Source organism: Neltuma alba, unplaced genomic scaffold (assembly GCF_004799145.2).
Source record: "Neltuma alba isolate B1F8T4 unplaced genomic scaffold, ASM479914v2 tig00008015_pilon, whole genome shotgun sequence".
Taxonomy (NCBI): Eukaryota; Viridiplantae; Streptophyta; class Magnoliopsida; order Fabales; family Fabaceae; genus Neltuma; species Neltuma alba.
The window spans coordinates 1-71,665 of record NW_021634926.1 but is presented as its reverse complement, the minus strand read 5'-3'; the positions used below and the strand labels follow the sequence as shown (position 1 = coordinate 71,665).

The following is a 71,665-nucleotide window of genomic DNA, read 5'->3' as shown; positions in this document are numbered from 1 at the left end:
GACAAGGAGCATACTCTTCTATTGACTTGTTTTCAAGAGTAACATGTATGCTTAACTACTTTCTGGAGTTAACGTAATCGAAAATGGATAAATAAATATTACTTAGAATCATCAACGGTCTTGTAACCTAATAACATACTTCTCTAGTCCTATTTATAAGACAGAGAGAGAAGATATTTTTTGATTCTATTTATAGAATATTGAGAGAAATTTTTTTGTATAGATTTACAATTTTAACCCTAATTTATTATTGTGTTGACTTTATTTACATGAGATATAATGAAGATTAAATAGCAATAAAGTTGGAAAGTTATTAAATTTTAAATGAGAGTTAATGAAGTTTAAGGTTTTTCTTAGTATGTGTGAAACATGCTGTAAGTACCTTATAAATAAGACCAGAAGAGTATTAAATCTTCTTATAAGTGGGATGTTGTGGGTTTTAATCTCGAATCATTAATGCCTATCCCTTCTAGGGGTGCACATGGGTAGGGCAGGACCCCTGCCTGATGCCCGGCACAAAATATGAATGGGCTGCATTTTGTAGCCCGCTGCCCGGCCCTGCCCATAGAAGCCCTGACCATTTTGGACTGGGTATGGGCGGGCTGGGCAGGGCGGGCTTCGTTGCCCAAATAGTGATGACCTGCCGATATCACATGTAAAAAAACTTGCGTCCATAACTACAAATTACATTTCACAATTTTACATTTTCGCACATTGAAATTATCCAGAAATAATTTAAAACAAGTCTTAGCAAATATCTAAATAAATAATATTCATAATCCATTTAGAACAAAACAACTTTCAAGATTGTAATTAAAACCTTGAAATTCAAACGGTTTGCGTCAATCTTCATAAAGTTGAGAAAAGAATAAAACATTTTAAAAAATTGAAGAGGGGTTGAAGCACATTGAGATATTCCATTGAGGGTTGGAGATGGCGATGTAATAGAAGCTTGATTATCCATTCAAGTCGCAAAAATTAAATGTTACCTAAAAGATTGTAAAAAGATATTAAAACTGAAGCAATGGGTTAAAAGGAATAATATAGACCATATAAAAATATGGTGAAATAATTGTAAAAAGATAAATAAAAAAAATCTTAAAATCTTATAATAATTTAATATAACCACTTTTAATATGCAAACATTTATTATGTGATACAATGCAGTTAGTAGTCCATACAACTAAAAGACTTCTTTCCATCATATGATTTGTTCATAAAAAATTAATACCAAATAACTAAATATAAATTAAATAAAAAAATAATACATATAATTCAGATAATTAAACCCTAATTTTCTTTCTCTGCTCCTACCCCAATCTTGTTTTCTATCTTGTATAAATATTCAAAATTGTTGATTTATATAAATATGTAATGTATGAACTTCATTCTCTAACAAAGTCAGTTGTTAATGGCATATAAGGGAAGACGGACTTATAAATAGCCAACATTACAACAGCAACACACAATAAGATGTACTCAATAAAACTCATGAAGAACAAGTTAAAAGCAAGATACTATTGCTTTTTTAGAAAAATTAGATCCTTAAGATGGAAAACTAATAGACATATAACAATAATAAATTAAATTGCAAAGAGGAGGGAATAACTTTTTTTGGGGTAAAGAAATGTAATATATTAATATTATTTTATAAATTATAATATATATAAATATAATCTGGGCAGGGCCAAATGGGCAGGGCAGCATGTCCTGCCCGATGCCTAACCCTGCCCATGAAATGCCCAGCCCAAAGATGTCCATTTTTTTCGGGCTTCTTTTTTTTCAAGCTGGGCAGGGCAATTTTTATTCGGGCTTGGGCGGGCTTAGCTGGCATTTGGGCTTCATACACACCCCTAATCCCTTCAACCAAAAAAAAAGAAGAAAGAAAGAATCATGACACTTAAGGAATGCATGTGAATCAATTTCATGAAACCAAACTGGACTGAGCACTTCTGAATTTTTTGGCTCTTTCAACTCGTGGACGTAGGGATATTTTCATTACTAATATATGAATTGATCTTGTTCTATAATACGGATGTTTAAAGGTATGGACTGAGTTTAATGAGCTGGTTGAGTTCTGTTTGTAACAATTTGCCTCGCCTTTGAAAAAGGGGTCAATTACTCAATTAGGCTTGATCACTTGATCTAAGTGAAATCAGGATGCCCCTTTATGGTTGAAAAAGAAAATTGAGGTCAGTAAACGTATTTTTGGTTTTAATTATTTTAGTTGGATTTAATTGAAATTTTTCTCAATAAAAAGCAATGACCAGTCCTAATGTGATTTGCGAATTCATACCATTAATCTTGACAGATATTCTACTAATTTTTGAGTTCTTAATCTATTTTTTTTAATTAAAAAAAAATCTTTGATCCAGATAATCTTTGATATTCGAAATTTTAAACATCTTTTTAATGTGCCTAAGGTTTTTTGTAACTGCATGAATCTCTAGAAATCATATGTGTGTATTAAAATTTCACGATCTATTAAGAAAATTATAGGGGATTATGTGAGTTAGACGAAATAACTTGCCAAATTTGGATTAATAAAATCTAAACCTACCAGAAAGTGAGATAGTCATATGGCATAATTATGTTTTAGATCATCGTCATTTATTTATTTTTACTAGGTACCAGTATCTTTTTATTGGAGACAATTCTGTTTGAGACACTATCGGGTGTTAAATATTTTTTAGCAAGAATTTAAATATTGATTTGTTACGTTATAACTTATGAGGACTAGTTGTTTTTGTTATATCCATACAGAATGAAATGAACTTAATAAAAAGTTAAGATTAAAAAAAATGTTTTATGCACACGCACACAGCACCGCAGTGAGATTCCAACTCGGAAAAGGAAATAAAACAAGAAGTTTTGGGCCCTTGTTCTGTTTCCCTCCCTCCCTGGCCTTTTCATTTTCCTTACGATTTGTCGCCAAAAAAAAACCACTTTCAGTTTCAGTTAAACCCTGGAGAAGTCCTTTTTTCTCCCTCGGCTGCCTCCTCCATCTGACTCTCTTTCCCCGGCTTCATTTTTCCGTGGTATGTATTAGTGAGCGGGGCTCTATCACTTATTCCGTCACTTCCTCCAGTCGAGAAGTTCCCATAGTAGGGTTCATTGTCCTCGATTCATCCCCGTTATCTGGGACCCTTGGATTTGTTCTTCCTCTGCTCCCCTTTATTGCGGTGTCACGCTTGTTGCCATGGACGTTGAAGGTTCTCGCAAGAGAGGAAGGCCTGAAGCTGCCTCTAGTGGCAATGGCAGCCTTAAGAAATCCAAGACAGGTTTGTGCTTACCTCGGACCTCTTGTATTTTGGTTATTGCCGGAAAATTTCTCCATGTTATGTTCATAATAATGCTTGGATTGCGTTTTCCTTTCGTATGCCTTATGATTGACACGGCTCTGAGTTATGTTGCAAGTAACTGTACGCCATTTTATCTAAATTTATATTTACTGGTGATTATCTTGTTTTGGTGATGCAATCAAGCTTGAAGATTTTTTCCCCCCTAATTTGTAGATAATCAAGCAAGGGAGCATATTGAACAATTGCAGAGACTTCAGCAAAAGGTTAGAAACTTATATGTCTTCCTTTCAAACTAACACCAGTTATATCATCCCATCATTTCCAGATAGTGCTTGCAGTAATGGTTTAATTTTCATGATTTTACTATTTCTTATTTGATCTCAAGTTTCGTCTAAAGACGTTTACTGGTCTTGTATTTGTGGTTGAAGACATAAATTTCTTGAACTTTAGACAGATAAGAAGAATGGCTCTGGTGTTGTTTCCATGCAAACCATTTGGTTAAGAAATTACCTGTCATTCTATGTTTTTACTGGCGTTACTTGTGCCCTGCGGAAGCAAGTACCGTTCTTGCAGATTCTCTTTCGGAAGTATAGTCTGAAGTGCGAGTAAGTTGTCTATGTTGTAACTGAGTCTGGGATATTTGACGAGTTTAGAAATTTCTGCTTCTTTGTCTCATTGCTGTTGATATGGTGGTTCCAGGATTTGTCCTTTAGCAGTCATCCGTATTGTGCACCTATAGCATAATATACAGTTTAAGTTTTCTAGTTTGCCCGTCCAACTTTAGGCATAATGCTGATCGTGTATTGTTGTAAAACCTTTGTGGGGAGTGGGGAATTCACAAACAATACTGATATTTTTTCTAATAGGAATAGATTCATCTGTGGGAGAACTTAGGCTATAGGCTGACAGCTGCTTTAGATTTTGTAATTTCTCTTTTGTCTTATCGAGGTAAGGTAATGCTGAATGGGTTGAATTGCTTTTTCTTTCTTTCCTTATGATAAGATGAATCATATTATTAGCCATTCTGTATCTCTATGATAAACTTTTAGGGTGATGTTACTAATGAATTTTTCATCACAGGACCCAGAATTTTATGAGTTCTTGAAAGAGCATGACAAGGAGCTTCTACAATTTGATGATGATGATGGTGCTGATATTGATGTGAGTATGCAAAATATTTCCTCTTTTGTATATCATTATCTGCTTGACCCATGAATTGTAACACATGAGCCTGTGACATGTTTTCTAATTTAAATTTTAAAACTATTTATATCTGAGTTTTAGTGTCTTTTTATATGCTCGTGGTTCAGTGTTTTCTGGTTTTGTTTTGTCTTAGGATTTTCCACCTTGAAAGTAATCTATAATAGTTCTAGTATGCCCCTGACAACTACTAGGACCAAACACAGAAAGTGCGATTTCAAAGAACAGAGAGGGAAGGACGTCTGTGAACACCTACTGAAAAGTTTATGAAAAACCTTAGAAATTGAGATGCAAATTGAATGTAAGCTGATATTGACTCGAATTCAATTTCAAAGTTAAGCAAAAGCAGAGGAAAGATGGCATTCAATATATGCTTATTCATGTTCAAACTTTAGTTCTTTTTCAAATTCAACTAATCAATTTAAAATTTTTTCAATTAAAGCAATAAATAGCAAATGAAATTTGAAATGTGAAAATTAATAATTAATAATTCTGAAAGACATTATGACTGGTTGAATTACCGCATATTTGGTTATTGCAAATGAAAATAATTATTGAAATTGGAGTGATTCCAAGTACAAATGCTTTTTTCTAAAAGGGCCATTTAATACGCATTTAATTAGGTAGATAATTCCAAATGATTGCATGGAGTGGAACTTAAACTATGGCATCAATGTCAGAGTAGAATCTGGCAATCTGCCCCATCGGTTTTCCCACGTGTAGGCTTGAAATTGGGACAACTGAGCTCTATTACAAGCCCTAAGTTGATTCACTTTTATATATATAACTGATTATATAAGGTTAAACGAAAAATAAAAGAAATGAAAATAAAAAATAAAAAAAGAGCCTACAATGGAATGGCTGATTGGCCAAAGTTGTTAATCACGTGATTCTCAGCTGTGTATTGATTATTTATGGGGTCTTATTGTTGGAATTATATCAAACCTTTCCTTATTTTTTCAGGAAGAATTTGATACTGATCTGGAAGATGGAGGTCTACAGCTAGATGAGAAAGCCAAGAAGCTTGATTTTTCAGAAAAGGAACAAGGACTTAAGAAAGCCTTAACCACTGCTGAGGTTGATTCATGGTGCAAATCGATCCAAGATAATGGGAGCTTAAGTGCAGTTCGATCCCTGATGAAAGCTTTTAGGACTGCATGCCACTATGGTGATGACGGAGGGGGAGAGTCTACAACAAAACTTAGCATCATGTCCAGTAGTGTGTTCAACAAAATAATGCTATTTGTACTGAATGAAATGGATGGGATACTACGAAATTTGTTGAAGCTTCCTTCTTCTGGTGGAAAGAAAGAAACTATACAAGGTCTAATGGCAACAAAGTTATGGAAGAACCGTAACCATTTAGTGAAGTCCTACCTCGGAAATGCCCTCCATGTTTTGAACCAGATGACTGACACAGAAATGATATCCTTTACTTTACGCCGGCTTAAATATTCTTCCTTGTTTTTGGCTGCTTTTCCTACCCTCTTAAGGAAATACATTAAGGTATGAACTAAGCACTGTTTGTCTGCTTAATGTTCTTTATAGTATTCTTTCACATAACCATCCAGCATCATTGCACTGTTTCTGTGAAGTTACATTGCATATGTTTTGCACAGTAATTAACTATATTCTAAAGTAAATTAAATTAATGATGTAGTTTTTCAAAGATTACTTTCAATTTGGTCCTCGAGATTTTCTCCTTATCAAAACGGTCCCTTCATCAAGCAATCACTTAATGCATGGGATCCTAAGTTGTTAACTCATAACCTAGATTTCGTTTGTGCAAAACTGCTTCCCTAAATGGCACAGTTTTTATAGTCGTTTTACTTTGTGGTATTTAGTTAAATGAAATCATCCTGGGGGAAATTGCCACTAGAGCAAGTCCATGTGAATTATTGACTACATCTGCTCCAACAGAGGGACCATTTTGATTGTGGTGAAATTTTTTGACTACTCGGCTTTATCTCTGGAGGGCTATGTTGAGAAGAGAGAGGTTTTTAGTTACTAAATCACTGATGTTCTCTTATATTATATACATCATATGCACAAAATCAACCCCCTAAACTGATCTTAATAATTTTGAGAAAGTCCCTCCTTTTGATTATACATATAATTTTCATACACTGGAATTTTTTGGGGGATATGAGCCTGGGATTTTATGGCACATTGTTTCCCTGCATAAGCAAGATCGAAAATGATAGTATCATCATGATTACACTGTTACATATGATTCTTTTTCCAATAAGTATGTGCTTCTCTTATGTTGCATGTGATGGCAATGTGACAATAATTACCTTGGGCATTTGGCATTATATTTCTCACCCATTATTGATGTAATGACTTGTTTTCCGGATGATCTACCAGGTAGCCCTTCATTTCTGGGGGACAGGGGGTGGCGCCCTTCCAATTGTTTCATTTCTATTTTTGAGGGATTTATGCATCCGTATTGGATCTGATTGCATAGATGATTGCTTCAAAGGAATGTACAAAGCCTATGTTTTGAACTGCCAATTTGTAAATGCAGTGAAACTTCAACACATCCATTTTCTTCGGAATTGCGTCATTGAACTTTTAGGTGTGGACCTTGCAGCTGCTTATCAACATGCCTTTGTTTTTATCCGGCAGTTGGCTATGATTTTAAGAGACGCTCTAAACACAAAAACTAAGGTACTGTAAACATTTAGTTACATACGTCATGTTATTCACTGTATGACTAGTCTTGTGATGCTTCATTTATGGAATTCCTTGAACTAGTCAGTTTTTGATTGAGTAGTGCCATTTCATCTCTTCTTGATATCATTTTTCATGTATTGCCTGCTATGCTCCCTTCAGCACCTTTTAATTTTTGAATCTTGATTGGTACTTGTGTCAAGGCTGCAATCTTTTGCCATGTCTCTTCATCAAAACATGATAATTTTTCTTGGGTACCTAACTGTGATAAGTAATTTGTGATCAAAATGATTGTACATGTTTTTATCTTGATATATTAGTAGTACTCATTTAGCTCATCACCTGAAATTTATTCTTTAGGAAGCATTCCGCAAAGTGTATGAATGGAAATTTATGAACTGTCTTGAACTCTGGACTGGTGCTATTTGTGCCTACAACTCAGAGTCTGACTTAAAGCAACTCGCGTACCCTTTGACCCAAATAATATCTGGGGTGGCCCGTCTAGTCCCCACAGCCAGATATTTTCCCCTTAGATTGAGATGCATCAGCATGCTAAACCGTATTGCAGCTTCGACAAATTCCTTTATCCCAGTGTCCATTCTTCTTTTGGACATGTTGGAGATGAAAGAATTGAATAGGCCCCCAACAGGAGGCGTTGGCAAAGCTATTGACTTGCGAAGTATACTGAAGGTAACGATGAGCACTAGGTTTTCGTTGAACAACTTTTTTCTCAGTCTCATCCTTGTCATCTCCATCAAACTTTTGAGATCTCTAATGTATCAGGTTAGCAAGCCAAGCCTGAAGACTAGAGCATTTCAAGAGGCATGTGTTTCTTCTGTAGTTGAAGAGCTTGCTGAACACTTAGCACAATGGAGTTATTCTGTTGCATTTATGGAATTGTCTTTTATTCCTCTCGTGAGGTTGCGCAGTTTTTGTAAATTGACAAAAGTTGAGAGGTTTCGGAAAGAAATGAGGTTGCTTATTCGCCAGGTATCTATGTGAAAAACTGTCATAAAATGCAACGATACTTTTCAGATGTGCTTACATAAATTTGCATTCGTCTAAGCCCGAGTAATATGTCTCTAATTTTGCATTTCCCTACCTCCAGATTGAGGCTAATTCTGACTTTGTGAATGCAAAGCGCATGTCAGTTTCCTTTTTACCTAATGACCTTGCAGCAGCATCCTTTCTTCAGGTTTGCATTCCTTAACTTTTGTGGCCCTTGAGTTTCATTTGTTTTCTTGGTGAGTGCTTTTTTACTTCTCTAGTTCATTAACTTGTTTAGTATTTCCAGTTTCTAATATAGGAGCTAGCTGACTAATTTGAGTAGATTAAGGGAATTAATTAAGTTAGTTATTTGTAATAAATAGGTGTTATTTTTCTTAGAATACTCTTGCTAACCATGTTTATTAGTTAGAACTATCATTTGATTGAATCTTTAACATATGCAATTATATCAAGGACTAACTTGGGAAAAATAGATAGATATGAGAGATAAAGTGGATTGAGGTCTTATATTTAGGATTAAATTAAAAGTCAAACTAACTGTTATATTAAGTAGCAGAGGTAGTATTTTTTAGCTGTTTTTCACTCGGTTATTCTTCAGTGTTCTATATTCTATTTGCTCTTGAAATTGCATGCGCAAAAATATAACAGAACTTTTTTCAATCTGGCAAAATTTTCATCTACCACAGCCATTACCCTGCATCCCTTTTTTAAATTTGGTAACTGCATCCCTTTTTCTCTGAACGCTCAATTTTAGTGTACTTAAAGTAAGACAGCTCTTTGGGTGGTTTATGCAATCTCTGGTAGATGATTGAAAAGTGTAAATTTTCATAGGATGAGAAGGAGACTGCTGTCAGCCCTCTGTCCAAGTATGTTGTAACTCTCCGCCAGAGAGCAGAGAAAAAGAATGCTTCATTGACAGATTACAGGTTCACAATCCTGTTCGGTCTCATGTATTACGGTGTTCAACATGTAATTCTGTTTATAATAGCTCGCTAACATGATGAGAATTTCCAGTGTTCTTGTTGGGGAAGAGTCCGCTGTTTTTGGTCGTAACATACCAGAAAGTGATGAAGATGATGATGATGCCAGAAAGAATGAGGAAGGTGCTTCTGTCTTCAATTCGTCTTGGTTACCTGGAAAAGGCTCCAAGTATGACTCTCAATTTTGCCTCAACTCTCTGACTAATGAACATGGCTGCACTAACAACAAGCATTTACATATTTCAAGAATTTTTCACGTACCTTGTACAGTTGTACTTTTGTCTCAGAATTGCTTTTGCTTGCAGGGTAAAAAATCCTACAGAAACAAAGAAAAAGAAGAAGCAGCAGCAAAAACAGGTAGCAACTGATGAAGATGTGGTTGAGGACTTGGTACTCAGTTCTGATGAGGATGATGATTTTCCTAATGAGAGCCTTTCTGAGGGAGAAAATGATGATGCAGACGAAGTACCTCCAAAGCAGAAAAGCAAGAAGCAGAGAACAAAAAGATCAAAACAAAAGAAATCTCCTGGCAAGACTAGAAACAGGTAGAGATCTATTTGGAGACATCGCTTTTCTTTACTCAGTCGGCTTTGGGAAAAATGAGAGTTGCTTAACAATTTTGTAGTTTCAGTAGTCTCTTCAGATTTATGACCAATACAAAGAATAGGCTTCTGTTTGAGACATGGGGCTCCTGTATATTTAAATTTATGCCGCGGTTACATGTACAAGTAAATGTAATTCTGGAATCCTGGGAATAAACCTGAAATATGAATTTGTGTTTGTAGTAAAATATATTTATTTTTACGTATTAAATTGTTTTGTATTGCTAATTATAAATTTAATTTAATTTAATTTTGAAAAGGTGCTTATTTCTGTTCTAGTCGGATATAGGATATTTTTTTTATTATCACTGTCAGTATATAATATAAATCTGTTCATAGTTATGAATGATGTGTCTCATTTTAACGAGGAACAAAAAACTGGACCAAAAACGGGTCAAGGGTTAATGGGTCGGATGAGAATCAAGTTGGGATCAAACTAGTTGTATTAAAATAATATAATTAATTAACAATAACAAAATAAAATAATACTCAAAAATAATAATCACTCAACAAAACATAAAAACGAAAAAAATAGCTTCAATATTCAGACATTATAGTTTTTTGTTTTCTCTCTTTCTATAGTCGGATTGCACTTTCAAAGGTTTGTGAAAATGAAATTAGTAGAGTTCTATTATGTTCTTCAACAAGCTATTACAAACACCCTCTGTTTAAAAAAAAAAAAAGATAGGAAATATCGTACTAACTGATATGCTAACTAGTCTGATACTTTTGTGCTTGAAGAATTTGTTGAGATAAAGGATAACAGCGAAAACCTCTTGGAATTTTCTTCGTTGGCTTGCTTCATTCGAACTTATCCCTACTATTCTGCACCTAATCCATATATCTATAGAACAAAGCCTATTATTCTCTCTCATGAGCAAGAACATATACTTGTTGCTGAAATCTTACAAAAATGGCACCTGAAAGCACCAAAATCGCAGAGATGGTTTGCTATTTCACAAGTAGGAGAAAGTGGAATCTGAGCCTGCAACCGTGAAGAATGTCCGAACTTGTGACTGGGATTAAAGAACAGAACAGCCGAGTTGTGAGTTGCAACTGTGAAGATTGAAGGTTGAAGATTGCCACTGACAAAGCAGAAATATCCGGCCAGCAATTGAAGGATTGAGGCAACAAAGTGAAGTTTGATGATTGAAGACGAGAGGTTGCCGCCAAGATGCTAGGGATTTCAAATTTTGGGAGGGAAAGAGAACACATCGAACAACTGAATGAACAGTTGAGGAGAGGCTGCCATTCGACTTTGACTGTTTTTTTATTGAAATTGCACGACGTCGTTTTTGTGGTGTGAAAGATTAAAAAAATTAAACGGGTAACCTCCTTCAACCAACAGGTGACCCGGCTTATACTAGTTTTTTATCAGTTTGATCCTGTGCTGGTTTAGGATTTAAACCAAACCGAACTACAGACTGGTTCATCAGTTTTTCAGTTAAACTGGCCGGTTCGGTTTAGTTTTTTTTTTCATTGCAAATTAATAAGTATATTAATATGTAGTTAAATTTTGTCTCAGAAAAAAGTTGGTGGACCAATATGGTTTTGAAGATTAAATTTTTATTAGTGGCTTTGGTGATTTCATGTTTGAGGAGATTTCCCATTTTTCCCCTCAGTGAAACGTGAGAGATTAACGTAGTTGATCAAAACTGGTCGCTGGCAAAAGTTTAAAAAAAAAGGTTGATCAAAACTGATGATTCGGGCTTGTTGGAGTGGTTTATGCCACCTCAAGTGCTTAATAGCTTTTATTTAAAACCTAATTGACTAATTTAGATAGATTAAAGTTAGTTAAGTTAGTTATTTGTAATAAATAGGTATTATTTTTTTAAAATATTATTTTTAATTATATGTATTGGTTAGAACTAATTTATGCAACTATTATAATGACTATTTTTTTTAAAAAAGAAGATAAATATGAAATACAAAGTAAATTGAGATTTTATATTTAGAATTAAATTGAATGTTAAAATAACTCGTATTAAAGACCAGAAGTAATTGAAGGTAGTATTAAGTGCTTATAAGCATGTACACATATGGAAGTGTTTGAGTGAAAATTAAATCATGGTTTTAAAAGTAATTTTACAATATACAAAATAAGTACGTGAAAAGAGTTTTATTTTCATTTATGTGAAAATACTTTTTAAAAGTGTTTTTTAGGTTAGCCAAACACTTTCTAAGTCAAGATTTATTATTTTGTAAATGATGAAAATAACAATGATCAGGGTTTAAATTTACGAGAATATGGATTATAAATGTAAAGGGGCATTTGATTCAAAATTGTATAATTATCTGCAAAGAGATTATATCTATCCAGTTTGGTAATCCGGCAATAAAAATGTGGAAGTTACGTGAATATTGATTTTTTTTTCCTCTTGAAAAATGAAAAACGACGGAAGGAGTGGCGTCCAAGAGTGAGAAGCCTGCACTTTCTTGTGGGAAAATGACAATTTAATGCTCTCTAAACTTCGAAATTAACACTTTCGTCGCAAGGTATTTACACGTGTTTGTGTAGAAGCAGTTGACCAAAATATCCTCATGCCTTTAATATATAATGGAACTATGGAAGGCTCGAATGGAGATTATTTAAAAATAAAATTTGATATTATATTCCTTCTTAATTCAAATCAATAATAAAATAAATTGAACGTTGCAATTATTTTTAGTTAAAAAAATTATTTTTTAAAATTACTATAGATCTATAAAAAAATATTAATAAACCTAAAAAATTATAGATCAATTGTGAAATTTGAAAGCCATATTAGAAGGATCTGTTGAAAACAATTGAAAATCTCATTTGGGAGACATTTAAAAATTAAAAATGTAATTTAGTGCTGTAGTTATTCTTAATTAGATCAATGTGTAAAGAAATTTAATGTTGTAATTTATTTTTAATTAAAATTCATATTCAATTTAAAAAATTATTATTAATATTTGAGAAAATTACTGTTAATTTCTTAACAATTCTAGTTAATGAATTATGAAATTGGGAGGAGTCATAAGTATCATAATAATTAATTAGAAATGATGAGATACTCGATATCATTTAAAATTTAATGTTAGTATTATAATTATTTTTAATTAAAATCAATATAATATTTTAAAATTATTATTAGTTATAAAAGTTGGAGAAGAAAAGGATGGAGAAAAACTAGTGTATTGTATTAATTAATTAGATACGGAACCTATACAACTCTATTTTGTCATACTTTCATCCAACACGGTAGCTATTTCCTTGCCCATCTCAATGTTTTCTTCCCAGTGATCATTTTTTTTTTTTTTGTGATGAATTTTAGAAAGGGGTTAGGTTCATCCATGATCTAAGAGCAGGAAAACTAACTCCTAACCTAGCCCTACCTACCAAGAAAAGACTTATACGAGGAATCACCACATGTTATGAACTGAGCGCTTGACTTCGAATATGTCTCTGCAACCGTCATAAGGATCTTAGGAATTGAGTCCCCTCTCTTTAATGAGAGCATCTAACCCTTTGACTGCTAAACCCATGATTCCATGGTTCCCAGTGATCGATGTTTTGTATGTGTAAACACACACAAACGTACAAAATCTATAGATTCAAATAGTATTATTTATAAATTATGAACATGCAACTTATTTTGAAGTCCGCTCAAATTTAAATTAAAGCATGAGCGATCACAAATGTAATTCAATTTCTGGGCATAAGATGGCCATTATTGTGCTATTAATTAGTTAATTAGGCTTGATGGCCAAGAAAAAAGGAAATTAGTTAATTAGGCTGAGAAAACTATCTAAAAAGTTGCTGGGCATGCTAACAAATTAATTAAATTAGTAGGCATCAAGAGAGTTAGACAATAAATGTTACTCCTCCGGTCCTAATTATAAGACCCAATTGACTTATTTGAGGAGATTAAGGAAGTAAATTAAGTTGGTTATTTATAATAAATAAGTGTTGTTATTCCTAAAATATCCTTGCTAATTAAGTATATTGGTTAAAACTATAATTATTAGAAGGATTATCTTGGAAAAAAATGCATAAATATAAAAGATAAAATGAATTAGGTCTTATAATTAGGACCAAATAAAAAGTCAAATTGGGTCTTATGATAAGGACCGGAGGAGTATGATGCTGCCCATTTAGAAAACACCAAGGCAATCAGTGAATTTTCTTTAATTCGGATCAAAGGTTCTATGTGTGTCTGTGTATTGTTGACATGCAGCTTAATATTCTTAATGCATTCCATTGGAGTCTAATCCAATACCTTAACTAAAACCAACGTTAATTTCAGTCATTCATGCATGTGTATGTGATGTGTCTCCTATCCTGTATGAAATTATCAAGGTTTATATATATATATATATATATATATATATATTATTGAGTTGTTGTAGTGTTTGGTTTATTTCGGTTTGGGCCTAGGAGTTACTTAGTTGAGCCCATCTGATGTGTAGGTCTATATATATGGACAAGGCCTGTTGTTATATGATGAATTTTTTCAGTGAATGAGAATATAATTCAGCATGCTGTGTGTAACTCTGATAGCTAATATGGCATCAGAGCTCGGGTCAGTCAAGATCTGTTAATACCAGTTGAGAAGGGCCCAGCAGCCGGAACCCGTATTCTTCCAAATCCCTCATCTTTGACTGCGATTCAAGAATGAACTGGTAAACCACAGACGAAGACACCCACGCAATCTTTCAGTCATCCCTGATCCAAGAATCATATCACGATTAGAGTCCCGTGAGTTCTGATTTGACGATGACGAGAACCGTGGGAGAAGCAAAAGGCTCCGATGACGAAACAATTGATTTCGGGAGCCCGCTCTACCTCCATCCTTCGGATACGCAGGGCGCGTTGATCATTACCCAAGTGTTAATGGGAAGTGAGAATTATGCGATTTGGAGTAAGGCAATGTTAATTGCACTTTGAGGTAAGAACAAGACCGGCTTCATAGATGGATCTTGCAAAAAGATTGAACAAGATTCGCGTCTCAAAGAACACTGGGAGAGGTGTAATGCCGTGGTGTTCTCCTAGATTTTAAACTCGGTTTCCAAAGACCTTGCGAACAGTCTCATATATCTACAAGATGCACGGACGGCTTGGGAGGACTTGCGAGAGCGATTCAACAAGGTATCTGGGTCAAGGATATTTTCTTTGCACCGTGAGATTAATTCCTTACGTCAAGGCAATCTTTCGGTATCTGCATATTATTCGTGCCTCAAAGAGCTATGGGAAGAACAAAGTAACCTCATAGCAATTCCTTCCTGTACATGCAACACTTCTAAACTGTATAGTGAAGCTATGCAAAGGCAAAAAATGTTACAATTTCTGATGGGACCTGAACTTGAGATGCTTCTGTGATTCAGATTGGGGATCATGCAAGACCACGAGTAGGTCAGTCACTGGTTATCTTCTCAAGTTAGGAGACACCCTCATTATCTGGAAAACCAAGAAGCAGGCAACAGTCTCAAGGTCCTCGGCTGAAGCTGAGTATAGGGCCCTTGGTTCAACCGTGTCAGAAGTTGTTTGGGTTAGAGGTCTGTTATCTGATTTAAAGATTCCTATAGAAGGTCCAGTTGATGTGTATTGTGACAGCAAATCAGCCATCCACATTGCCACAAATCCAGTGTTCCACGAGAGAACAAAACATATAGAGATCGATTACCACTTTGTTCGTGAGAAAGTGACAGAAGGGATAGTGAAGCTTCAGCATGTTTGTTCTGCTGATCAAGAAGCAGACATATTAACAAAGCCAGTAGGAAAAGAGACTCAATTACGGTTGCTTAGCAAGTTAGGAGCTTCCAATGTATTTAGCCCCAAACTTGAGGGGGAGTATTGAGTTGTTGTAGTGTTTGGTTTATTTCGGTTTGGGCCTAGGAGTTACTTAGTTGAGCCCATCTGATGTGTAGGTCTATATATATGGACAAGGCCTATTGTTATATGATGAATTTTTTCAGTGAATGAGAATATAATTCAGCATGCTGCGTGTAACTCTGACAGCTAATATAGATAACGAGGGTATATAACTATGAGACACTTGCAATAGCAAGAAGACATTCACAGAAATTCAATCTCATAAGTGGTAGAAAACCACCCCACCAAGTATATTTATATATATGTTTAATGCATAATGTGTTAAATGAGTCTTATATTAAAGATCGGAGGAGTATATGTTTAATGCATAATGTGTTACATTGTCCGAAACGAATCTGAGATAGATAGATGCATGCATGAACAGCGCTCACTTTTAGAACGACCACTCTTTAATTTGTGTCATAATGTATCTAGACGAACATCATGGATTCACCATGCTAAAGTACTATCTTTATTTTTATTGTTTTTTAAACTATGTATATAAGTTCATATATAGTACAGAATATGGTACTACCATACGTATATAAGACCCGTCCAAAAGACACCACCCCCTAAGAAAGCAATAAACCAGAATAATTTATGTATATATAGAACCCTAAAGAAGATCGTCATACTATATTGTATTGAGATTTGGTTGGGGCCGGCCATTTCTCATTAGCTTCGCAGAACCACACGCACGTTGTCTGCTTTCATTTTGTAATGTAAGATTCTGGCACAGATCGATCTTAGTGAGGAAGCAAGAAGAGAGAGAGAGTTATTGTATGTTATGATTAATTTGAGAATATTGTTCACAGAGAAATCACATGGACACTTGCATGGAGGTGCCGTAGCAGAGAGAGACAAATGGGGCAATATGAGAGAGACCAGGTGACACATTATTAACTCATATGTTTGTGCTCCAGCAAGCAAACCTGGATCCCATTTACGCCCCTGTTAGGGTTTCCATGTGCACCCAGAAATAAACTACATATGTATCAGCAATATATTTATATATATGTATATATATTTATTTATATATATATATATATCATTGGCCAGCTATGTTGATGTGCTTTTTTAAGGTAATGATCAAAGGGTTTGAATTAGGGGGGATGAAGATGCTGTTTGGTGTTGGCATGTCTCGAGGGTCTACCTCTCTAGCTATGATGTGTCTGTGTTTACACACACACACACGGAGATTTTTTTTTTTTAATTTGGTCAAAAAAAGTTGGTTTTCGGATGGACAAAACTAAATAAATAAATGGATATATATGGTGAGCTCACGGACAAATTCTTGTATGACTGTTTGATTAGAAACTTTGGTTTTTTTATTTTCGAGTCAACTTTTGTACAATTATATATATATATATATATATATATATATATATAACGTGAGAAATAGAAAAGTGAACTAAATGAGAGATATATTATACTCTTCCGGTCCTAAATATAAGACCCTTATACACACTTATATAAGGGTCTTATATTTAGGACCTGAGAAGTACTTATTGAAGGACTAGTGAAGCTTTATCTTTGACAAATCCAAATCGTTCATTAATTAATTAACTGGTACAGCGTTATACTTAATTAGTTTTCATAAAAGTAAAATATTATAAGGTGTCACACATTCTCAGACACAAATATATATATTCAACCAACAAGGTTGGTGTAAAGATTGTAATCGATTTTATTGAAATATCCTCCAGGAATAATCAAAATAAAATCATGCATTTTTTTGGGTCAAAATTAATGAAAATAAAATATATTTTTAATTCTTGTATATATAAATAAAGAAAAGAACTTGTTGCAAAGTGAGCCTGGGTGTGTGTGTGTGTAGGTAGCCAAGTAAGATTGATATGCTTCTGTCTGAGCTAACATGGGAAATGTTTCTATAGTTTTGTTCTCTTTTTTTCTTTTTTGGATTATGAATTAACTAGTGATTAATTGCACATCCAATCACAGGACATTATAGCGGGAATTAAGTATACTGATGATTACTCTTATAGTCTTATTATATACTTCTCCGGTCCTTATTATAAGACCCAATTTGACTTTTTATTTGGTCCTAATTATAAGACCCAATCCATTTTGTCTCTTATATTTATGCATTTTTTTCCAAGATAATCCTTCTAATAATAATAGTTTTAGCCAATATACTTAATTAGCAAGGATATTTTAGGAATGACAACACTTATTTATTATAAATAACCAACTTAACTTACTTCCTTAATTTCCTCAAATAAGTCAATTGGGTCTTATAATTAGGACCGGAGGAGTATTTTGTTAAGGGCAAGGAAAGTACGCTTTTTCTAACATTATAGGCTTCACAAACACTAAATTTGGCAATTTATTGTGTTAATATGTTTTGTCAATAGTTTTTTTTTTTTAGCATTCTTTTCATTGGAGTTAAAATCGATCTGATTTTCTAAAATCCATTCCGACCGGATTGATCCAGTGTAATTTTTTCAGGTTACTACTCAACAGCAGTTTAACTGCAGCCTCCAGTTTAATCCGAGTCAACCGTAAATTTGGCATGGTTTTTAAAACACCGCTCCTAAGACAAAAGGTGAATTAAAAGAGTGAATAATCATTCTGGGTTTGTTTGCTACAGACAATAATAACAATGCTATCTCTGGTCTTTAGTATAAGAGTTAGTTAAATAATTTGAGTAGATTCAAAAAATTAGTTAATTATTTGTAATAAATAGATACTATCCTCCCTAAAATATCATTTCTAATCGTATGTATTAGGTAGAACTACTATCTGATGAAACTTTTAACATGTATAACCACTATAAGGACTAACTTGAAAAAAATAGATAAATATGAAAGACAAAATGAAGTAGAGTCTTATATTTAAGACCAAATTAAATATCAAACTAGCTTTTACATTAAGAATCAAAAATAGTATATAATTATTTAAATCCAGTATGAAAGCAATATATTTAATTATATAATTGCTTTGTAAATCTCCAGGAAAAAGCTTACCTAAAATATCCATATGGCCAACAAATATAAGATTAGATGCAATCTATTAGAATATGTATTCTATTTTGTTTCTTTCAACCCATCACCTTCATACGATGGATCCATGTGTCTTTGCTTCTTCTTCTTCTTCTTTTCCAAATTCTCATTTCTCTTTGAAAAAACCAAAGGAAGCCAGTTAACAAGCGAAAAATGACACGAAGAACATAACGACATTAATTATAATTAGCCTGGGGAACGATATGTGGCCATGTTCATGTCCCAATAATTAATAAATCATTTTGATTGGATTGTCACATATTATCATATTATTTTTAGTGCACAGAGCCAGTTGGAACGACACATGACCCACCGTGCTCCAGCCAGCTTCCTTTGATTCCCCCTTTAGCTTCCTATATAAACGCAGAGATCTCAGCCAAACAATTCATCTTCATCAGTTTCATTTCATTGATACCAAAACCAAAATCTTCTCAACTTTAAAAACATCCTTAAAGTCTCAGACGATCACCAATGGCTTTCTGGTCTGCAGAAAACGCCACAAAGGCCTATCTCACTACTCTGAAAATGGTAAGCACACACATATATATTCATATTCTCTTACTTTTATACATATGATTAATCGATCCATGTTTCTGATATGATGTTGGGTTTGTTTTATCTCTCAGGGACAAAGAGCCAAAGAGCCAGACGTGGCTGAGTTCATATCAGCATTAGCCGCCGGCAACAACGCACAACTAATGGTGGTGGCGTGCGGCGGCGCGTTGGGCTCCACGACGCAGGCCTTAGTGGCGGCCAGCCACCAAACGGGAGGTCGTGTAATCTGCACTGTTCGAAATCTCGAACACCTAAACGCGTACAAGAAATCAATGGGCATCTCAGAATTACGTCAAGTTGAGTTCGTGATCGGAGAGCCTCAAGAACTGTTAACAACCCAATACGACGTGGCAGATTTCGTACTCGTAGATTGTAAGATGGAGAACTACGAGGAGGTTCTGAGAGCTGTGGATAGAGTGAGAGGGAGGAAACAAAACGGCACGGTGGTTGTGGGGTATAATGCTTTTAGGAGCAGAGGGTCGTTTGGGTCCAAAACGCAGTTTCTTCCAATAGGAGAAGGCTTGTTGGTGACTAAATTTACTGGGAGAAATAATAATAATAATAGTAACAATAATAATATGGGGATGAAGGTGAGAAGAAGCAGGTGGATAGTGAAGGTGGATAAATGCACTGGGGAAGAACATGTGTTTAGGGTTAGGTTTCCCCAAGGAAAAGTCATTCATGCTTGATTTTTCATTAAATTAAGTTAGGGTTTTTGGGTCAATTATATTCGTTTTGGTGTTGTTTAGGGGATGATATAGCTTAGAGTTGTTAGTAGCTTTGCTTGTGATGAGAAACACTAGGTAGGAGCCCCTCTCTTCTGCAAGATGTATATATAGCAAGCAATACGTATATATATAAGATCTTGGTGTATTGCGTATTTGGAGCGTAATTAGCAAGTTCAATTTTTTTTTTCCTTTGAGCTAAAGGCTTGATCTGATCTTTGTGAGCCTAAAATCTAATTTATGTATTTTTTTTAAAAAAAGAAATGTTAGTAAAGAAAGAGATGCAAATTAAATTTTAGGATTAATTTTTGTTTGGCCTATGATGGAAAAAAGTGCAAAAAGATGTGGGAAGATCGAAAGCATTAGTTTTGAAAAAAAATTAATTTTTTTATCTTTATAATTTTGATTTTGTTATAAATCGATCCCTCTACTTATACCTGGTGTAACTCATTTTTTATGTATGGTTTTTACTCAAGTTTAATTGAATTCTTGAATATCGGTTTCAAACGATTTTGAGTCAGAATTTGAAGAAATTATAAGGATTAAAAGGTTAATCTGATTCAACTAAAAAAAAAAAAAAGATTAACTTGATATAAATTTTAAGATTGAGTTCATAATGAAATCAAAGAAGAAACTAGTGAAAGAAATCAATGATATTTGTGAATACGAATTCTAACTTTCAAGTTTAATACTGTAATTTCTACATTCCATGAGTATAGTAATAGCCAGGCATGTGCCTGATGAGTTCAAAGTAAGAGAATGATCATAAAATAACACTTTTTTTGCCTGACCAAACGCAGAAAGCTCCTTAAAGTAACAAGCGAAGGTAGCTGCATGTATATATTATGAATCAGCTTGGGCATATTAATATAATAATAATGAAGAAAGAAGAAGAGTAGTGATACTGATAATGCGATTCAAAATGCAGATCAATTCAGACTTGACCAGTTGCTCAAAATGATAGCATAGGATTCCCGCTTCAGTGGGAAACATCAGGTTAAAAAGCTGTGCAAGGAAGCAGTGAGTGAGGTACAGAGGCCAGGCTGTGATATGTAAAATAAATTAGTACTAAGGTAGACAGTATGTACTACGTGAGGTCCAAGGTTTGTTGTTTGGTTAGTTAGAGAGCTCCGATCCATTATTAATGAATTAAAACATGGCTTCATGTGATTTTGTCTCCAAGATTATTTATACCAAATCCTTCCATATAAAGCTGCCCAACCCACATTGTTATATCATACTATCATACTATAGTCCTAACGTTAATCATAATAATGGCCAGCTTCATGAGCATTAGGCTACAGAGCGAACGACGTTGGTGGTGCATATAAATCAATCACACTCGCTCACTCTCATTAACATGTGACTTTCCTCAAAATAGCTTTCCAGATTTCAGCAAATCATGTGTTTTCCGATTCTTAATAGAAGAAATAGGTAACTAATATATGAATATTAAGAAAATTAATTAAGATCATAGGCACATTGCCTTGCAAGTTTATTTTCACGCCATTAGTCTTCATTAAGTTTAATTGTTGAATTATGTGGTTTGACTAATACTTTAATTGGTCAAACTTCTAGGGCATCTAAAAGTAAGGAAAAAAAAACTTTCAAATGCTGGGTATTCTTTTTTTTTTTGGTAACAACGAGGGCAAAGCCCAACTAAAAATTAAAACAGAAGGGGATTAAATCCCAGTAAATCTTGTTCCATAATTGTCCGTAAATGTTGCGAACATCGATCTAAGATAGCTGAATAAGAGAGACTTTCCTTTGATAACGCATCAGCAAGAGAGTTTTTGTCTCTAGAGATGTATCTCAACTGCAAGTCCCAATCAAGAGTCTTCATGTCCCTGATCTGCATAAACACCAAGCTACAAGAGCCAGATATAGAATTGCTCAATAGCATGTCAATTAATGTTTTGGAGTCAGATTCAAGAATTATTTTCTTCAATCCCCTCTCCCAAGCTATAGAGAGACCTTTAAGTATTGCCCATTCCTCAACTTCTAAAGCATCACATATTCCTAATCCATGTGTAAAACCTGTTATCCATTCACCATTGTGATTTCTAAAGACACCCCCACATCCAGCTACATGTCTAGTTGAAGACACAGCACCATCAACATTGATTTTAATCCAATCAGTCGGAGGTGGTTCCCAAGTTGCTGCCTCATTAGTAGCAGATAAGCTACCAACTGAAGCTAAATCAGTAGCTTCTACAAAGGATTTCCAAGATTTCAAAATCATATCCGCAGGATTTGTTGGCCTTTGGAAATCATCATTAAAAATAGAACAATTCCTCCAGGTCCAAAGCCTCCATATGGACACGCCCCAAATTTGGTTCCAACAAACAGGCAAACTATTTCCCAATTCTCTTTTCAAATTTAAAGCCATCCAGTCACGCAAAGAAGCATTAAAGAATTGGGAAATATACCTAGGATTTAAGATTTTCATCCAGAGACGCTTTGCATAGATACAATCACGAAGAATGTGAAGTACATCTTCCAATCCAGAGTTGCAATAGGTACATGAAGGAGAAGTTTGACTCCATTTGCTTCGCCAAACATTTGTTGGAAGTCTATTGTTGAAAGTGATCCACATAAAGACGCGAATTCTTTCAGCTCCCTTCCATTTCCAAATAGCCTTATAAACTTGGTTATACATATGCTATGGGCATTTTTCAATCAAAAAGTAGCAACTTTTGATTGTAAAATTGCCATGGGAAGTAGCACTCCAGGTCATAATATCACCTCCAACATTAGGTAAGGGTGGTAGCAAGGAAATAAGCCGATGAATAACCTCACTTTTCACAACTTCAGCAAGTTTAGAAAAATCCCAGGTTCCATGAGTAACCCATTCAGCAACAGTACTATTTTCCTCTTCTCTCGTAAGAGTCTTGAGACACATATCTTTAATCCTTTTCCCTTTAAGAAGCCAAATATCATTGAAGAAATTCACAAATTCACCATTCCTGATTTGCCATTTGGTACCTTTTTCAATAACATCACGTTGCTGGCATATAAAATGCCACAAGTCAGAATCAGAAGATTGAGAATGCAAAAGATTAACATCATTTCTCATCATATACTTCTTGTATAAAACATCAGCCCACAATCCCTTGGATCCAGTAAGAAGGTTCCAAGCCAATTTTGCTCCACAAGCTCTGTTTATAGAGGAAAGTCTTTTAAAACCAAGCCCACCATAACACCTAGGAAGAATAATCTGACCCCAATTTATTGGATGAAAACCAGAACCATTCTCACTTTTCCCCCATATGAAGTTCCTTTGTAATTTCTCAATTTCGTTACAAATACTCACAGGTATTCTTGCTACTTGCATTGGATAAAGAGGCACTGTACTAAGTACCGATTTTGCTAGGGTGATCCTTCCAGCTATTGAAAGACTAGTAGCTTTCCAATTTGCAAGTTTAGATTTAACCTTATCAACAATATACTAAAAGGTCTCTTTAGGCTTCCTTTTTCTGGTAAGAGGGAAACCTAAGTGTTTACCAATCTTGTCAGAGACTTTCATATCTGTGATATCATGGATTTTCCTCTCCAAATCTGTCGAAACCCTTGGGGAGAAGAAGATAGAGGATTTGTTTTTGTTCACTTTTTCTCCAGAAGCTTTGCAAAAAACATCCAAACATCTCATCATACAATCAGCCTGTTTCTCAGAAGCTTCTCCAAACAAAAGAAGGTCATCGGCAAACATCAAATGAGAAACTGCAGGTCCCTCTTTTGTAACTAAAATAGGTTTCCATTTTTCGGCTGCCACTACATCACTTATAATATGGGATAATTTGTCCATACAGAGCACAAATAGAAACGGTGAAATTGGATCACCTTGTCTGCATCCCCTTTTTGGGACAAAGTATTCAGTTTGAGAACCATTCCACAACACATTATATGAGGCAGAAAAGATACAACTCATAATTAAGTTGATAAATTTACCATCCATTCCTGTCTCAAGAAGCACTTGCTGTAAGAAGTCCCAATTAATCTGATCGTAAGCTTTCTCTAAATCAATTTTTAGTGACATAAAACCCTTTTTACCTCTAGCTTTCTTCATAGTATGGATGAGCTCCTGGCCCACAACAATGTTATCTTGAATATGTCTCCCACTAATAAAGCTGGCTTGAAAGGGAGAAATAAGATCATCCATGAGGTTCTTCAAACGGTGAGTAATCACTTTAGTAATGCATTTGTAATGAACAGAACAAAGAGAAATAGGTCTAAAATAACTAACTAATTCAGGATTTTCCCTCTTAGGAATAAGGGAGATTAACGTTTTGTTTGCCTCAGCAATAGAAATTCTTCCTTCAAACACATCCTTTACAAATTTGCACACAGAGTTTCCCATTGTATTCCAATTAGCTTGGAAAAAGATAGGGGAAAACCATCATAACTAGGAGCTTTATAAGATCCCATTGAGAAAATAGCATGTTTTATTTCCTCATTCGAGGGAGAAGAGCTTAACTGACTCAAAGTAAGTTGGTCCAGCTGTGGAAAATTTGACTCAGTATGTAAGGCATAATTTCCACTTTCCACATTTTGAAATAAGCTTTTAAAGAAGCTAGTCACCAGAATTCGCAATTCTTCTTCACTATCAACCCAATTGCCTTGATCATTTTTAAGAGTCTTAACTCTATTTCTTCTTCTAGTCATGTTTGTTTTGAGATGGTAGTATCTAGTATTCCTGTCCCCTTTACTAATCCATTCAGTGCGTGACTTTTGAAACCATTTAACCTCTTCAAGAAAGAGTAACTCATCAAGCTCAGCTTGTAATTCATATTCCAGATTACATAAGAAATTTGAATACGGGTAAGCATCAGAATTCTGAATCTCTTTTAATCTAGCAAGGATATTATTTTTCTTTTTTTCCACAAACCCAAAAACATCCCTGTTTCAAGTTAAAATGGAAGTCTTGAAATTTTCCAGATTCTTTTCCATATCTTCACCATCTACCCAATTCTGAGAAAGAAACGCTTTAAAATTTTCATGCGCCAACCACATGGCTTCAAAACGAAATGGTTTCCTTCCCCTTCTTCCACTCTCAGAAGCACCAAAATTAAGAAGAATAGGATTGTGATCTGACTATCTGAGAATAAAGTTCTAGGGAGTACCTGAAGAAAGCAATCTGGAAATTGAGAAAAAAATAGTGAGTTTGCAAGAGCACGATCCAATTTTTCATAAAGCCTTGCATACCCAGCCACAGAAGGATAATAGACCCAAAAAGATTATTTCCTTTTTTTTTTTAACAAAAAACTTTAAAGTTGGGTCATAGGGCTCACCAGGGTTAAGATATGTCTCCAAGCTTAAAGAGTATTTACAGAGGTATTTACAAATCACCTATCGACAAGATCCTCACATTAATAGCGGGATTCAAATTCAACCTTGTAGGTATAAGCCTACTCCTTACCAATTGAATTAAATCTTGTTGGTAAAAAGATTATTTCCTAACAACACAACTCATAGTCCTAAATACAAGATTTTAATGTACTTTGTCTCCAAATTTTATAATTTCCCCTCAAGATATTTCTATTAATTATAAGGGTTCCCATCAAAAGTTGTTTCAATGCACATAATTAAGTAGAATAGTTTAAGAAGACAAACATATACTATTACAAATAATCATCTTAACTGATTTTTTTTTTTAAATATTTCCAAATTGGTTACCTAGACGAGTGCTAGAAGTAGTAGTGCGCTTCATTCTAGTCTCACAATCTCTTTTTGTCAAAATCCCAACACTAACTTCTCAAAAATTTGAAAGTTTCCATCAGTTTTAGTGCTATAATAACGAGATTTCTAATTTATTTAGCAAAGATCATAATTATCGCAAAATGTCAGTTGTTGTCATTTCATTATGTCAATTTTGCATGCTTCGTCATTCACGTGGATTTCCACTGTTAACTAGCTCTGCCTCTGCCAAATTTGCATTTGAGATCCTAGATCTAATTGAATAAGAACAAACAAGCATGACTCAAGATTTAGATTTCAATAATGGTACTGGTTTATTTGTTTAGTTTCCCAGAGCACTTATTTATTAAATAAAGAAAACAATCAATCATTTAATTCTTCAACTTTTAACTAAATTATAACTCAATTCCTTAACTATGACTTGCGGTGACTCAGTTTTTTAATTTTTAACTCATTTATAACTTAATTACTCATTAATTTCAAGTCTGTAAACAAATAATCACTGTCAGTCCAAAAAAAACAAACAGAAAAATAATAATCAACTAATCTGATTGAAAAGCGATAGATTGAAAATTGAAAGAAGCTTCACCTTAGAGAGAATATATTCAACAAAATTACAGTTGATCAGAGATGAAGAAGCTCGTGACAACGCTTATCTAAAGCTTACGACATACTTTCCTACAGATCAACATGAAAGCTAAGAGCCAAATTGAGCTCAAAATGGTCATCCACCATTGGCAGTTAGTGGCAGTTAAATTCGGTGAATACTGAGTTAAACTGAAATCACAGACAGCTACTACACTTGCTCAGTTCTTGAACAATAGCTTCCATGGATGGCCTCTCAAAAGGAGACTCGTGGGAGCAAACCAGAGCCATCTTCAACAATTTAGCCGCCTCGAATTCAAAGAACTTGCCATGCAGATTTGGGTCCATAACTTCTAAGAACCTTGACGATTCTGCTAAGAGGCGCATTGTGTTTGTGATCTTCCGCTTTCCAGAGAGGATCTGGAAAAGAAGCACCCCAAAAGCATACACATCACTTTTCTCAGTGAACCGGCCGGTGGTTGTGTACTCCGGAGCTAGATAGCCCTTTGCCGCACTAGCCTTGAGCGCCGAAAAGACAATGTCATTGGTGAGAATCTTGCAGAGGCCGGAATCCAAAAGCAATGGACTGAATCTCTGATCAATGAGCACTTTCTCAGCTGAGATGTTTTGGTGAACAAGAGCAGGTTTGTTGGCTTTGTGTGCATGTAAATGTGCAATACCTGCGCAGCAGAGACATCATCAAGATTCAAAAGCATGAGAATGCATCTCTTTACTCAAATTCAGTGTCAAAATGGTCACTTCAACGTCAAGATGAGTATACTGATAGGGTTTAAGGTGTAAATCTATCATGAACTGTTTTCCCATGTGCATTTGATATCATAAAGTTATTTTTTTTTTATACAACAATACACATGAACGTTACCAAATGAAGCAAAAATGCCACACCTATCACCGATACATGCATCTGTTACTTTAGTGTGATCGGCCCACTTGGTGCCCGGGTATCATAAAATAACGGATGTTAGCTATACTTAACAGATATGGCATTTATGCTTCATTTGGAAACACTCATGAGTAATGCTGCATATAAGGAAATTTTATGATGTTAGATTTGCACGGGGAAATACTTCACGAGGAGATTTCCACCTTAACCCGATATGATACATAGAAGCGAGTTGAACATTAATGTTGCAGAAATCACAGAAAAGCAGTGAAGATTGAGAGGTAGAGGAAGAAGGCTGACCTTTAGCAATCCCTTTCACAATGGAAACTCTGGTTGACCATTCAAGGACTTCTCCATCACCTTCTTTTACATCGAGGTATCGTGAAAGATTTCCATTAGGAACAAAATCATAAACAAGAAAGCATTCGCCTCGTCCCCTAGAACAACAAAAACCCCTGAGCCTCACTAGATTCTCATTCCTAAGTGATGTCAAAATGTTCAATCCCTTCAGAAACTCGGCTTCATCAGACTTGCAGCTACTTTTGCTGATGCTCTTCACTGCAACTACAGACCCGTCTCTTAAGACTCCTTTATAAGTTGCACTGAAGTTACTCTTACCCAACAGATTCGAGTCTGAGAAATACTGAGTTGCAGTTTCGACCTCTTCCAGGTTGAACCTGAAACTTTGGAACATGTCTTGGCTATCCCCATTGAAGTTCCTGCTATCGGCCAAAGGGTCCCATCCATTGGAGTACTCAAGGCTGATTAGAGGAGAACCATTTTTTCTGTATGTGATAGCCTTAGCTTGATCAGTACTTAGACGGCTGTCAGAGACATCATAGGAGTTTCCAAGCTTCTGTTTTCTCCGACGATAATGTACAAAGGTTAGAACGCCAACTGCTGACACTGCTATGGCAATCACAACTATGCCAACAGTTACAGATGTTGTCTGTTTCGATTTCGATGACTTCTGGCACCGAGTTCCATCACAGGGCAACCGAACATTTGCAGTTTCTGGAATGTCCCTTGTCGGTTGACCGTTAATACCAGCTCCGTACGGTTCATCAGGCTTACTAGGATCAACATGATCAGTTTCACTGCAAGTCTTCAGGGATGAAAACCCAGCTCCACATAATCCCAGATTGTATTCATACAAGAATCCATCTTCAAGCCTCTTCAGAACTTCAATCAACCAATGAAAAGCAAATAATAGAATTTAGATTGATTATTTGAAATGAACAAAGACCGAAAAGGAAGGAAAAAAACAAAACTAAGTGCAGTTTTTTGCCATTATCTACCACCACTGTGTTAAGTTAATTGTAAAAACTGTTCACATGATGTATTTTTATAGGAAAGATCACAAGCAAACCGGTGAAAGATCTTTAGGAAAGTCTTCTCCAAGGATAAATGAAAGCATCAAAGGGATAAAATCTTGACAATGCTATAGAATATCATTATTACCAGGCGGCACATTCCCAGAGAGAGTATTGTTGCGAACATCAAGAACTTGCAGAGACGGGGCATCGGCTAATTTTGAGGGGATGGAACCGAATAGGCCATTAGAGCTCAAGTCCAGCCTCGTTAACATTCCCAAGTTGCCTAGGCTAGCTGGGATAGCACCAGTTAATTGATTTGACTGCAGGGCAAGAACACTAAGCTTCTTCAAACCACCAAGCTGAGTTGGTATGCTTCCCTTCAATTGATTATAGCATAGCTGCAAAACTGCGAAGCAAAGGGAAAGAAAAATTAAGCATGACCCAAAATTGAATCACCACCAAGTAACAGTTATTTTCCTGCAAAAAGTTTATGCTTTCAATGAATATTGGAGTTCAAGAACTTTGATTACAAGAAGTCAAGAACAAACGCTGAACCTGAATAGAGCAGGCTCGTGATCATTATGTTCGGATTTTAAGTGTTTAGGTTCTAGTAGAAAGCAAAATTTCTGCATGTCACTTACCTATCTTGCTGAACCCAATCTTAATTTGGCCAAAAAAAAAAAAAACTATTGATCTTAAGAAAAGATACAAAATAATTAAAAATAAACACCAAAGTGAAAACTTGCTGTTAGGTTCACTACTTTATACCTCCCTCTTGCAGCCAGACCCAACCCAAAAAAAAAAAAAAGAACAAGACTTTTATAATCTTGTTTAATTTAGAAGCGTTAACTAACATGATTAGAGGCATTAATTTCTGATCCGTCGTATCAACCGCAATAATTATCTTTCTTTATTCACCTTTCCTTCTACGAACTCTAACCATCTTTGGAAAACTCCAGGGCAAGAGTTTAATGTACCAATCAAAAGTACATAAAACAATAGAAGTTAGAAAGCAATCACATGATTAGAAACTTTATGATTCAATAAATACCCATGACCAAGCCCAAATCTTTCGTGAAACCCAGACGAAAAGAGAAACACTTGAATACATTCACCGAAAAAAAAGCTTTCAACAACAAAACAAACATTTGAAAGAAGTTCAACCCCTTTTAACAAAAAACACATCCTCTTTTACCTTGCAAGTTCTCCATATTGCCGATCTCAGTTGGGATTTCCCCAGTGAAGTGATTCACATTCAAATACAAATCAGTGAGCTCAGCCAAGTTGGCGATTTCTTTTGGTATCTCACCGTAGAGAGAGTTATAATGCAAGTATAGCCCTGTCAAGTGCTTGAGGCCATCAATGGCGGGCGACAGCTTCCCAGAGAGGCCCTTCCCCTGCAAGGAAATGTTGGCAACTTGACCCTTCTCGTTGCAAGCCACTCCTTCAAAAGAACCGCCACATGGATTCCCATGGGAAGTCCAAGAAGAAAGAAAACGGCTTTCTGGGTCAAGAGCAGCTTTCATGTCCATGAGAGCTCTGAGCTCTGCATTCCCACAGACCCGTGCTGGGTGAGAGAGAAAGAACAGGAGAGAGAAGAGAAGGACAAGAGCTGAAAAACCCATTAATGGTTTTGGATTGAAACGGGAACGGCCGAAGATAGCAACAAGCTCTGTTTTTCAGCTCAGAAAACAATTCTGTTTCTGGGTTTTCTTGGTTTCTCTCTCACTCTTGTGGGCAAAAAACCAGGGGATGGGAAGTGGAAGTTGCAGTGGTAGATAGGCAGTAAAGAGCAGTCTCATAAAGCGAAGGAATAATATTGATCATGCAACTTCTGATGGAACGGTGACCGTTGGATCGTTTTTTGTGAATGTTTGTGAGGTTTTGAAGGACTCAACTGCCAAACTGCTCCTAAAGAGATTTGAGATCTCTGTTCTGGGCTAAGTAGAGAGCTATGCTTCGGAACTCGAATGATCATAAAAATTTTTTAAAAATGTTTAGTTTCAGGTGAAAAATGATAGCAAAATACTCCTCCGGTCCTTATTATAAGACTCTATTTGACTTTTTATTTGGTCCTAATTATAAGACCCCAATCCATTTTGTCTCTTATATTTATGCTTTTTTTCCCAAGATAATCCTTCTAATAATGATAGTTTTAGCCAATATACTTAATTAGCAAGGATATTTTAGGAATGACAACACTTATTTATTATAAATAACCAACTTAACTTACTTCTTTAATCTCCTCAAATAAGTCAATTGGGTCTTATAATTAGGACCGGAGGAGTATTTTATAAAGCATATGAAAACTTTTCAAAGATTTTAAAAAATAACACTAATTATTAAAATTTTTTTTCCAGAACTAATTATTAAACTTAAACTCTGAACTATAATTTTTATAGCAGTATGCAACGTAAATTGATGCTTTAAAATTGAGAAATAATTAGTATGTCTGTTTATAAAAAAAATTATATCGCTACCAGGTAATAACTATTTTATTATTTGATAAAAATAAAAATAAAAATAAAAAAATTAAATATGTTAAACCCAAAAGATTAAAAATTATAAGTCCCGACAGTCAAAGAAAATCATCAATAGAATGCATTATTTCTTTAAGAAGCACAAAGTGATTTGGTGCAAATTTAACTTCTGAACAAAAAGTCTTGAATCTTTGAGCTTATCATGAAAAATTATAAATTTTAGAATAATAAATAAAAAAACCAGGTAATAATTTAAGTTTATTAAGTGTATTATTGAAAGTATTAACCCAATTAACCTATACAGAATTTACAATAAAAATGAGTAGGAGTTATAATGAGAAGGATTTACCTCAGTGGAAATTGAATTGCCTGAAACGCAGGGGGTCCAATCGGTAATATCTATCCTATCTCAGCCACGTGGTTGTCGGGATCAGATGAACACGCTCCAAGCGCGTGGGGAAATCCCAGTGTACAAAACCCTCGCATCTCGAAGACTTTTTCAAAATTCAAATGGTAAGTAAACATCACATGTCTCGCAGTGCACGGTAAAGACGAACTGCACCGAGATGTCTTTTATTCAATATATTCATCATTGGGGAATATCAAAACAAGCATGAGACAAAAAGTAAAGGCTATTCAGAAAATTCAGTCCTTGTTTTTATGTTTGAATTTAACAAACCGCAAGGCTTTTTTGGGAAAAAAAATCTTGTAGTTTTAATCTGATATTGTTTTATTCTGCAAAATTCAAAATATAAACCAGGAATCTTTGGAATTAATCTTCACACTAACTTTTTATAATAAGATGTTGTAGATAAAATCTTTATACATTAATGTTGATCCAAAATTCTAAAATATTTTTTAGGCCTATCTAACAATCTAAAGAATTTCATGATTCATTTATGATTGTAAATTATTTTTTCAAATGCGTCTAACTTCTAAATATTTTAAGGAAAAAATTACCCTACAAATACTTTCGAGTGCTAATCGTATCTGAAAAAAAAATTAAAATACTAAGTGAGTCACAAAATAGTTTAGAATGTTGAATACATCCTAAAATTATCTTAAAATACTGAATAAATAATTTTTATTTGTTTTTAACAAGTAAGCATGAATATAAAAAAATAAGATAGGTCTGCGCAATAAGAGTAGAGCTGAGTAAAGAACAATAAATGCAAGAGAATATGTGAAGATCAGTAGAACGGTGAAGCGGTCAAAATGAGACTTGATAATGAACCAATAACTATTTGTGATGCACGTGCCTAAGAGGGTCCCAACCACATTCAAGGACCACAAATTCAAATTGAACCATTGATTATTATTATTATTATTATTATTATTATTAGTACTACTACTACTAGTGTTACTATGTTACAATTTATGGACTATGAAGTTTAAATATTATTTTTATGATTTTTTCCTCGTAAATATTTTTTCTTACTCTTTTATTCTATGTCTTATTTTTAGGAATAATCAAAATTCTTATTAAAAAAAGGAATAATCAAAATTTTTACATGTAACCAAAGGATTGTTATTAATTGTTTCAAGAAAAACGAAGCATTGTTATTAATTAGTAGTAGTCCATTCAATGTTAAATATAAAACTTAATCAAAAGAATTATTTTAGTAATAGTAAAATCCCGTTTCACCTTGTTTCTCAAAATTATAATTTTTATCAATTAGATATATTAAGATATTTTTATTAAGAAATAGTTGAATCGAAATGATTAAAGAAACAGCATCCAAAAAAAAAGTTTGATACTAGTGCATCTTGAATAATAAAAATGTATTATTATTTGTAAATTTAATGTTGTGAAAACTTGTTAAAATATTGATTTAAAATTTAATAATTTCAAAGTTATCTTATTAAGGGTGCTGTGATCCATGTAGTACAATTAGTTTTGTAAAAATAAATTACTTTCTTTTTTCCTCAATAATCTTATATTTTAAATTTTTAATGGTATGAAACTGAAAATTTTATGGTATAGTGATATGGAAAAAAAATTTCTGTAACTGTCTACTCCTATGGGTCTGTTTATAAGGTAAGTGAAGATTTTTTTTGTTGGTTTTATTTATAAGTCATCCTATCAAAATTTTAATCTGAATATATTATACTTTTTTATTTATTATAATATAAATATTTATTTTTTAAAAGATATATATACTAATTAGGAATAAATTTGAAAAAAATTTATATTTTAAATAAAATTTAATATAGTTAAAAAAAATTTTAACATATATGAAATATGTTGAAAATATTTTATAAATAGAATTTAAAAAATATATTATAATTAAAAGGAAAATTTTCAGAAAAAATGGTTGGCAAAAACTCTTTTTTGTGCTTTTTAGGGAGCTCTCTTTCTCTGTATCTGTGGGATGTCAGAATCTCTGACACTTCTGCTCCTCCCACTCTTCCCGCTCATTGTCCCAAGTCCCAACCGCTTCTCTTTTTCCTTTTCTATTATTCTTCCGATTAAAAAGTTCATTTTTAAAATTTTTTTTTAAATGTCGTTTCAAATTTGTTTACAAATATCTTCAACAGTCAATATAGATCCTAATTAATCTATATTAAGATTTGAAAAATTATTGCACTATTTTTCACAATTAAAAACTGATAAAATGTTTCTATTTTTATACAATTTACAGTACTACCTCTGGTCCTTAATATAAGGTCCTATTTAACTTTTATTTTGATCCTAAATATAAGATCTCAATCCACTTTACCTCTTATATTTACTCAATTTTTTTAAGATAGTCCTTCTAATAATTATAGTTCCAATCAATACACTTGATTAGTAAGGATATTTTAGAAAAGACAACATTTATTTAAGACAAATAACTAATTCAACTTACTTCCTTAATCTCTTCAAATTAGTCAACTGGCTCTTATAATTAGGCTCAGAGGTAGTATATACTACCTCTGGTCTTTAATATAAAACCCTATTTGACTTTTATTTTAATCCTAAATATAAGACCTCAATATACTTTGTCTCTCATATTTATAAATTTTATTCCAGAGTAACCCTTCTAACAATGATAGTTTTAGTCAATACACTTGATTAGTAAGGATATTTTAGAAAAAAAAACAACACTTATTTATGACAAATAATTAATTCAACTTATTTTCTTATTCTCTTCAAATTAGTCAACTAGTTCTTATAATTAAAACCAGAAGTAGTAAAAAATTAGTGTTCTCGTGTAAAATAACACAAAAAATATACTTATTCTTACAATGATATTCAAGATTTTATTGCTTCAAATGTTTTGCTTAACTTGTTTGAAACACTTTTTTTTTTTTGGTGCCAAGTTATTCAGAGGTAATAGTAATATTTAAGCAGTAAAATTGATTGATTCTTACCTTTACTTTAGGATCAATTTTAATATTCCTGCTACTTAATCATCTGATTACGTGTCCGCTTTAATTGGCATTTGTTAAGGGTTTATAAGCACTCTCATACAAGATAAGATAAAATTCTCTTTACATACTTATCTCATATTTTATAAATCAGGTTTGAAAAACTATTTATTAGCCATTTCAAACAAACTCTATATCCTAAAATTCATTAGGAAAAAAACTTATTGGTAATTTGCTTCAGGATTTATATGACTTGAAGAGTTCACGAGTTTGTTTGGTACGAAATGGAAGAATGGAAAAAGCAAGAAAAATTATAATGAATTCAATTAAAAAAATATGATTAAAAGCTTTTAAATATTTTTTTTACTCTTTCATCCTACGCCCTATTTTTATTAAAACTTTATAACGTCAATTCTCTAACTTTTTAAATCGAATTCATTAAATTCTTCTGTGGCTCTCCCCTGCTTCATTTTCTACGTATCCATAGGCATTAGGGCATGTAAAGGGTGAAGACACGTGGTATTAATATCATGAACTCAATATACATATAATAAAAGTAATTTACTTTCTTTTAGACCTCACTATATATTGGTACTTGATGCAATGGAGACCCTGAGAAGTTGGCTGAAATGTTAATTTGCCGGGAAAAGCTGGCCCATGCACAGTAATGGCAAATAAATGTTGGGATAAGGTGCAGAAATCTTTTTGAGGTGAAAAGACTTAAATACCCTTAGCTGATTGGGCAATATCCGAATTTCACAATGGCCTCCGAAAATAAGTTATTTATAAAGCACTGTCAACCACTTCCCTAAAATTAAGAAAAGGCAGTTAAGTTTTTAAATTTATTTAAAAATAAAAATTTTCAAAATTCTACTTATTCAAAACTACGGATTACATTTTAAGGAGTGCAGTCTCTTTCCAGGGAAGGGTATGTTAAATTGTCTAAATGAAAAAAATTACATTTTAAGGAGAAAAAGGAAAAATAATACCAAATTTTAAATGATGACTAATGGTAATGACTAATCATTCATTTTAAAAAATGCCTTCTAATAAGAAGATGAAATGATACTAATTTCCTTCCTTAATATAAAAACTAGTTAATAGATTAAATTCAATTTTAAATATAATATCTCAGTCCTTTGTATTTTATATTTTTTCAAAATATTCCTATTAATTACAAAGGATTCTCACTAAGAGATTATTCTAATAATTTAATACACATAATTGAAGATGATAATTTAGAAAGACTAACATACATTTATGATAAATAATCAACTTAATTAATTTTTTTTATATTCTTAAATTAATATTAAAAATCAAAGATATTACTCCCTCCGTTCCTTATTATAAGAGACATTTGATACTTATGGCATGTTCCTATATATAAGAGACACTTAAAAGTTGTCTCTACTTTTTTGTGTTGATTTCCTATTTTACCTATATTTATTGTCTTCAACTCACACTCTCCCTCCCTCCCACTTCTTTTTCTTTTAATAATTTAATTGTTCTCTCTCATGCTCTCTCTCCTTATTAATGAGGGCATTTTTAGAAAAAAGATTATACTTTTTACACATTAATTGTTCTTAACTAATTTTAACTATTTTTTTTATCAACGTAATTCGATTATTCGTCTCTTATTAACGGAGGGAGTACCTTGAATCCAATTTCACGAGGGACAAGATATTAGCATGCGTGTCACTGGTCGGTACGAAGCTGTGCGAAAGCAACAAAACAATTAAATTCAAGTGGGCAATCAGGGACCACGTTATTTCCTCTCTCTTATTTTTGTGACATGGACCACATTAATTCTCACACTTTTTTTTTTTTTTTTACTAAAACATAGGTATCTTCTTATTAGATGCAATCCTATTCAAGACATTATCGGGCACTAAATATGGACACCTCTTTTATGATAATTCTTACTCTTATTTGTTTCAGATTTACGTGGAAATGATGGCCAAAAATATTTTACGCGGAAATATGATTTTTTTTTTGTTTTCAACTTGGCCTGCAAACAATGGCCCAAAAAAAAAGAATGTTTTGCCTACAATGAAACATGGTTTTCACGCATTCGCGGAACGATACTTTGTAATACAAATAATGTTGTTTTCTTTGTTTTTTTTTTAAATAGTTAAAGTCTACTAATCAATAAATTGACCTTTCAATTTTTCTCCCATAGGTTTGCAGTTGCATTATGCATTTTAAAAACTTGCGTGCATTTCAATTTAAGTACTGTAGTAAAGAAGCATTATTAGAAAATGTTGTTTGTAATATATATATATATATATATATATTGATGTCCTTTTTATTTATTTTGACTTTATTGTTTATTTTTTTGGAATTTTTTATTTTATTAAAAATGATTAAATTTACTTTATGTTTTATTTTTGCCCGTTATTTTTATTTTGATTGGATTTTTAAATTACTAATATCTTTTAGTTCTCTCTTATATCTGAAGTTATTTATTAAAAATTAATGGTAAGTTATTAACCCTAATCTTATCTCTCAGTACAATTTTACCCTTGATTTCTGGGTGCAATTTTACCCCTTATGGTTAAAATTGTATAAAAAAAAAAAAGAAGAAGGTAAAATTGCATATGAGAAATAACATTACATTTACCTAAAAATAAATTAATAATTGTTTTATACCCAGAATATAAAATTTCAATGTGAGGGAGCTAGAGTAATGGAGAAGCAAAACTCAAAGTTAATAAAACAAACAATAATTAGTACCTAGAAATATTTGTGATTAAAGGAGGATGGTAAAGTAGTATCACGTCATTAGCATGAAATTATTACCAAAAAGGTAAAGAAAATCTCACTCTTAGGGCTTCTTAGATTTGTCATCTGGAACAACACAGATTCTGCTACAAATAGATAAAGTTAATCTGTGTGAGTTGTCCAATTTATTCAAAAAAGTCTCATGGAGATTGGAAACTTCCTTAATTTTAATTTCTAATGCACAATTACCCACAAAGTGCGTTTTTATTTTATTTATTTATTTTCACGGAGTTTAATATTAATATTAGTAATATATTCACTGTGCTCCTTTTGAGGGTTTTGGAATTATTATGGTTTTGCGAGCTACACCCATCCATGGCTGTTTCCTGTTTGTACCTGTGCTTGCAAGCTTTAGTGCCCCCCAAGAGGCAACTATTAAATAAATTAAAAAAAATTCAAATGTCATATATTTAAAATGATAATATTATTATATATATATATTGAATTATGGTCTCGATGTGATCTTAGGGCGAGAAATTTACACTTTACCCATTTTAATTTATTTTTTCGAACAAACCACTTAGTATGTGGTGTTTTTTATTGTCAAAGTGTTTTGGATTTAAGCTAGATTAACCTTTAACTAAAATAAAACTCTCTGAAATTACAAGGCTTGAATTCAAATTTTATTAAAGAGGAATCATATTTCTTGTCAACAAAATAAATTTTTGCTACGCAAATTTGGAAAGTGTACCAGAAGTTCAATGCTTGGGGAGGGTGGTGCAAGTATCCTCTTTTTTCATATTTAAAAAATACTCATCTGATCCTTAATATAAGACCTATTTAATTAATATGATTAGATTAAGAAGGTTAGAAAAGTTAGTTAATTATAAGAAATATGACATGTTTTTCCTAAAACATCATAATCATCTTCCTTAATATCCTTTCTCTTTCTTCTACTTGATTATGGTTGAAAAAGCATCTATATGGGTAATTTAGAAAAAATTGATAAATATGATAAATATGTCTTATATTTAGAATCAAAATCAACTCAATAATTAGGTCCTATATTAAAAACTAGAAGAGTAATGTATTTTTGTAATATTTATTGATTATAATTGAATAATGATTTCTTTTTGTTAAGTATAAGTAGGAACAAAACTTTTTTTTAAAAAAAATTGTTTCATTCCCTTTATATTTTTCTCTCCAACATTCTGTATGGAAAAGAGCACTTTCTCATGGAATCGGAATCACTATCAGTTAAAGAGATAATATTATTTGGTAAAAAGTAAAACAATAATTGTGAAGGCTTCATGAAATTCGAAGGGCATTGATTCCCCAGAGCCTTTATGCCTTTTTTGCTTTTAAACTTTAGAGGCCATAAATGCAAAATGAATGTATAATGATATCCATACTCCTCTAATCTTATTTATAAGATAAAGAGAGAAGGTATTTTTTTGTCCTATTTATAAGATATTAAGACAAATTTTTTGCATAGATGTACAATTTTACTCCTCATTTATCATTGTATTGACTTTGTTTATATGAGATATAATACTCCTTCGATCCTTAATATAAGACTCATTTAACTAATTTGATTAGATTAAGGAAGTTAGGTAAGTTAGTTAATTATAAGAAAAATGACACATTTTTCCTAAAACACCATAATCACCTTTCTTAATACCTCATCTCCCTCTTCTATTTGATTATGGTTGATAGAGTATCCATAAGGGTAATTTAGAGAAAATTAATAAATATGAGAAATGGGTTTTATATTTAGGATCAAAACCAACTCAAGAATTGAGTCCTATATTAAGGACCGGAGGAGTATATATTAAATAGGGATAAAGTTGAAAAATCATTAAATTTTAAATGAAAGTTAATGAAATTAAATGTTTTTCTTGGTCTAAGTGAAACATACTAAAAGTGCTTTATAAATAGGACTATAAGAGTATAGCTGCCATAATCTTTTGTAGTATAGTTGAAATATGACAAATAGCATACGAATGAGTTGTCTTAGTTGGAAAAAGAAAAAGGCCATTTTGTTGGAAATTTTGCTTCCAGAGTGTGAAGTCCATAAAGGCCTTTTGCAAATGTCAAGTGGATGGTAGGGGTGGGGGAAAATTAACTTTTTAGATAAATCATTTACTACGCATAATATTATGAGAGAACATAGTAGAAAAAATTAAAATGCACACAAATAAAAGTAAAAAATATAAAGTATGCAAATAAATGGTATGAGTCTGTTCCACTCTTTCTCACAATATTACAAGATAATCAGTAACAACCTAAATCTGAGCCCGGGAAATGGAAATCATGAAAGTGAAATTTGTGTTTGTTTGGAACGGTAGTAAAGTTATTTAAAACATCTTTTTAATTGTAATTTACAGAATAAAATATATGAGAGGAGTTTTGTTTTATATTACATGCAAACAACCGATAAGCTATTGGTTGAGATAGTAGCAGACTCACCCCATAAAGAAGAGAATACAAGTTCGAATCTTAAAAAAATACTTATTGAGAGGACTATTTCTTCACCGCTCTAAGTTCGAGAAAGATTAGTTTCAAGTTTAATTTCACTTGGGTAACCTTGTTTCACCTAAAAAAAGTACATGGAAACAAGCATGAACCCCCCTCCTCACAAATCATAAAACTACTCAATCCTCCCTCATTTATCCTTTCATTTTTGACAACTTTACCCTCAAGCTTTCCTCACGCCTTCTTTGACTCAGGTGCTCGTCAATGGCACCGTTATCGAGGACCTCTCTCCGACGCCGTCACCGACTTCTATCGCTATCGTAGAGGGGCCTTAAACTTTTTTAAGGGAAGGGGTATGGGCAGAGTGGTGGGGTGAAGGAGTCAACATCCACGTGAAGAGCATCTTGCTTTTCATAGAATATGCATAAAGCTTCTAAGTTACAAACCACAACTGCCACCAAAGATAATATTATTTTTTGCCTCTTGGAGTAAAAAGTTTTATGATAAGGAGAAGAAAAAACGATGCATGGGGACATATAATAGTAAAAGAAAGATAAAGCAGAAGTTTCTTTTTTCTTACAAAAGAAATTTTAGGTGAATTGAGTCACAGTAATTCACAAGAGTCAGGGCATACTTTTAGGTTCAGAAAGAGTTCACAGAGGTATTTATAGATCGTCCACTAACAAAGTTTTCATATTAGCAATAGAATTTAAACTCACGATTTTGTGAATTATAAATTGATTCCTTACTAACTGGACAAACTCTAGTTGATAAAGCAAAAGTTAAAAAGCTTTGGTTTGAGAATACAGCGAAAAAGATGTCATTGATGCCTTTGTGGCCCAACAATGAATAAATCTACTTGAGGTTGAGCCTACTCCATTCTGTCTTCCCAATTACCCCATTTCAGTTCATGAAACGCTTTCCCAGGAAAATTGAATTTGGAATGGGAAAAAAAGTTGGTTTTAGATGTTAGGAAAATAAATAATTAAATAAATGTTTGTATCTTTTTAACTTCTTCAAGTCCTTTTTATAAGCTCCAATTAACTGTGTTGTGTCAGTTAGGAAAGTTCGTTGAAATCAGTTTTTTTTTTTTTTTTGTAAAATCTCATATATGTAGTTTCGCCAAGGCCTAGCCACTTTCTTAGGCCTCGAATTGAGTTGTGGGGATTTCAATGAAATAAGGGAGAATGGTATTTAAGTTTTTTTTTTAAAAAATGAATTAAAGGTAATTAGATTTTCGGAAAAAAATTTTGAAAAATAAATTTCATATATCAATGCAAACAACCATAAACAGGAATTCTAATTATAAACTAAGAGTTATATTTGAAAATCTTAGTCAGTTATACTTGAAATTTAAATGTGTTATACTATTAAGATTTTTGGATTTGTAATTATGCAAAATTAATACTCAGAATTCATTTCTTTTTAAAAATTTTGTGGAGATTCTAACTATGATTAATTCAATCATTTGGAACTTTACTATCATCCTCCCAAAACGAATAAAGGCCATAGATAGGCCGACTCATGGATGCCACTTTTTTACTTCACTTCTCTTTGCTTTACACACAAACTCCATGTGCCGCCGGGGGCAATATTGTCAATCTATCCCATGATTTTTTTCTTTAATACAAAAAGTCATCCTAACTAGTAAGTAATATTACCTTCTATTCTTAATATAAGAGCTAATTTTATTTTTAATTTAATTCTAAATATAAGACCCCAATCCACTAACTTAACAGATTTTTTTAATTTACCCAAATTAGTCATCGCTTAGTTCTTATATCAAGGATCAGAAGTAATAGTAGCTACTAATAAGGGTGAGTGCCTGAGCCAAAGACCAATTCTTATAAATTATGAGCTGACTTCTTAGTAGCTAAATCAACTCTTGTTGGTTGGATTATATGTGTATATTGTTCTACTTATTGAACTGTACATGGGCTTCTCTTGGGAAAAAATGTGTTATGTTTTAAATTTCCAACCCAATTTTAAGTTTGAACTAATGCACTATTTTCTCAAACCACATTTCTATATTTAGCTAAAAATTAAAAACGGGAATAAAAAATTCCATATAAATATTTGATACATCTTAATGAAAGTTTTTGATTGTGAGATTTTCCCCAGCAATACGAAGATAAGATGAAAATTCATCATGGGCCTGCTGATTATAAATTTTGGGCCTTCGAATTGGGCTTTCTTTCCGCTGATATACAGTTTTGATGTGAACGTTTTCATAGCTGGGGGAACAAGAAGGGCTTATAAGCCCAAAGCAGAAAGCAACAAGGAAACAGTAGAATAAGCAAAAGATATTCAGAAATTGGAGAGGTTTACCTTTGAGACCCAAGATATAATCTTTTTTAAAAAAAAAAAGGTATATTCTTTTATCTGTAGGGTTTAAATTTTCAATATTCTATTTATTAAATTTTCCATTGTCCTAAAATATCTTAATTCTGGTTGGATTCATGATATCCTTAATTTACTTAATAAATATTAACCATCGAGTTTGTTTAAGGCGTTGGATTCAGCAGTGATATCACCATTTGCTGTTATGATATGATCGCTAATAATATGCACTAAAATTATGAACCTGCTTTATGGAATAAATTAAAATATTCAAGAACAAAATCTGTAATTTTGTATTGTGCCATTTCATTGGTTGTACGGGGCAGAAAATTGCATAGCAAAGCCGAGTTTGAAATTTTAAGTACTACTTGCATTTAGGAATTAGGAACCATTATGTAACCAATGAAAACCTGGTTGCAGAAAAATTGCAAGAAGGTGAAGATAATATATATATAAGCGAATTTACTCAGGCTTTACAAAAATTAGAGATGATTTGGCTGAAGGGATGTCTAAGTGAGAGATGTATTTTTACATAGAAAAAGATTGAAAAAAAGGATTTGACTGTTCAGAGAGTAGGAGCTCTCTCAGCAGAGCCAGCAATGACAGTGAGCAAGTTGTTGCCAAAAGGGTCACTGAGATGCTTGGCAAGGTTCTCAACAGGACCTTCTCCTGTTACGTAAGCTTGGAAGTAAAACCCTAACATTGCAAACATGGCCAACCTTCCATTCTTGATCTCCTTAACCTTCAGCAGTGCAGCCTGGTCCGGGTCGTTCGCAAGCCCCAACGGGTCAAATGGACCGCCCGGATGAAGCTTGTCCTCCAAATCCTGCCACCAATCAATTAATCAAATCATTCTCTTTTGCTGCTACAGGTTAACTCATTCCTAGTCTCACACTGGTCTTATCTGATATAAAATGGAATGTCCAGTTCATAGGCTGCTTTATGGAGTACTTAATTAGGCTGGTTACTTCATTTCAATAAGTAGCTTTCAAGGTAGAGATTCTTCAAGGACCTAATGTGTGTTTGGTTTCACATTGGAGACTATCAGAACCACGATTTTGGTAGAAGTACGTAGTTATACTTCTACCAAGATCATTACTTCCGACAAAACCATGGTTTTAGTGATTTTTTTTTTTGTGTGTGTGTGAAAACATACTCTCAATGTCACCTAAGAATAAGATAATGTTTTAGAAGACTTGTTATCTGAATCACCCATTTTGACAAGTTATTATAAACTCACAGTACAGCCAGATGCCTTTAGACTTTCTTGTTTCAGACTTTCAGTTTAGATGTTACCTTTCATTGTGTAATATATTTATGGATGTAAGAATGATTGCTTAAGGTAAGTTGAGAACGGTACATACAAGGCCATTAATAATTCTGTAGTACTCTGCACCACCAACAAGAACAATCTCAGCAATGACAGCAGCAATAAGATTGATGGGGATGGGCTTTCCAAAGTAGTTCAATGTGTTCCCATCAAGAAGCAGAGCTCCAGTCTGTGATTGGTCACACAAACAAAAGTGTCATCATCTCATTTCAGAACAGTAAGAGCCACAAAAACTCAACAAAGGCCACTTGAAGAGTGACTACGCTGAAGTAGATATATTGCCAACAGTGAGTATAGAGAATAAGGGCTATACTCAAAACAATCAAATTCTGCAGTACAGCTTCAAGAAATTTGGCATCAACTCAAGATAATTAAAGTTTCTTTGCTCAGACTCAGAGATCCTAGAGGGCTTTTAATTGCCCTATGTATGAGGCAGATCTATTGAATTAGAGAGTTATAAAATTAAGAATTGTAGAATAACTTTGACACAGTGAGAGCAAGCAAACCTTGAACCAAACGGCCTCAGGACCACAGTTAGCCCCAAACTTGTTGAAGGCCTCAGGAATGATGAATCCAGCAGCACCAAGCATTGCCCACCTGGCGTGGATCAATTCATATGCCTGATATCTGCATTCAGAGATCAAGAATCACAACATTATAAATCAAGTAACGTAACACATAAATATATTCAGCAATTCTAACATGTGCTTGATTATGTATAGATTGTTAGTGTTTAACATACTTGGCGAAGTCCTCTGGCTTCTTGCTGAGACCAAACGGGTCATAACCATAGCTGCAAGCACACAGATCAACACAAATTAAGCAACGCAAGAACCAAAGTTTCACAATTAATTCCAAGATAAACCCATTTCCAGTTTGTTTCCTCAATTAAGTAACCATATCTCTCAATTGTCTGTTACACATTTCATCATGAAGCATCGTATCATTTGGAGTAACTAGAATGCCAGATGGAGTCAAAATATGGTTTCTTATGACAAAAATGTTAATCAGACTATAACGTGATGAGTCACATAGAATGTAAGAAAAGGAATAGAGCTTTTACAAGGGAAGACACATACTCTCCGGGAACTTCTCCGTTCAAGTACTCTGGGATCTCAGATCGGTCCAAGAGACCCTCAGGCAAGAAGATCCTTCTGTCAGGACCTATATGCACCCCACGACATGCAAACACAAGTTAATTATAAAGTATAAGCCACTAGTTTCAAGCGAAAAGGAGAAGGAGCTGAAGACTCACCGTACCACTTGGCGAGCTCATCGTTGGCCGGAGCGACGGCGGCGGGCTTTGCCTTGGAAGGAGGAGGAGGGGCAGCCTTTTTCCTGGAGAAAAGAGCGACGGTCTTGAAAGTGGCAGGGCTGGAAGGCGACGGTGGCGGAGCCGACCTGGTGGCTCCATTGAAGGTAAGAGGGTTTCCGAGCATCTCAGAGACGACGAGGGAGGCCATGGTCGGAAAGCCTCTGAGAGAGAATCTGGAAAGGAGAAGCTGAAGATGAAGAAGGAATGTGGACGGCGGAGGGAGGAGTAGGTGATAATAGTATATGCATGGTTCTGGTGGATGTGGACGTGCCACGTGGGATTCATGTTCGTGGGATCTGATTGGTTGTTGAACATGAGTAATCCAATGCAGGGATTTCATAGGTTGGTGCCTGATACAACGAAGATGATGGTGATGACGTGGAATGCTTTCTCAAGAGGTGGATTCTTCAGGCGTGGATTTGGATAACATGTTTTATCTCATTGGTTTCCGTATCATTCATCCTCGTCCGTTTTGTTTTACCTATGAATTTAGGTAAATTTCTTCATCAGTTAATGTTTCCGTAAATTTCTTCCAAGCAGGTGAAGCAATCTCCACCACAAACGCTGCTGCCCCACACTGTAGCCAAATGAGACCATTGATATCATAAATTATTGGGTTTTAACTTTTATAGAGATTTTTTTTGCTTGTTTAGATTTAGAACTCGGAAAACAAGTCAAACCTGTCAGATTGACCCGTATAAACCCGTTTAAGTTGAGCGTCAGGCTTGTATTTTGGAGTATTGAAAGGAAAGTTGCTTAAAAAGCCAGTCCTGTGAGGCTGAAAAATAAACGGGCCAGCCTTGTAAGGCTGCGAGTTAGCTTGTTTAAGCCCATTAATATTTTTTTAAAAATTTCTATATTTTTTTCTTAATTTAAAAAAATTCATAATGTTTTACATATAACACATTTTTAGTTTTACTCACATCAACAGCTCACACAAACAGTATTCATGAAAAAAAAAAAAACATGAAAATTACAAAGTGTACAACTAGATATATTCAAAAAAATGTATTGTTAATTATAAGTTGTCAAAACCTATTAAAATATTGTATGTGTAATTTTTATGGTCTTTATTTGTCATTCTCCCTTTTTTTTATGCTTGAAATAGAATTAATCAAAAAATCTTTTGAATTAAAATAAAGATTTATATCATTTTTATAGTTAGAAACGAATTTAGAACTAGGGATGATGGACTTTTTTCTTTTTTGTTGGTAGGACGAATGATTATTTTTTATGTATACTATGTTTGTTAGTTAAATTTTTTTGTTAATTATTTATAATTTAACTAAATCATCCATATTATAATTATTTACTGAACTTAGTGCTTATTTAGTTATTTATGTCTGTCTTATATTTAGTTTGTTTATTCAATAGAGTTTATTATACTGTGATAAATGTTTAGACATGATGATATTTATGTTTGTGATTTAATTTTATTTATATTTATACCTTTTATTAGTAATTTTATTGTTTCACTTTTATTATTTTGATCAAATAGGCTAAATAAAAAAATAATTGCATTTTAGTTAAACAAGCCAAAGCTCGTGAGCTGGCTCAAACCCATTATCTCATGAGTCAGGCTTCAAAAACTGCTTATTTATGAAACTCGGACTTAAACGGACCAGCTCATTTAAACCCCAACCTGTGACGGGCTGATCCGTTTTCCTAGTGTTATTTAGATTCGCCATTTCAATTTGCTTGCGAACAAACATTCAAATTTGCTGCAGATATAAAAAAAAAACATTCATCTTTATTATTACTACTACAACTATCTTGTCTTTAGTATAAAAACTAATTTGATTTTTAATTTGATAATACCTAAATCTTTTTTGTCAAGATAGTCTTTTTAATAGTTACACGTATTAAAAATTCTATTAAATATTTAAAGCTAATATAATTGATTAATAAGAATATTTTTATAAAAAAAACAGCACCTATTTATTACAAATAACAAACTTAACAAGTTTTCATAATCTACTCAAATTAGCCAACCAGCTCTTATATTAAAAGCTATGAGTAGTATTAATTTAGATTCAATTTTTTTAATCCGATAGAGTAATTTGTGCCTCTTTTGGTGTAAGATTGAAGGAAATAATCAACATATGAAAGAGTTTTTTTCCCTCCAACAAAGTCACAATTTTTATTCAAATCCTGAAAGCCAAGTCAATTAAAGAAGTTGTTATTTTATAATATCAATTGTTATTTTACGATTATTAATCAATATTTTTTTAAAACTTTATTGCTTATTAATCAACAATATTCTAATAAGCATGGGAGGGCGTGCATCAAGAAAACACTTCTATAATTCGATTCACACTATCCACCTTTTGTTTTTTTGGTTGTTCCTATTGTAACAGACGAGGCCTTATTCAGCCTGTTCTCTAAAAATTTCTTATATAAATCAAAGAGGACTTGGAGAATTTGTTAAGTAGCACAACCACTGAGGATAGAGGAATACAGTTACAGTGAGGCCAGATGATAACACATAAGAACATTCATTATATATCTGAGCATCTCATCTACCATCATACCAGACTACACATGCTATATTGTAGCTGCTATAAATTGACATTCATTATATATTTGAGCATCTCATCTACTATCATACCAGACTACACATGCTATATTGTAGTTGCTATGAATTGCTATATCACTAGTTTTAACAATTATACATAAAACAAATCAGCAAATTCAATTCCATTCATCTTCTCCACTTCTCAATTTCTCTGGTTGTCGTTCTGATAAGCTTTTTGGTATTGATGACGAGTTCATCCACAAGTGCAGCAATATCGTCCCTGTCGACAGCCAGGAAAATATTTATAAACCACAAGAAAAAGGATGACGAGATGAAATTGAAACCAATCCCAATCATTTCGTACACAGACAACTTCCACGGTATGAATCTGAGTGTACAGTGCAGGTATAACCTCTTGTTACCACTTTTTTTTTTTTTTTTTTTTACTGAAGTAATCCCAACAGTGAGACCAAGTTTTGTAGTCCTATGCAAATATTTTACTAGACCGTTCTAATATTTAAACTTTCAGCGTTTCTAATTCTCTCTCTTGGATGAGATTAACAGCTGTAGGCAACATTAAGGTTCAACAGCATTTTTAGCCCCTTTAATTTGCCCAAACTTGAAAATAAGCGATCTTAGTTTTCATTGCAGCAGTTCCATCGAACTAGTTTTCAAGTTGGAGTAATTTAGGTCCAGTGTGTTAACTTTCAATCAATACTATTTAAAAAGAAAATTTGTTGACATTATTTTTCCTTAAACTATATATCCCTTCACCTACTACTTTTCAAGATATAAGTTCTTTCAAACAGATTGGATATCTTGTGCAGATGAATGGAGGACTTTTCTAGTTGATGTACCTACATCATATGTAAAACAAATTTTGGTAAACTGGAGGGACCGAAACTGGAATTAAGCCTAAAACATTTTTAGAGTTCAGATCGTCCTATCTGCCTCATAATATGATGATATGGTCCCAACACTATGCTCCAATGAAATACTAATGTCCTTAAAATAATGAATATCAACAGAAATGAGTACGTACATTTTTGGATAATAACGGAAATTAGAGTAAAGAGCAGAAATCTTCTTATATGAACATTTTTCTGATTTTAAGCATGACTATTTATCGGTTTTACCTTATCCACATCTTTCTTTAACTTTATAACAAAAAACGACACATCAAACCAAAGATTAGTTTTAGCTTTAATATAGGAAAACAAATGGAACGATTTATCCAAATAATTATTGGTAGTTAAATGGAGCAGAGAAAAACATAAATTGCTTGACAAAATGAGAGCATTTACATCAACAGAGGCGTAAAAGAGAAAATGTACTTACTGAGAAGGAACATTTCCTGAGTTACGGAATGGATTTCCAACATTTGAGTACCTTTTGTTCTCATCTTGAGCAATTCCCCTCCCCACTCCATACCCAAACCCAATTCCAACCCCACAGCCAGCACCAAATCCATAACCAATTTGCAATCCAGGTATTCCAGGACCAAGCCCCACCCCTGAAGTCAGAAACCCATTAAGCCTTGAGGAAGCTATAAAAAGGGTGAAGAATACGTTCTAAAAAAAACCAAAACCAGCAACATAAGCTCCATTTCCCTCATAGCATAAAATGCAAGACGATGCCAATAAAAAGTTGCAGAACTATATGAGGTCATCGGCAAAAGTCACAGGAAAAGAGAATAGTATAAAAAGAAATATGAGAATGAGCACACTTCTTCTCACTTTAGCTATTAGTGATACATTATCCCCAAGCCTCAATTGGGATTAACTCCCATTAGCCAAAAGTTCTCAAAGATATATAGGCAAGCCCAAAAAAAGAAAAATCTTGCTCTGAACTTCAACAAAGTTAAACAGTTAGGGAAAGCTTCAAATGACAAAACTCCTCAGAAATGCTTGTCAAAGTCTTGATTAGATCATGAATTCAAACTGTATCCATCACTCAGAAGCCAAACAATTCAAAAATTGCCCACCAGCACACGGTTTCTTTCTAAATGGTGAAATAGAGATGCACAATAATACCAAATCAATAATACATCATAATCAAAAGAAGTACGGTTTGAAAGTGTTCTGCATGGCTTTTGCATTTTGACATCCAGTCCCCATTTAGGCCTGGTGAGCCCAAAATAAGTTGAACATAAAAGGAATAACACTAAACCCATATAAAGGAAAATAAGAAGGTCATAAGACACCGCAACAAATTACCATGTAGAGCTATTAAGCATCGAGGTGCATCCACTCAATTATTCAATTATTCAATATATCAAAGCTTATAAGAGATTACAATTACAAGTCCTAACAGTCATTCCATATTTCTGTTGAAAGCAATAACCTTAGCACTAGCATGTCAAATTAATGAAGACCAAAGTAGCATGAGATTCCTAGTCCTACATTGAATAATATGGATTGCTTTGTGAGATAATTAAGTGGATTGGTTCTTCCACCTTAAAATTTAGAAGCTTCTCCACCCACTTTGATGCTCATTAATAACACCAGAATTGTACCAGACTTCAATCACTAACGTTTAGTTCATCCTTTTTGCCCCAGCTCATCATCCAGACTTCAACCTCTCAGCAGTGGCCCCGTCCTCTGTATCCATTTTTTACATGATCATAACACCAGCCCTGTCCTAATTTCAGCTTTTCAACCGGTAAGCATTGGCCTCAATCCCTCTTTTCTCTCTGGTGCGTGGACGAAGGGCACATAAATTATTAGGAAAATGAAACTTCTTTTCAAAAAACCAATTAGATATGTCACTAAATGCTATGCAGCCCAGAAAGCTACTCCAGCCATCTTTGTGATTTCCAGGACAACATTTGAGTAAAACTAAGGCAGCAGAGCAGCTAACAAGTTACAAAATAAATATTGATATGTACATTCCTCAGGTCTTTCAGCTTCCTACACCGCTCAAACAACTGAACAAGTGCGACGAAAAGGGAACAGTTAAGAACATTTCAGACAATTAACCAATTGAAGATAAAAAAGTTGCATGATAAAATGAGATGACATGCAAAAGCGTTTTCAAAAGCCATGAATCTCTCCAAGACAGGAACAACGGCTGAAATAGACACTCATCAGGTGAATCAATTCATATACAGAATAAACAGATATTCAACCACTCGGAACTTAAAGAAAGGAGCCAACTTCGCGTAAATCATCTCACTAACAGCAGGCGAGTGAAAACTTTAACGGCAACCGATGAATTGAACTTCGCAACTCGAAATTGGCTCATAGAAGGGGTGATGGGATGTAGATATCAAGGAAAATAGTAAAGAAAGTGACGGATAAATCCGCAACGAGTATGGACTAAAAATGAAACCTGAATTGTAGAAAAATAAGAAAATGTACCTCCGAGAAGGCCAACTCCGACGCCGAAACCACAACCGACGCCAACTCCAAAAGCGGGTCCCACCTTGCCGAGATTCCTGGACTTAACCACCGGAAGTTTCCACAGCAAACCCTTCTCCTCACTGTCGTCTCTGCCGTTCATCTTTACTCAGCCAAATGAGAGTCAGGGTTTCGCCAAAGAAGGAACAAGGAGCAAGCAACAGTATCAGCTCCCCGCAGTCAGCGATCTGCACAAGAAAATTTCGTAACCTTGAAAATCTAAAACAAAGATTTAAATGTTTTTTAAGCTTAAATGTATTGTTGAATGGAAAAATCAATATGCGATGTCCATAATTTGTCTTAACTCTTACGTATGTCCCTAGAGTTTGAATATTTGCAAGCTTCTCCATATATTCTTCAATGATGACATAATTAGTCCTCAAAATCGCTCATTTAATTAATCCGTGCCTCTTTGGATAGCTCAAAAAACTACTTATGGAGGCCCAAAATGTGTTTTCGAAAAATTTATCCAAAAAATACCTTTGGCCAAAAAAAATTGTCCAAATGCCTATACTTTGATTAAATCAAGACTTTCAACCATGTTATCTCAAATAATTTTCGCATGCTCTGGATTCCTCTCATAATCGATTATGAAAGATAAAAAAACATGTTTTTTTTTTAAATTATGCAAAAAAAATTTTATACATATCAAAATTAGATACGAACCCAAAACCGAAAATTTCTATTCAAAGTCAATATGTTAGAGGGAACAAAGGGCGAAGCAAGTTTACAAACTTCATAATTACTCCATACTTGGCAGAATTTGAAAGTGGTCATGAGAAAGCAATTGTTATCCTGAATGTATTTGTTTGGAGGGTTTTAACCTTAATAGCCCATTTGGTTGGATTCTATGCGAGGAGATTATATGTAATCATAATGTAATGGATTGATACAATTATTTGGTTGAATTTGTGTAATGTAAAAGGAATTATATTTGTAATCCTGATTACTTTAAATAATATAAAAAGAATTACACTTCTAGAACTAATGAGTGGGAATACAGACCTCTTGTAATCGAATGAAAAAGACATTATTACCATTATAATTTTTAAATGGACCAAAATATCTTTAATGAAATACCCATAAATTTACCACTACTGACCCACTCTCTTTACTGCTGCTGTTATCACCTATGAACAAATGTGCCGCCGTTGTTGTCATCCATGAACGAAGGTCTACTATCAACTTGTTGCTTTGATTTTTTTCTCTTTGAAGCAATTTGATAATTCTTTCGCTGAAATTAGCTTAATTTTGCTTTCCTCACCCATCAAAAACTATCCTTGTCTTATGTTTTCTGAACTCATCTTAATTAGTACGACTATCAATCTCCAGCAATGATGATACTATATATTTGCCATGATTCTCGACTAGTCACTATGATTTTTTGTAGTAATTTCTAAGCTTCTTTGCCCCACCCCTTTTTCTAGTAATGGGTCTCGATATAATTAACAACTTATTTTTGTGTTTCTAAGATGGATTAGATGACATAATTAACAGCTCTTTTTTTCCTAAAAAATTTTGATAATAATTTTTCTGAGTGCTTTTATGCGCTACCTTATGAGACATACAGAATATTGATTGATTCATTTGTGATTAAGTTGCTTTTTATCTTTTGTGATTTTTTATATTACTTCCTTATTGTGGGTATGAAATGGGTGCTATAACCTTGTTTAGTACTTGTATTTTATTTTCTTAGTGACCTTTTATAAGTTGAAATCTTATATAAAGTTTATTACTTCTTTTTCACTTGTTTTAAATAATCATATCACTTATATATATTATATATAATATATATGTAAATAAGTGTAATTTTGTCTTTTAATACATTTTTTTTTGGTATAAACTATCCGGTATCCAACCGCGCCTTTTCTGGGCCCTAGCCTCTTTGGGCCAGTTGTACCGAGCGATCGACTAGTCCGGATTCGGGTCGGACGACAAGTAAAGCCTCCCCGGTACCCTTTTTAACAAGTGAGGATTTGAACCCTCGCCCTCAAAGAGCAGAGACTGGCCTCACTTGTGACCTAGCCAGTCACCACTAGGCCAGGAGTATTCGGGTCTTTTAATACATTATTATTACCTGTTCCCATATTCTTAGTAATCTAACCAAACATTTTTATGTCTATGTATAATCTTTCTTTGATAGTATACCAAACAAACTCATATAATTATTATTACATTACATTCCATTACATTACTTTATATTCCTTGCATGTTTCATGATTTAGTTGACCAAACGGGCACTAATACTCTTTACTTAATAGAGATTAGTTTCAAATCCAAAATGGTTTGAGGATATTCTGAGTTATATCCAAAAAAAAAAAAGCAATTTGTTCATAGTCATCATCACTATAAACATATTACCTCCAGGTCTTAATATAAGACTTAATTAAATTAAAAAAATTAGTTAAATTAGTTATTTATAATAAATATGTGTCTTTTTTAGAATATCCTTGCTAATTATGTGTATTAGCTAAAACTACTATTTGATAGAATATTTAATATATCACTATTAAGGACTAATTTGAAAAAATAGATAAATATAAAAGACAAAGTAGATTGAAATCTTATATTTAGGACTAAATTAAAAGTCTAATTGGCTCTTATATTAACGATTGAAGGTAGTAAAACGCAAGATGCAATGCCTATATCAAGGTTTCAAGAATGCACAAGTAGATTATAACCATGAGAACGAACTCCTAGTGATGAGAGCTAAAATAGAGGAGGATGAGGAGGCTACCATGAATCTTTACATAGATGGCTTGCATTCAGAAATCAGAAATGAGGTGAAGATGCAGGACTTTGTAGATAAAGAATGAAAAGAAAGATGGCTACGTGAATGAAGATAAAGAGAAGAAGAAAAAGGACGTGCAGTGATGATTGAAGTGGGGCCGTCGTAAAGTTGAAAAGAAAATGAATCACAGTTGAATATTAGAGTATAACCCTTTGTCTAATCAGATATTAATTAACCAATTAAATACTAACTTGTATTAACACAGTTGATGTTGTTGAAAAGATGGAAAAGAATGATTGGCTTGAGGTGAGACTAATGTTATTGGCGTGAGATATGAGTAATATTTATTAGCGATGCAGTTCATAAGATTCAGCAGGATCTTTTATCTTGTGATAGATAGGTGAAAGAAATACAAGAGAACACGTCTGGTGCAGAAAGGCTGGTGGAGGAAAAGTAGGAATAATGGGAGTGCGATGTTTTAGCACAGTGACGACTTCAGTTTTTTCCTTTCAAATGAAAAAAATTTAGGTGAGTTTAAGATTTGATTATGCCTCCAAAAAATACGATCCACTAACAAAGTCCTCATACAAGACTTGAACCAATGAATATATGGATTATGAGTCAAATCCTTACTAATTGGATAATTAAGTTTTTACTTTTGACTATATCAATCAATTAAAAAACGAAAACCAACCAGGGCCTTTTGAAATAGTGACTCTATTCTTACAACTATGGTCCCCAAGCAGTGTATGAAGGACATTAACCAGTATTCTTCCAGTCCTAAATATAAGAACTACTTTGTAATGCAAATTATGTCTTATATTTAGGACCGGAAGAGTAACACACTGTTTGAGGAACAAGTTGGCAGACGCAGATGTTGGGTGGAAATTAAGGCTGGCAAGTCGCAACCCTTGCGCTGGACCATGGTTTTGTGGGGTGTTGTTGTCTGACCTTGACTTTCTCCTTTTCTGCCTATCTTTTCTTCTCTGTTTTCTTCTTCTCATAGCTTCGAGACAAAAGCACAGCGAAGAGTTCTCGTTGACATTTCACCTCAAAATATAACATTCTTGGTTTTATCCAATGCAGAGAAAAAGAATAAAAAACAAGTTTCAGCATCAAACTAAAAATGATAAAATATATGGTCACTTAAACCAGATAAAACTATTGAGTTATTGACCTTCGTATGATTCAATACTGAAGCATTACTCTATAAATATTATCACTGTTCTAGAATTAATGATGAGTTGTGAGTCCAAGTGCACGACAGCGTACGGATAATTATTCCGCAAGTAGAAGCCATCTTTTCTGACCAATCCATGTGGTCAAAGAGCAATAAATATGACAAAGAGATAAGACCTACACATTTTCATGCCCCCCAAAAAAGAAATGCTAAGATCAGATCGACAAGGACACATGAATTGCCTATATAAGAGACACTTCGCATTCTGGTTTAAGCAGAGCAGAAGCATTACCTGGTGTTCAAATGGCTTCTTCAAGCTTCCATTTCTTCCTCTTCCTCTTCTCATTAGCCACTTTCTCAGTTTCCCCTTGCTTTTCACTTTCAGATCAATCTCATCCTTTCAATCTTCCCATTAAGAAAGATCAATCAACCAATCTCTACTATGCTTCAGTTGGCATAGGAACTCCTCAACACAACATGAACCTAGTGATTGATCTTTCAGGACCAACCTTGTGGTATGACTGTAACGAGCACTACAACTCGTCATCCTTCCGTCCTATTCCTTGTGAGTCACAAAAATGTCCCCAAACTGGAGGATGTGTTGGTTGCTCGGGCCCCTTTAGACCAGGTTGCTCAAACAACACTTGTGGCCTTAACATAATCAACATTTTGGGCAGATTTATCTACAGCGGCAGCTTAGGTGATGATGTCTTGGACATGCCCCATCTTCGAGTGCCTCACTTCCTTTCCGGTTGCTCTCCCTCAGATTCTTCCTCATCATCTGAATTTAATGCGCTGGAAGGCTTGCCTAGAGGCACTTCTGGGATCATAGGTCTTGCAAGGACTGAGTTATCAGTACCTGCACAACTCTCATCAGCTTATAAGAAACCTCTCAAGTTTTCTCTGTGTTTGCCCTCTGCAACCAACAAAGGATTTGCTGATATGCTTATTGGTGATAGAGAAGTGTCCAAGTTTCTCCAAACTACCCCGCTTGTTGTCAACCCTGTTGCAACTGGTCCGGTATCTGTAAGTGGTGTACCTTCTTATGAATACTTCATTGATGTGAAATCAATCAGGATTGATGGTAATGTGGTGAACTTAAAGCCGTCATTGTTGTCTATTGACAAAAAGGGAAATGGAGGTACCAAAATAAGTACTATGAGTCCTTTTGCTGAGTTGCACAACTCAGTTTACAAGCCCTTTTTGAGACAATTCATCAAACAGGCTGCAGACAGAAAGTTGAAGAGAGTGGCTTCAGTACCACCATTTGAGGCATGCTATGATTCAAACACCATTACTAGATCTGGTGTGCCAAGTATTGATTTGGAACTACAAGGAGGAGTGAAATGGACTATCCATAGGACCAATTCAATGGTAATGACTCAGAAAAATGTGGAGTGTTTGGGATTTGTTGATGGAGGAACAAAGCCAAGAATGTCATTTGTGAAAGCTTCAATTGTAATTGGTGGCCATCAACTGGAAGATAATCTGGTGGTGTTTGATTTGAATTCCTCAAAACTGAGCTTTAGCTCCTCCCTTCTTCTCCACAACACAAGCTGTTCTCGCTTTTAACGCATTCAAGTTTGAGATTCATCATCCATGGTTCTATGGATCATGAAGCAGAAGAATAATCCTCTGAATTAAAGAATGCAGTTTTACCTTTGAGTTCTCTGTCATTTGAAATTTTATATTGTGTTACAACTCAAATAGAAATTGAAACTCAAACCGTGTTTGTTTTCTCTCTGATTCAACTATTACTTAGGACCTTGTAATTTTTTTGTTTTGTTTTTTTGGTATGAGAGGACCTTGTAATTTTTAATGAAAGAAAAATGGACTTTGTAATAAGAACTATGTAACATTAGGCCCATGTAATAAATAAACACCAAGCCCAATAAAAACACATCTTAGGCCCAATAAATTTTCTTCACGGTTTACTACTTTACTTCGCACAAATTATTGTTCTCAATTAATTGAAAATTTAAAAATGAATTTAATAACTTTCAGTGTAATAACTTTAGAAAATAAATTAAAAAATTACTATCATCAAAATAATTCAAAATAATAAAACTATGAGGTAACACAGTGTTCTTGCTTATCAATTTTTGAAGCATCTGCATTGTCAACTAGTTTTTATATTTAAGATTGGAAGTAGTATTAAAAAACGTGGACATCAACTGATAAGGAAGACTGTGCTAATTTAACCAAAGCCTCATGTTCAAAATTTGAAGATGCAACTGTGTTAACTCCTCACCTCAATTCGAATTAGCTGGAATATCAAAGAAAATTCATGCGTAAAAAGCCAATTAATTACGACAGATTATTTAAAAAAATGTCAACATATAGTTGTAGCTCATTATGTTTTGAGTAAATAATGAATCCAATGCCCGTTGCTCCACACAATAGTAAGTGCAAAGGATGCTTATAGTTACTGGGATTTTCTGAAATGTCATAGATGACAATGTTTAGGGGGTGTTTGGATAGAAATCAAATCATAATTTTAAAAGTGATTTTACGATATACGAAGTAAATATATGGAGGAGTTTATCTCGATTTACGGAAAAGTGTTTTTAAAAAGCACTTCTCCTAGTTCTTAGACACCTCCTTAGTATCAGTTGCAAACCATACTTTGGTTTGAGACTCCCTTGTTGATTTTGTATCATAAGATAGATGTTGCAGGATGTGTTTTTCTTGATTTGTTTTTTTTGCTGTTAATTTTTTATTTTGTTGGCTATTGCATTATCTATTTTTTACACGTTTCAGATGTTCTGGGTCAGTCTTTTTTTCCTTTGATTTATTTGGGCTTTGCTCAAATTGACACAATGTGTTTGGTCCTTTTTTTTTTAAATATAAAATTATCATTTCATCAAAAAAATAATGAAGTGAGAAAAGGGTTGAGGTTTGATTAAAAATTACTTAAAATAAATATAAAATGTGCCAATATCTTTATCCAAAACGAAAGTTTTCTTTAATTTTTTCAATGGAAGAAATTATGATTAGATTAGATTTTATATCCATAATGTCATTTTCAGGCTAGGTATTATGCGCCTTTAATTTACAGAGTTGAAATTGAAAGGCTTGGATGAACACCAATCAATTTGTTCTTGTCACCAATCATATTCTCATCCATATCATGGTTCCAACATTCGATGGTTTCACTTCCAGAACCAGATCAATGAATATATATATATATATATATTATATTTATATTTAAATAGGCTAGTTTATGTTTTTAATTTGTGCCACATAACGTGGGATTATTTTTTCCACAAAAGGAAAAATCTTATTTCAAACGATACTCATCTCAATTACACCCAAAAAAAAAAATGATAGGCTGATAAAAAATAAAGCAAAAAAAAAAGTTTGATACTACCTCCAGTTATTAATATAAAGCTTGTTTAATTTTTATTTTGATCCTAAATATAAGACCCCAATCTATTTTGTCTCTTATATTTATCTATTTTTTCCTAAGATAATTTTTTTAATGATAGTAATTCTAGCCAATACATTTAACTACCAAGGATATTTTCAGAAACACAATATTTATTTATTACAAATAACTAACTTAACTAGTTTTCTTAATCTACTTAAATTAGTCAACTAGCTCTTATATTAAGGACCGGAGGTAGTATAGACATTTGTCACTAGAATTATAGGCTCCCTTTATCCTAAATAAATGAGCTAGTCAATTGAGAAATTTGTTTTGATCCTAAACATAAAACATCAATATGTTTTATTTTTTGAATTCATAATTTTTCTCTTAACGATGATAATTAGGCATGTTAAACGAATTTTTCATCAATGAATTCAATACAAATATTAAATGGGATTTATTTATTTATTTTAGTTATGATCAGAGTGAGCAGTATACACTATGTGACTCTTGGACTCTTGGTTTAGATTTATCACCAGATGAATGAAACATAGGAAAAAGTTGGACCTGGAAGCATATATACTTTGTGCATCAGTCAAATTTTGGTGAAATTCTTGGATTCTGGCTTATCTTAACTCTTCTTATTGACCTTGACAAATACCTGATTTTGACACTTGAATTATCTGATTACATATAATAATATTTTACCTTATCAGAATCAGTGGCTTGATTAATGGGACAAATTTATAAGTACCAAAACGAAAATGGTAAAGAGAAGAAAATGTTGATTTAATTCTATATTTTTATGAGATGACCAAATTGTTTTGTTTATTTATTTGAAATTATAGTAGTCATTGTTCCCATAGTGTCTTACTACTTCCGATATTTAATATAAGACCTTTTTTTATTTTTATTTTGGTCCTAAATATAAAATCCCAATTCACTTTATCTCTCATATTTATGCATTTTTTTTCTCAAAGTAGTCCCTCTAATAATAGTAGTTTTAGCCAATACACTTGATTAGTAAGGATATTTGAGCAAAGACAACACTTATTTATTACAAATGACTAACTTAACTTATTTTTTTAATTTCATCAAATTAGTCAATCAGCTCTTATAATTAAGACTGAAGATAGTACTCAGTTTATCTTTAACTCAATTAGTTCTTATTTCAATAGAGCTGATGAATTTGTTCTCATGCAACTATTTTTTTCTTTTCAAAATTTATTTGTGTGTTGTGCCTCTATGTCACATCACACTACATTAAATTTCAAGTTAATTTTTTCCTAAAGAACAGCTCAACAGAAATTTCCCTACGCAAGCTTATAATGTTGGGTTTGTATATTATGTAATAAATTATACAGCAGCACTTTTCTGGCACAAATAAAAAAAAGAGAGAAGAAATTATAGCACTATGGTGCATTCGAATAATAGAGCCTGAAATACGTTGCACTGTTACGGTTTATTTAAAACTTTATTATAATATCGTTTCAAATTAAAAGATTTTTTTGGGGAAAATTTTTTATCTGTTTCATGATAGATTTTAGCCATAAATCAAGGGGCATTATTATAATGTTACTATTTTTTAAAAGAAAATTAAAATACTAAACTACTCTTAACTATTTTTAATTAGTGTTTAAACATTAGTTTAAACATTTTGTAATTTAAAATAGAGGGAGAGTATATCAATGGCAAATTACTAAAAAAAATCTCCCATTGCAAAATTTATTAACCAAAGGCACCAGAAATTTATTTTCAGGACATATGTGTAACTTAAGTTTAGTGGATGCATTTTTTTTTTAGTTTTATGTAATGTATCTTTAATTATGTGCAAAATAAAGAACATTTACACATTATTAAAGATAGGCAGCACAGAAATGAAGACGATTTAGTGATGTGAAATTTTTTTAATAGTTTTCTATATATTAATATTGATGATATACATTTTTGTGACAGATATCAACTCTAAATTTTTGTTTGATATGAAACATTGAGAATGAGCTGATTAAGAAAACTCATTAAAAGAGTATTAGTACGAGGGGTTATTTATTACTTAGAATTTGACAAATCCATGTAGGTGGGATTAGAAAATATCACATTCTTCCCGAAATTTCTTATTTCTCTTTACATGGATTTGTCCAATCCGAAATAACAAACAATATTTTATTACCTCTTGTTCTAAATATAAGAGATAATTGATTAATTTGAGTAGATTAAAGAAATAAGTTAAATTAGTTATTTGTAATAAATATGTGTTATCTTTCCTAAAATATCATTACTAATCAGGTTTCTTTGTTATAACTTAGAAGGACTATCTTGGGAAAAAAAAGAATAAATATGAGGGATAAAATGGATTTGAGTCTCATATTTAGGACCAAAATAAAATTCAAACAAGTTTTTATATTAAGAATCAGAGGTAGTACATTAATTAACAGGCTTTCTTCATACCAATAATTTAAATCCTTGCTCTTATTTTTAATACTTCATACCAAACGGATATAATGTTATTAATGGGAGAGACATTTGCTAATATTGAGATGAGGGGAGCTATAACACATCACTTGGGGTTGGGAGAATGGTCCCAATGGGGATCGGATATTCAATTGGCAGCCGCCAACAGCATATAGAATGGTTAAGATTGGACAATTTGCAATTAATTAATGTCATTTCTTCATTGTAATGATAATGAATATCTTGTAAGTTATGTAGGGTTCATCCCCACTCAAAATTCTCCACTTTTCTTGTGTTTTAATATAATTTAATTGTCATTAATATTTAATTAATTAAGTAGGCAGTGGTGTAGTGTTCTACCACTTTGATTCTGCTCCTCCTATCCCTAATTAGCACCACTCTCACCCCCCCTTCCATCTATCAAACTCTCCCAAAATCAATTTATTTGATTACTTTTCTGAGTTATTCATAGTGTTTTTAGCCTCGCAATAGGGCACAAACACTTGGATTGGTCTTGGATTAAAATATACTTCTTCCTATCCTATATAATTAACAACGTTTTTTAATACAGGGATGATCATATATAAACGATATTTTGTTTTTATTTAAAAATTTAATATACTTTTTTATTTTCACCCCTAATTAATTAGATGTTTCTCTCATATCTTTTTTCTACTTATTCTCTTTTATCTTTTTTTTCACTTATTCTTTCTTGCACTCATCATCTTCATAAATAAGGATAATATTTAAAAAATTGCATTCTGAGACATTTATTGATTTTAACTAATTTTAACCTATATTTTGACTCATGTGATTTGATTAGTTGTTGCTCATATATAGGAGGGGAGGGAATTTAGCAGCATGAAATTAGTTTAATAATTAAATGGCAAGGGTAGGATTAGTTTAATAATTAAATGGTAAGGGTAGGATAGGATGCTTGCAGAGGCGCATATACAAGCTCTTTTTATGATCTAATAATTAAAAATATGCATGCAGTTCAATACTATTTGTTAGTTAAATTGATTTTAATTAGATTAAATATTTTAATTTTATATACATGATTGAAATGTCAAAAAAATCATTATTGATATTTTACATTTAAATAGGTTAATATTAATAATGGCAATTAACTAAAAAATACGTTGGCAAAAAAAATTAACTGAAAAATAGTTCGCACCAATTAAATGCATAGTTTTATCATTGAGAAATATTTTACTTAAACAACAGTTGTATAACATTGTAATATAACAATAAAAAAGTTTTTACTCAATAAATAACATCAGTTTGTGTCAATAATACAAATATTGAACAACTTGAGTCAATAATTAGTTTGATTTTTTTTTTTAACTTACTCCCTCTGGTCTTTATTATAAAAATTTACCAACTGATTCACATGTATTATTAAAACTAGTTAAAAGCATTAAATTTGTCATAAAATTCAAGTAATTTTTAATGTTTTTTTGGTGAAATATATTATCCTTATTAATCACACTAAATTTCAACATTATATTAATTTTTATTCTCTCACTAACCTTATTAAATATGAGCATATAAGAAAAAATCATTTAATACTTATTGAAACTATTGAAGGTTCTTTTAAAAGAACCAATAATTTCTTCTAGAAGGACTCCTATAATAAGAATAAGATGGAGTATAAGTTATGGATTATTTTTCACCAATTCCAAAAATAACTGCTAATGTAGAGATTTCATGCCGATTAAGGCATTGGCTCACTGATCCCTCAATTGATTGAGTTGGTTCACTTTAATTTGGAAAACTAAGATATTATATTCTAGTCCATTTCATTTTATATACCAAATGCATCCCATCAAAATTAGAACACATGAAATAACAATGAGTGCCAAATTTAATCGAGCTTTTCCAATAATAACAGACAATTCAGCATTTGATCCTATCAACTAATTCAAATTCAAGTAAATATAAGATATACTAAGAAAAAGCTCTCCTTATATGATTAGTCATGCCATCACAAGTTTCAAACTCCATAACCTTTTTTAATTTCTTTCACAAAAAATCACAATAAAATGATACTTTCAATTTGAAAAACCTCAAAAAGTCGCTTGAATAAAAAAAAAAATCATTTCAGTCACACATGATTAAATAGAAATTTTGAAATTTGTTAAAATAACGATATTGCCCTTATGTCATTTGTGCTTATTCTCTAAACATATTTTGAAAACATGTTAATTGCGTTACCAAACTTATTAATAGTGTTACGTAATTTGTTAATCATGTTATAGATATTGAAAAATTCTCAATTCGTTAGACACTCAAAAAAATTTTAAAGTCAAAATACCTCTCAACTTATGTGGTGAAAGTGTTATTAAAGTTATTAACGATGTTAATGAAATTTGAAAAAAAAAAACCCCATTTTCACAATTTTCTAAAAAATAGGGTGGTAATTATGATACCAAACTTATTAATACCATTATATGATTTATCAATCATGTTACAGAATTTAAAAAATTTTCAATTTCTTAAGTACATAGAAATTTCTCAAAGTCAAAATACCTCTTAGATCACGTGGTGAATAGCATTTATTACAGTTGTTAATATTATTACATGAGTTGTTAACTATATTAATAAAGTTGGAAAAATTCTAGTTTCACAATTTTTTGGAACATAGGTTCATAATTGTATCATCAAATTTGTTAATATTATTATATGACTTGTCATATAACGCAATTACATGAAAATGGAATTTTTTCAACTTCATTAAGGCGGTTAACGATTCTTATAATGATATTTATAACTCTAATAATGCTACTCATCACGTGATTCGAGAGGTATTTTGACTTTGAGAGATTTCTAACTACTTAATAAATTGAAAAATTTTCAATTTTTGTAGCATAGTTGACAAGTGATATAACAATATTAACAAATTTGGTAATAGAATTAGCAACCTATTTTCTAGGAAATTGTGAAAGTGCAATTGCTTTCAATTTCGGCAACACATTTAACAACTTTAATAACACTATTTACCAAGTGATCTGAGAGGTGTTTTGACTTTGAAAGATTTTTGAATGTCTAATGAATTGGAAAATTTTCAACTTCTATAATATGGTTAACAAGTCATATAATGTTGTTAACAAATCTAGTAAAGCAATTAACAACATGTTTTTAAAATATTTTCATAGAATAAGCACTAACCACATGCATGAAAGCAATATAATCATTTCAAAAAGTTTCAAAATTCCTATTTTTAGGTTTTTCAAATTAAAGTATCATTTTATTATTATTTTATCTTTCTTTTATTACTTTCTGTTCTAAATATAAGAGCTAATAGTTTGTAGTGTAATTTACTGTTAATTTAAATTCACGCACAAACCTATTGATACCGTGTTAAAACTTGAGATTTCATCCAAATGTGGTGACCCAATAGCATTGTTACCGGGGCAGTTTGTTGTGGACCAAGCTCCATAACTTATTTAAAAGGTATTAGGTTCTTTATATCACTGAAACCAATCACCATCCACACTAGCCACTCTAGGTGAATTTGGCAAGTGAGTCCGGTAGTAACAAGAGAAATTAGCCATTTGACTTTTTTTGTGAATAAAATAATTCTTCTGACCAAACCAAAATAGTCATGGGCAGAAACATATGGGATTATTGGTAGAATAGAATATACATATGGCAATAAGAATCTCCTTTTTCTTCTGTTAATATCTGTATGTGCGTATGTGAGTGCCAGTGCACGGGTGGGCCTTGAACTTCCCCACCATAAACAAAAAATAAGCAAGCTTCGCCATCTCTCTCTATATATACACATATGGAGAACCTGTGGATGAGAAAAAAGAAACCTTTTCCAAAGTCAATATATCTTTTATGTCTGTGATGTTGCTCAATGGCTAGAGAGAGAAGAGAGAAGAGAGAGAGACCTTAAGATGCCCTCAAAAGAATCATATTCTTGCAGAACCAGGTTCTCTCCCACCCCTCCACCACCATCCTTCACTTTTCCCCCCTCGTTGACTCTCTTCACAATAATTACATCAAATTATTTGCTTTCTCTCACACCTATGTGGAGTACTCATCAAACCCTTCTAACCCAAGTTTCATTTAATGTGTCACATGTTTGTGTACTATATATCCGATCTGATCTTTCTTGATCTTTTGACTTTATCAGAAATAGTGATATCTGCTATGTATTGTAGCTTTGATTTTGATTATCCACTCACCGTTTTACATCAATCTCTTCGTTATCATGTTGGGGTCACCACTAATCCCATCATGATTAAACCAAATGAAAGGATTATTACCTAGACAGTAAGGTTTGGCATTTTCTGTGTTGTTATCATTACATTCTGTCACTTCAGGAATACAAGAAAAGAAAGGGCTTTTTGATTATCCTCTCGTTGACTTGAAACATATATAGATAATAGCCTATCTTTTTCTTTTTCTCAATAGAAAAAAAAAATAGAAGTGTTGTGTATTCAGACTGCTAAACAATCCACCAATAACAATTTTATATGGGTGAACATTCTTGTCCTTATTGTAATCTTTCCCCCTGTAAAATACAAGAGATTTGATTCTGCTTTTGCCCTCTACTTCATCAATCTCTCTCTCTCTCTCTCTCTCTACCCACCTTTATATTTGTGTACTTGTACAGCTTATTATTATCTCTACCCAGAAAAATTCCTGAGAGAGAATAATGGGTGTGGACATACAGGGAAAGCTTCGTCTTGCTCTTGGGTCTGTTAAGGACCATGCCTCCATTGGAAAGGCTTTGATCATGTATCACCATCAACAAGACGGCTTCTCCAGCATAGAGATCGCAGTTTTGCGAGCCACAGGTCATGATAATGGCACCATTGATGACAAATACATGCATGAGATTCTCTTCCTTGTCTCAAACTCTCCAGGTTCAATCCCTTTTCTAGCCGAGAAAATCTCTCGCCGCCTTAACAAGACCAAGGACCGCCTTGTCGCCCTCAAGACCCTCGTCCTTATCCACCGTCTTCTTCGTGGAGGTAACCGGAGCTTCGAGCAAGAACTATGCAAAGCCCATGTCTCAGGCCATCTGCAAATAAGCACGAGGTGTTTCACAAAGAACGGCTCATCACCGTCATCATCATCAGACCATCCCTGTGTTTGTTTTCTGCATAAATATGCATCTTATCTTGAAGAGAGGATGAAGTGGCTGATAAACCAAGCAGGGAAGCTAGAACCGATTATGTCAAAAGGATTAGAATTTAGGAGATACGATGAGAAATCCATTGATATGGTGTTTAGAACGTTGCCAAAGTGTCAGGTTCTGATTGATAAGGTATTGGACTGTTCTCCAGTTGGTGATGTTTTAGCTTATGATAGCTTGGCTCAAACTGCTATGAGCAATACTTTAAGAGAAAGCTTCCAAGTTTACAAAACTTTCAGTGAAGGCGTTTCAGCTCTTGTCAACATGTTCTTTGATTTAACAGCTTCAGCAAGAGGCTTGGCATGTGAGATACTCAAGAAAGCTTCTATACAGAGCGAGAGGCTTCATGAATTGTACCAGAACTGCAAGAAGATAGTGGAAAACAAGAACCTGGAATACCCACGTGTTCATATTATCAGTATGGATCATATAATGGCAGTAGATCGATGCTTAAGAGGAGGAGGAAGTAGCAGATCAAAGCCTCCACTTGCTCCTATTTTGGACCATTTGAGAAGATCAACTGAGTTGGAAATGGCAGTAACAACAGAAAAAGCAACAAGGAAGAAGAAAGTTCATAAAGAAGACAAGATTGATATAAACTTGTCATCAACCCTCTTCTCTTGGACAGTACTAGAGACCAAGATAAGCAAGGTCTGGGTTGTGTTTGAAGATGAACCTCCCAATAATAATGAATCATCACCACAAGTGCTTCAAGCTGCTCAGTCAAAATTTGGGGATATAATGAAGAGTGAGTATAGTTCTAGTTCTTGTGTGTTGCTAAACCCATTTTGATCATCTGGTATTGATAGAAAAGGTACAAAACATGCCTGATCATATCAAGTAACTAGCTACGTTGATGAGTTGTTTCATTTAGATATATAGTTTTGGTGAGGTTATGACATATACTGTTAATTGTTTTCTTTGTTGTATAAGTTTTGAGCAAAGTACTGTTCTTGATATATATATATATATCTGTGATTGATGGAGAAACTGCTGCTTCAAATGGTGTACTGTATGAACAATAATAACAAGATTACGAAGTTTTACCTGATAACAGGAATGGAAAGGACAAAACAGAACAAAGAAAGGGGAAGACTAATGTTTCAGTCCCTATAGTTGATGTTAATTACTACAAATCACTCCTTCAAGAAATCTAATTGTTAGCACGTTTGCCCCTGTAGTTTCAAGTCGTCTAAGAATTCGTCCATGGAAGATCCAGCAAAACAAACGAGGTAAATCATTAACCACACTTGTCCTTTTCTTGTGGGTTTTCAATGACGCATCAGGAAATTATATAACCTCATCAATGTGTGTGTGTGTGTGTCACATTTCTTCTAGCAACCATATGAGAACTTTCGTTTCCATGGCTATCTTTTGCTGCAAACACAACCATATTGGCATAATTATGAGCAGAAGAGATTTTACCATCTGAGAATTGGTTAAACAAGAGAGATAGAAATAAAGGACGAACAGAGTGTTGTCAGGTCATCGTCATTATTCATTTGCTTCTTCTTTTAGGCAAGGCCAATAAGAAGAGGACGAGATAGAGTTTCTGGGGTCGCTCTGTTCCTCTTATTTTCATTGGTTGAGATCAAAGCTAGGTTTTTAGCTTTACAGATCAGCTTCCAATTCCAACCTTACCCACCTTATGAATATGACCAACGAAGCCGGAAACTGTAGAAGAGTTCTTCAGATAACCACCATGGCCGGAGGTTACCGGAATTTTTCTTTCATGATATGATCATCCAGCTGATGAATGCCATGCATGACTTCACGTCTTCCACATCAGCAAACATTGACGCCGTCTTGCCGTGATCTATCAAGCTCGACAATGAATTTTCGAACGGCTTTCAAGATTGGGGACTAACACCTGGACGGGAAAGAAAGGGTGATGAGAGATCATTGATGCGGTTCAAAAAACTTGAGGGACTAAATTACAAATCAAGAGTTCAATTGGACAAAAAAAAACAGATGAAAGTAAAAATGAGATAAGCTTGATTTTTGGGTTAAAATTTAAAAATGATTTTGGTGGATAGAAAGAAATCATAAAAAGATAATACTATTGTTTTTTTTGTGACAAGATAATACCATCTTTAATTCCCGATATTTGTTGGCAAAAAAATTTCTGAAATTTAATTTTAGTTTAATTTAGTTCTAAAATTTGAAATAAATAATTCTAGTTTTCAAAACTACGTTTTGAGGTAAAAAAAAACATTTTTTGGGAACCAAAAATCATTACAAGGATCAAAATAGGATCAAATTTTGAATCAAAATCACTAGTTTCATATTTTAAGGATTGAAATCAAAATGATAAGGTCAAAATTGAGGAACTAGGTATTATATTAACCAAATCATAAATTTTTGATCTTTTATTAAAAGTTTAGTACTCCTCCAATCTTTAATATAGAAGTTAATTAGAGAGTTAATGTTTGTTCTATATATGAGACTTATTTCATATATTTTTTAATATTTTTTTTCTAAATCAACTTTATTTTCCCAACAATAATCAAGTAGAATAGAGAAGAAGGGAATTAAAGATACTTAAAATATTTTTAAAAAAATATATCATATTAACTAATTTAATCAACATATCTAATATACTTAAATTAGTTAATTAGATGACTGGAAGAGTATAAAACAATTAAGAAACGAAACAAAGGAATCAAGGTGGTTAAATAATATGAATACTTCTAATTAAACTATCCAAGTTGAATTTTAAAAATTACAGTCATTATTTTAATATAAAATAATAAGCTAACATTTTTAAGGGAAATAAAAGTTTAATTTTTACGTAAAAAATTCAAATACATTGAAGGATTTTTTAAAAGGAAACAAAATGGTTAAAATGTCTTATGAGTCGGCGCAAATTGATTATACATTTTTAACTCATATAAAACCGATCTCGAATTTAAGTTCATATAAATGTTAAAAATATTTTTGCAAAAAATTATTTTTAATCATATCCAGTAATATTTGAATTTGCTATATAGTAGTATCAAATATGAGATATATTCCTCTTTTTATGAGATGTACATAAGTTGTCCCTGGCAAAAAGTAGAGGATGTATTTTATACATGTGTGTGTATTTTATGTATAAGTTCTTGGGAACCGTTCATCAATGACAAACATGACTTTAATTATAATCAGATAATTATATCAAAATACAAAATGCATGGTTTAACGGGGTCGAGGTAGAGCCGGTCAAAAAAGAAAAACAGTTAGGGCGTAGGGAATAAAATAACAAAACTTAATATCGTCTCTTTTTTCAAAAGAAAAAAAAAAAGATAAGTATCCAAGGATTGTAGATTTTATAATTTTGATGGAGAGTAATTTTAGAAATTATAGTTGTTCTTCTAGAACAAAATTATTAAATTTTAGACTAAAATATACTAACTACCCTTTTATTTTACTTAAATTACAGAAATCTCTTTTATGTTTTAAAAATGTATATAAATCTCCCTTAAAAGTAAACTGTTGGCAGGAATGGTTTTTTGAAGAGTATAAGAAAAAGAGATGAAAAAGAAAGTGGTGCATGACGTCTTTAAGGCGTGGGCAGTATTTTCCTTTAGGCTTAATTCACTCCCACTTAATCCTATCTTTTAGGGTGCAAGTTGGGTTGACTAGTGAATTTTCTTCAGGATACAATGAAGACTCTTGAATATGGATTGTACTTCCCAAATTCAAGTAAAGACAATAATGGCTTTTACAAAGTGATAATTTGACTCTATCTCTGTGTGTAGACAAAGGCAATGAGTTTGATTTTAGTGTTTGTGTTGTGTTGTCTCCAAATGAAGTGATGGTGGAGAGTTTATATAGACCATGGAATGATACCTTGAAGAGATATGTTTTTGAATAAAAACTTATTAAATAAAACGTCACAACCATACGTTGGTTCATGAACCAACATAATTCAAATAAGTACAATAAATTTAATATGTAGGTTCATTTAATGTTTTAACTTCCTACATAACCTTTCATATAAATATATTAATTTATTTATATGAAGACATAACCTCTCATATAAATTTATTAATCTAATAAATTTATATAAGGACATGACTTTTCAAAAAACACATCTCTTCATTTTAAAAATATTCCAACATAAACTTTGTATATTTTACGTTCTATTGCCATACATTAATAGACGGTTAAGTTTGATTTCTAAATTTTTTAACTAAAATATTCTGCCTTAACATAAAAATTCTTTAAACATTTATATTTGTCAAAAAAAAATTGTTGATACAAAAAAAATCATTTTAATACATGTATTTTCAAATTTTTTAATCTATAATAGAATTTATTGATTTTGATTATATTATAAAATTTATAGTTTTAATTTTTCATCACAAATATAGAAACTTATTTATTTAGGTTTCCGTTAAATGGTTACAAAATATATTAAATATATTTTCCCCATCATATAATATAAATTATCTATGAGAGATTGTAAAAATTATTTAAATTCATAATTTAAAATTTTTAGATAAAAATTTTGCTAGAAATATTTATAACTTATTTAGGAAATTATATATTTATTTAAAAAATTCATTAAATTTTCATTTAAGTTTTTTATGTCTACATTAACTAAATTATTTAATTTTCTATCTCAAAGCAAAACAAAAAATTTTAAATTCTTCAAAACTTTTTAAACCAAAATTTAAGGATTTAGTATCATGAAGGGTAAATTAGTAAATAAAAATAATTTTAATATAATTTTAATTAAAAATTATTTTTTTAAGAATATTCTTACCGGACAGTTTAGGCTTAAGTATATGTTTTCAAAATATAAAGAAGGTCCGTATAATTAGAGCAAACTATAAAGAAGATCAAAATATTTTACTCTGAATTTTAAGACTCATTATTACGTTTTGGGGGGAAAAGACAGAAAGACTTGTTACTTTTTTGGGATAAAATAGCTAAAGAAAGTATGATTAACTGTGATCATTATTGACGCGGTATGAATTTAAACCATTTTACAGTCAACTGCAATTTCTGCTGACCCAATTTCATTATTCAAGGGTAAATTTCATCCCTTTCTTGTTTACAGGGGAAAAAAAGTTCATCCTTTTATATCTTTTTTTTTTTAATATACATAAAAGTTTAGTGAGTTGGCTCTCAATGATTGGCCAAGGCCATACTATGCCTCAAATATCAAAGAGTGCTTTTAAAAGTATTAGGTACTTATAGATTGTCTACTAATCATATCTTCACATTAGCAACGAGATTTAAACTCACAACTTTATAGATTGTGAGTTGATTTTTTATCAACTAAACTAACTTTTATTGACATTCTTTTTTATCAACTAGATTAACTCTTGTTGGCATTCTTTTATCTTTCATCATAAACAGGAAAGCAAATTGGTTTAGTGGGCTTTAATGGCAGATGGACCTACAAAGTGGGCCAGAAGAGGAGTACGGGCCCAATAGTCTAATTTAAGCAAAATTGGCAATGAAGTAAAACAAATTAATTACAGTTTACAATGCTTCAAAAAGGATTAAAAAAATTAAAAATACAAATTAGTCAACTAAAGCAGATTGTGGCTTCAGAAGCATACTAGTAAGATATGCTAGTGCAGTGCATTTTTGAATTGCATATGAATTGTCATTCATATAGATGTATTTATAAATACAACTTCCTAAGATTCGTGATAATATAAAGGCACTCAAGCCTGCATCTTAATCTTAAGATAATACTCTTCTGGTGTTTAATATAGGACATAATTATTAAGTTAATTTTGGTTCTAAATATAAGACTTATTTATTATATTTATCAATTTTTTCTAAATATCCATATGAATACTCCTCTCAACCATAAGCAATCATGTAGAAGAGGGAGAGAGGATATTAATAAAGATGACTATGGTGTTTGAAAAAACATGTCATATTTCTTATAATTAACTAACTTATCTAACTTTTTAAATCTAATCAAATTAGTTAAGTAGATCTTCCAGGACCGAAAGAGTACATTTAGAATGAAAGTAGTGATCACGCGGATACTAATTATGATGGCATAAATGTCTTTCATTAAATGACAGGGATAGAAAGAACATTCGTCAGTCAACACTTCAAAAACTGGTTAAAACTCATCGCTCCATTAGTTCAATCATGATTCTTGTGATCCACCATATGCTTCATTATAAATAAAAAGAGGTTAAGAGAATATAAATATTTCTAATTAAAATATCTAGGTTGAATTTTAAAATTATAGACATTATTTTGATATTAAATAAAAGAATAACATTTTTAAGAGAAATAAAATTTTAATATTTATGTAATGTAATATACTTACTTTTGAAAATTCAAATTAGGTTAAGGTGAGGTACACTTTTTTTTATTATGGGAAAGCACCTTTTTTAACCCATATAAAGGAGATCTAGAATTTAAATTTATGCCAATGTTAAAGACAGCTCTAAAAAAATTATTTCGGACACTTCTCAAAAAATCACGTCCAAT

The 71,665-nt window shown here is 32.8% G+C and overlaps 7 protein-coding genes across 7 annotated transcripts; 4 read left to right on the top strand and 3 right to left on the bottom strand.

Moving 5' to 3' along the window:
* Positions 1-3,001: 3,001 nt before the first annotated feature.
* Positions 3,002-9,757, top strand: LOC114753595 (nucleolar complex protein 2 homolog). The gene is made up of 11 exons (XM_028942287.1): positions 3,002-3,281; positions 3,516-3,565; positions 4,383-4,463; positions 5,466-6,008; positions 6,870-7,172; positions 7,536-7,865; positions 7,959-8,165; positions 8,284-8,370; positions 9,015-9,109; positions 9,198-9,332; positions 9,469-9,757. Exons 1-11 carry the CDS (start codon positions 3,200-3,202, stop codon positions 9,710-9,712), a joined length of 2,157 nt encoding a protein of 718 aa, XP_028798120.1. The 5' UTR covers positions 3,002-3,199; the 3' UTR covers positions 9,713-9,757.
* A 9,338-nt stretch (positions 9,758-19,095) lies between these two features.
* Positions 19,096-19,898, top strand: LOC114753596 (uncharacterized). Its single transcript, XM_028942288.1, has 2 exons — positions 19,096-19,152; positions 19,251-19,898. The coding sequence occupies exons 1-2, from the start codon at positions 19,096-19,098 to the stop codon at positions 19,866-19,868; spliced, it is 675 nt and encodes a 224-aa protein (XP_028798121.1). The 3' UTR covers positions 19,869-19,898.
* A 6,337-nt stretch (positions 19,899-26,235) lies between these two features.
* LOC114753597 (leucine-rich repeat receptor protein kinase EMS1) lies at positions 26,236-30,117 on the bottom strand. The gene is made up of 4 exons (XM_028942289.1): positions 29,599-30,117; positions 28,549-28,809; positions 27,388-28,269; positions 26,236-26,863 (listed from the first exon to the last, which is right to left on the bottom strand). The coding sequence occupies exons 1-4, from the start codon at positions 30,026-30,028 to the stop codon at positions 26,382-26,384; spliced, it is 2,055 nt and encodes a 684-aa protein (XP_028798122.1). The 5' UTR covers positions 30,029-30,117; the 3' UTR covers positions 26,236-26,381.
* Positions 30,118-42,195: 12,078 nt separating this feature from the next.
* On the bottom strand, positions 42,196-44,627 carry LOC114753594 (chlorophyll a-b binding protein CP26, chloroplastic-like). Its single transcript, XM_028942286.1, has 6 exons — positions 44,356-44,627; positions 44,180-44,264; positions 43,843-43,893; positions 43,607-43,727; positions 43,135-43,269; positions 42,196-42,596 (listed from the first exon to the last, which is right to left on the bottom strand). The coding sequence occupies exons 1-6, from the start codon at positions 44,561-44,563 to the stop codon at positions 42,336-42,338; spliced, it is 861 nt and encodes a 286-aa protein (XP_028798119.1). The 5' UTR covers positions 44,564-44,627; the 3' UTR covers positions 42,196-42,335.
* Positions 44,628-46,891: 2,264 nt separating this feature from the next.
* On the bottom strand, positions 46,892-50,556 carry LOC114753600 (ATP-dependent RNA helicase glh-2). The gene is made up of 3 exons (XM_028942292.1): positions 50,290-50,556; positions 48,269-48,443; positions 46,892-47,210 (listed from the first exon to the last, which is right to left on the bottom strand). The coding sequence occupies exons 1-3, from the start codon at positions 50,429-50,431 to the stop codon at positions 47,117-47,119; spliced, it is 411 nt and encodes a 136-aa protein (XP_028798125.1). The 5' UTR covers positions 50,432-50,556; the 3' UTR covers positions 46,892-47,116.
* A 3,967-nt stretch (positions 50,557-54,523) lies between these two features.
* LOC114753601 (basic 7S globulin-like) lies at positions 54,524-56,039 on the top strand. Its single transcript, XM_028942293.1, has one exon. It carries the CDS (start codon positions 54,543-54,545, stop codon positions 55,809-55,811), a length of 1,269 nt encoding a protein of 422 aa, XP_028798126.1. The 5' UTR covers positions 54,524-54,542; the 3' UTR covers positions 55,812-56,039.
* Positions 56,040-64,703: 8,664 nt separating this feature from the next.
* Positions 64,704-66,990, top strand: LOC114753602 (putative clathrin assembly protein At1g33340). The gene is made up of 3 exons (XM_028942294.1): positions 64,704-65,960; positions 66,394-66,444; positions 66,830-66,990. Exons 1-3 carry the CDS (start codon positions 64,730-64,732, stop codon positions 66,862-66,864), a joined length of 1,317 nt encoding a protein of 438 aa, XP_028798127.1. The 5' UTR covers positions 64,704-64,729; the 3' UTR covers positions 66,865-66,990.
* Positions 66,991-71,665: the final 4,675 nt, after the last annotated feature.

Bases quoted from the DNA above. Each gene is read 5' to 3' on its own strand.
- LOC114753595 (XM_028942287.1), top strand. From the start codon at position 3,200: ATGGACGTTGAAGGTTCTCGCAAGAGAGGAAGGCCTGAAGCTGCCTCT. The intron at 3,566-4,382 runs GTTAGAAACTTA...TTTTCATCACAG, and splicing joins TGCAGAGACTTCAGCAAAAG to GACCCAGAATTTTATGAGTT. The intron at 7,866-7,958 runs GTAACGATGAGC...CTAATGTATCAG, and splicing joins ACTTGCGAAGTATACTGAAG to GTTAGCAAGCCAAGCCTGAA.
- LOC114753596 (XM_028942288.1), top strand. From the start codon at position 19,096: ATGGCTTTCTGGTCTGCAGAAAACGCCACAAAGGCCTATCTCACTACT. The intron at 19,153-19,250 runs GTAAGCACACAC...TTTATCTCTCAG, and splicing joins ATCTCACTACTCTGAAAATG to GGACAAAGAGCCAAAGAGCC.
- LOC114753597 (XM_028942289.1), bottom strand. From the start codon at position 30,028: ATGGGTTTTTCAGCTCTTGTCCTTCTCTTCTCTCTCCTGTTCTTTCTC. The intron at 28,270-28,548 runs GTAATAATGATA...GGTTGATTGAAG, and splicing joins CTCTGGGAATGTGCCGCCTG to TTCTGAAGAGGCTTGAAGAT. The intron at 26,864-27,387 runs GTCAGCCTTCTT...TCTGCTGCGCAG, and splicing joins TGTGAAAGGGATTGCTAAAG to GTATTGCACATTTACATGCA.
- LOC114753594 (XM_028942286.1), bottom strand. From the start codon at position 44,563: ATGGCCTCCCTCGTCGTCTCTGAGATGCTCGGAAACCCTCTTACCTTC. The intron at 44,265-44,355 runs GTGAGTCTTCAG...GGGTGCATATAG, and splicing joins TGAGCTCGCCAAGTGGTACG to GTCCTGACAGAAGGATCTTC. The intron at 43,270-43,606 runs GTTTGCTTGCTC...GACCAATCACAG, and splicing joins CTGAGGCCGTTTGGTTCAAG to ACTGGAGCTCTGCTTCTTGA.
- LOC114753600 (XM_028942292.1), bottom strand. From the start codon at position 50,431: ATGAACGGCAGAGACGACAGTGAGGAGAAGGGTTTGCTGTGGAAACTT. The intron at 48,444-50,289 runs GTACATTTTCTT...TTCTGACTTCAG, and splicing joins CGGAGTTGGCCTTCTCGGAG to GGGTGGGGCTTGGTCCTGGA. The intron at 47,211-48,268 runs GTAAGTACATTT...GGCTGTCGACAG, and splicing joins TCAGGAAATGTTCCTTCTCA to GGACGATATTGCTGCACTTG.
- LOC114753601 (XM_028942293.1), top strand. From the start codon at position 54,543: ATGGCTTCTTCAAGCTTCCATTTCTTCCTCTTCCTCTTCTCATTAGCC.
- LOC114753602 (XM_028942294.1), top strand. From the start codon at position 64,730: ATGGGTGTGGACATACAGGGAAAGCTTCGTCTTGCTCTTGGGTCTGTT. The intron at 65,961-66,393 runs GTGAGTATAGTT...TTGCCCCTGTAG, and splicing joins ATTTGGGGATATAATGAAGA to TTTCAAGTCGTCTAAGAATT. The intron at 66,445-66,829 runs GTAAATCATTAA...TTAGCTTTACAG, and splicing joins GATCCAGCAAAACAAACGAG to ATCAGCTTCCAATTCCAACC.